This window comes from Coregonus clupeaformis, unplaced genomic scaffold, assembly GCF_020615455.1.
Source record: "Coregonus clupeaformis isolate EN_2021a unplaced genomic scaffold, ASM2061545v1 scaf0077, whole genome shotgun sequence".
NCBI classification, from domain to species: Eukaryota; Metazoa; Chordata; class Actinopteri; order Salmoniformes; family Salmonidae; genus Coregonus; species Coregonus clupeaformis.
The window spans coordinates 354,845-426,933 of record NW_025533532.1 but is presented as its reverse complement, the minus strand read 5'-3'; the positions used below and the strand labels follow the sequence as shown (position 1 = coordinate 426,933).

Genomic DNA, 72,089 nt, shown 5'->3' with positions numbered 1-72,089 from the left:
TCAGCATCTCCATTAGCTATATATCTTGCTGTCACATAAATAATCCATATGGCACAATTTTTCTCAATACATTGCATATTAGTCCACAATTTCTCTGACATTCGGCTCGTGGTTCTTGCACAGGAATGAAGTGGAGAAAGTTTTAAGGGACCTAACAGATTTACATTTACGTCATTTAGATTTATGTCATTTAGCAGACACCCTTATCCAGAGCGACTTACAGTTAAGTGAGTGCATACATCTTTCATACAACAAACAGTGAACAGTGAGGGGGAGATCAAAATGATGGTTAGGGAGAAATCAACCATACGACCACTAGGTGTCATCGTATACCCACAGATCAAATTGATTTCAACAGTACTTGATAGAGTTCACTAGCTTGCTGCACTGGTGTAAAATTTCACTATTGCATATGATTTGTAGATTAACATATCTGGGACATTTTGGAGAAAACATATGGATCTGTTAGACACAAATACATACACTACCAGTCAAAGTTTGGACACATTCAAAACAATTTTCTTTATTTTTCATGTTTTTTTACATTGTAGAATAATAGTGAAGACATCAAAACTATGAAATAACACATGGAATCATGTAGTAACCAAAAAAGTGTTAAACAATTCAAAATATATTTTATATTTGAGATTCTTCAAATAGCCACCTTTTGCCTTGATGACAGCTTTGCACACTCTTGGCATTCTCTCAACCAGCTTCATGAGGTAGTCACCTGGAATGCATTTCAATTAACAGGTGTGCCTTGTTAAAAGTTAATTTGTGGAATTTATTTACTTCTGAGCCAATCAGTTGTGTTGTGACAAGGTAGGGTGGTATACAGAAGATAGCCCCATTTAGTAAAAGACCAAGTCCATATTATGGCAAGAACAGCTCAAATAAGCAAAGAGAAACGACAGTCCATTATTACTTTAAGACATGAAGGTCAGTCATTATGGAACATTTGAAGAACTTTGAAAGTTTCTTAAAGTGCAGTCGCAAAAAAACATCAAGATCTATGATGAAACTGGCTCTCATGAGGACCACCACATGAATGAAAGACCCAGAGTTACCTCTGCTGCAGAGGATACGTTCATTAGAGTTACATTAGAGCTTGGTAGGCTGGCTAGCTAGGTAGCTAATGCAAGCTGATTATCATGTAGCAGCATATGCTGACTAGCGTCGCTAGCATGCTAACATTAGCTAGCTAATGTCGATACACTGTAGTCGTGGGCCAGCAAAATCAAGCAAATGGTACTGAAGTCATGACAAAATCATGTTTCAAAATTTTAGTGGCTATTGATGTGTTTGTTTTTTGCTTAGTGACATTGTGAATATAATCTTTTTGCCAATTAACTCTGATTTAACTACCGGTATGTATCTAAATCGGTTTTGCCATGAGAAAATGTGTGGTCCAAATTCCGGATAAATACTGCGAGTATTTGCGCATTCACGCATACAGAGCCTCAGAAACAAAGATCAGGTCATGGATTAGGAGGAGCCACTTCCAAAAACATTTTAATGTTGCTTTGCAGGAACTACTTCTTGGCCAAGTTCAGCCTCTATAAATTCTACTTCAATACATTTTAATAGAAAGTTAGCAAAAATAGATAAGATCTTACTACCATGGAAAGGAAAATACCTGTCAATTTGTGGAAAAATCACCCTGATTAACTCTTTAGTATTATCCCAGTTTACCTATTTGCTTATGGTCTTGCCTACGCCTAGCGAAAAGTTTTTTAAATTATATGATAAAAAAATATTCAATTTTATTTGGAACGGCAAGCCAGACAAAATTAAAAGGGCATATTTATATAATGAATATGAATTCGGAGGACAGAAATTATTAAATATTAAAGCATTAGACCTATCACTAAAAGCTTCAGTCATACAAAAGTTATACTTAAACCCGAACTGGTTCTCAAGCAAATTAGTAAGATTGTCTCACCCAATGTTCAAGAAAGGCCTTTTTCCCTTTATTCAGATTACAACAACTCATTTGCAGTTATTTGAAAAGGAAATCATCTCCCAAATATCACTATTTCTAAAACAAGCCATAGAAAGTTGGTTGCAATTTCAATGTAATCCTCCAGAAACTCCAGAACAAATAATGCAACAAATATTGTGGTTAAATTCAAATATACTAATTGACAAAAAACCTTTATTTTTTGACAGAATGTTTAAAAAAGGTATAATCTTCGTAAATGATATCATCGGTAGGACTGGTCGAGTTATGTCGCACATGCAGCTAACAAAAACATATGGAAATGTCTGCTCTACCCAAAATTACAACCAAATAATTGCAGCCTTACCGCAAAAGTGGAAGAGGAAAGTGGAAGGGGGAGAAAGTAAGGAACTTGTCTGTCGGCCTTGCATTAAAGAACATAATTGGTTAAGGAAAACTGTGATAAATAAAAAAGTATATCAGTTTCACTTAAGGACCAAAGGATTGACAGCCGTCCCATATAGATTGCAAAATAGTTGGGAAGAGATCTTTGATGTACCGATCCCATGGCATAGTGTTTATGAACTGACACGCAAAACGACACCGGATTCAAAAATTAGAATCTTTCAATTAAAATTATTATATACAATTCTTGCTACCAATAGAATGTTATTTATATGGGGGATACAATCTTCCCAGCTCTGCAGATTTTGCTGTGAAGAGACAGAATCATTAGATCATTTGTTTTGGTTCTGTCCATTTGTAGCTTGTTTTTGGACACAGGTCCAGGAATGGCTAAAGGATTGCAATATTTACCTGGAGCTAACCTTGCAGATAGCATTACTGGGTGATCTGAAAAGTCATAATCAATCAATCAATAATATAATAATACTTTTAGCAAAAATGTTTATTTTTTAGCTTAGTGGTAAAGAGCGTTGTGCCAGTAACCGAAAGGTCGCTGGTTCTAATCCCCTAGCCGACTAGGTGAAAAACCTGTCGATGTGCCCTTGAGCAAGGCACTTAACCCTAATTGCTCTTGTAAGTCGCTCTGGATAAAAGCGTCTGCTAAATGACCAATTTATTTATTTATTTATTTTAATTCACAATCTGTAGAAGCAATGAGAATAGAAAGGTTCAGAACTTTTGTAAAACATCACAGTACGGTTGAAATATATATGGCAAATAGAAATCCTATATGGATGGTGTTAAGAGATAGGTGGGAGGTATTGAATAGAGTTGAAGGATGGGACTAATAACAAATAACAACAAATAATAACAAAGATAGCTAATAATGTAAGCATACTGTGTCCATAATAAGTATATAGGTTGTATGTTGGGAGCTTTTGGGAAAGAGCACAGTTAGAAAGATATGGCATATAGAAGCAAACTGGATGGACATCATGAAAATGATCGGAGAGGTTGAGAGTAGAAGTAGTTCAGGAGCAAAAATAAATAAATTTATATAAATATATATATATAATAGAATTATTGTAAAATTAACTCTGTCCATAAGGTGTAGATAGTAAGTATAGATCGGAAGTAGAGGCCTGGGCATTGTTGTTCACTAATTTACTCCAAGTAGGGAAAGGATGGCGGGGTTGAAAAGTAATAAAGGGGAGTATATATATATAAAAAACATGGGGGATTGGAAGTGATGCAGACAATTACATTGATAGAAGATACAATCTATCTGCAATATTAACCTGATCCATCCCCCCCCACCTCCCCCAAAAAAGGGCAGCCTCTATCAAGTTCTATCAAATTACAAATGTTTACAATCCTTTACAAACAGATTATTTCACTTATAATTCACTGTATCACAATTCCAGTGGGTCGGAATTTTACATACACTAAGTTGACTGTGCCTTTAAACAGCTTGGAAAATTCCAGAAAATGATGTCATGGCTTTAGAAGCTTCTGATAGGCTAATTGACATAATTTGAGTCAATTGGAGGTGTACCTGTGGATTTATTTCAAGGACTACCTTCAATCTCAGTGCCTCTTTGCTTGACATCATGGGAAAATGAAAAAAAATCAGTCAAGACCTCAGATTTTGTTGTTGTAGACCTCCACAAGTCTGGTTCATCCTTGGGAGCAATTTCCAAATGCCTGAAGGTACCAGCCGTCATACCGCTCAGGAAGGAGAAGGATTCTGTCTCCTAGAGATGAACATACTTTGGTGCGAGAAGTGCAAATCAATCCCAGAACAACAGCAAAGGACCCTGTGAAGATGCTGGAGGAAACAGGTACAAAAGTATCTATATCCACAGTAAAACGAGTCCTATATCGACATAACCTGAAAGGCCGCTCAGCAAGAAAGAAGCCACTGCTCCAAAATTGCCATTAAAAAAAGCCAGACTACGGTTTGCAACTGCACATGGGGACAAAGATCGTACTTTTTGGATAAATGTCCTCTGGCCATAATGACCATCGTTATGTTTGGAGGAAAAAGGGGGACGCTTGCATGCCCAAGAACACCATCCCAACTGTGAAGCACGGGGTGGCAGCATCATGCTGTGGGGGTGCTTTGCTGCAGGAGGGACTGGTGCACTTCACAAAATAGATTGCATCATGAGGAAGGAAAATTATGTGGATATATTGAAGCAACATCTCAAGACATCAGTCAGGAAGTTAAAATGAGTGGTGCAGTGGTCTAAGGCACTGCATTGCAGTGCTAGCTGTGCCACTAGAGATCCTGGTTCGAATCCAGGCTCTGTTGTAGCCGGCCGTGACCTGGAGACCCATGGGGCGGCGCACAATTGGCCCAGCATCGTCCAGGGTAGGGGAGGGAATGGCCGGCAGGGATTTAGCTCAGTTGGTAGAGCGTGGCGTTTGAAACGCCAGGGTTGTGGTTTCGATTCCCACGGGGGGTATAAAAAAATTAAATAATAATAATAATGTATGCACTCACTAACTGTAAGTCGCTCTGGATAAGAGCGTCTGCTAAATGACAATTTTTTATTTTTTTTTATGGGTCATCCAAATGGACAATGACCCCAAGCATACTTCCAAAGTTGTGGCAAAATGGCTTAAGGACAACAATGTCAAGGTATTGGAGTGGCCATCACAAAGCCCTGACCTCAATCCTATAGAAAAGTTGTGGGCAGAACTGAAAAAGTGTGTCCGAGCAAGGAGGCCTACAAACCTGACTCAGTTACACCAGCTCTGTCAGGAGCAATGGGCCAAAATTCACCCAACTTATTGTGGGAAGCTTGTGGATGGCTACCCGAAACGTTTGACCCAAGTTAAACAATTTAAAGGCAATGCTAACAAATACCAATTGAGTAAACTTCTGACCCACTGGGAATGTGATGAAAGAAATAAAAGCTGAAATAAATTATTCTCTCTACTATTATTCTGACATTTCACATTCTTAAAATAAAGTTGTGATCCTAACTGACCTAAAACATGGCATTTTTACTAGCATTAAATGTCAGGAATTGTGAAAAACTGAGTTTAAATGTAGTTGGCTAAGGTGTATGTAAACTTCCGACTTCAACTGTGTGTGTGTATATATATATATATATATATATATGTGTATATTTATATTGTATTATACAGGGCACATTTGGAACAGAAACCTATGTCTATGTCTCCCCTGTTAAAATAAAGGTAACTTTTTTTTTTCAGGAGTTGGTTTGGTTTTTTCTTTGGAAACTTCAGCTTCTAAGTTCAAATTGTCTTTACAATAAGATATTGATAGAACTTTGAATAAATAGCATAAAATGGAAACATAGGCCTACTTATTATTTGAATAAATGGAAAATTAACAATTCAAAATTAATTTGATACCTTTCTTTGCTGGAGCTATTTTGGCCAGTTTTTTTGCTTCAGCATCTAAATCAGAAAAAAATATGTAATAAACTATACATTACATTTGACATTTTAGTCATTTAGCAGACGCTCCTATCCAGAGTGACTTAAAGGAGCAATTAGGGTTAAGTCCTTAACAGATTTTTCACCTAGTCAGTGCCCTTTCGGTTACTGGCCCAACGCTCTTAACTGCTAGGCTACCTGCCGCCATTGTATCATACAGTACAGTCTTACCTGATTCAGACTATATGGCCAACCCAAACTGTACTGTGCTTGTTCAGATATTTTATTTTCACATTGTCCTTTCCAACACAGTTCTAGCAACTATGGTTGATACGCTACTAGGCCAGTACATTATTGTAGCATGGCTTGGCTTAGTAGTGTGAAAAAAGGGTTCTGTGGTACACAAAGACTACTTTGCACCTTTCCTTGATGTAGCTGCTTTGGATTTTTCTTTGGGAACTTCAGCTTCTAAAACAATCATTGGACGAGACACAACATCATCTCTAGAATAGTTTGGCTTGTTCCTTAGTTTCCTTGGGCTCTAATCAAACAAGAATAACAACATATACTGTACAGCAAAGATTCAGACTGCAATTCAATCCAACCAATACTGAGTAATTGGTTGAGAGAGAAACAAAGTACACTCTGTGGCCGACATCTACTTACAGTAAGACTAACGTTTTTTGTTTTAAGTCTAAAGAAAAATGTTATTCACACTTTTATTTGATGAAGCTGCTTTGGCTTTTTCTTGGGGAACTTCAGCTTCTAAAACAATAATTGGACAAGAAAAAAAATGGATCTCAAGAATTGGGCCATTTCTTTCTTTCTTTGCAGGAGCTGGTTTGGTCTTCTCATTTGGTAACTTCAACTTCTAAGTAAAAGTAGTGATTTTCAGTTAAAAGCAGAAGACTTGTCAGAACAAAACAGTTGAATTCCTAACTTTGAATTTATATTCGTCAAAGTGAAAAGCAAAACATTTGAAAACAATAATTAACTTTATTTACAAGGGCTGGTTTAACCTTGTATTTGGCCTTTTCATTAACATATTTAGCCTATATGAATTTAGAACACATTATAAACAGTGAAACTAGCAGTAAATATGCAGTGAAGAAATAAAATAAAAAACACAAAAATGCATTTCTTTGGAACAGCATCTAAATGCAACACAAATGGGCACATAAAAATTGTTACTCACTTTATAATACAGGCACTTAATAATTAAAGGGAAAATAATTATAAAAATATTTGAATGTTGCTTTGCAGGATCTACTTTTGTGGCATGTTCAGCCTCTATCAAGCTCTATCTAATCACTTTTTTAAACAAATTACATACTTACCACAGATTTGAAAACATTTGTACCTTTCTTTGCAGGGGCTGATTTGGCCTTTTCTTTTGCTTCAGCATCTAAATCAGGAAAAATATTTCATAAACTATACATTGTACTGTATGATACAATCTTACCTGATTCAGACTATAACGCCAACCCAAAACATACTATTTTCTTTCACATTGTCCTTTCCAGCACAGTTCTAGCAACTATGGTTGATCCGTAACGAGGCCAGTCCATTATTGTAGCTTGGCTTAGTAGTGTGAAAAAGGGTTCTGTGGTACACAAAGACTACTTTGCACCTTTCTTTGATGTAGCTGCTTTGGTTTTTTATTTGGGAACTTTAGCTTCTAAAACAATCATTGGACGAGACAACATTAATCTCAAGAATTGGTCCATTATACATTTGATGCAAAAAATTAAATTGTACCTATCTGTACCTTTTTTTGCAGGTTCTGGTTTGGCTTGCTCCTTAGCTTCCTTGGGCTCTAATAAAACAAGAACAATACAATTCACAGCAAAAGTTCAGACTGCAATTCAATCAAACCCATACTGAGTAAAATATAACATTGTTTGAGAAATAAATACAGTACACTCTGTGGTCACAAATAGGCCTACTTACTGTAGACAAAAGTGTTCAAGTGTAATTAAAAAAGTTATCCACACCTTTCTTTGATGTAGCTGCTTTGCCTTTTTCTTTAGGAACTTCAGCTTCTAAAAAGAAAAAACATATGAAGAGACACAAAATCAATGTCAAGATTTGGGCCATTTTAAATTTGATTGAAGAAAACAATATGCTAAACAAACATTTTAACATCTCTACCTTTTTTTGCAGGTTCTAGATTGGCTTGCTCTTTAGCCTTCTTGGGCTCAAGACAATTTACAGCAAAAGTTCAGAATGCAATTGAATGCATGATTAAAGGTTTATCCAGCAATATGAGACTCAGGGATGACCATAAACAGTGGAGCAAGCTGATCTTGTCACATACACTGTGAAGCATGGAGTTCTCCCAGTACCCTTGTCTTACAGATGGGTTATAGACGTTCAACTAAATATCAACAAATTGTTCAACTAACCCTAAACATAGTCTAACTTCAAATTTGCAAAAAACTCTAAAAAACAGTTTTTAATGTATATAGTATGTATAAGCTGGAAGCAGAGGCCTAAGCATTGTTGTTCACTAGTTTACTCCAATTAGGGAAGGGGTGGTGGGGTTGGAAAATAATAAAGGGAAATATATCTTTAAAGAAGGATGTGTATGTAAGTTGAAGTCAGATGATTACATACACCTTAGCCAAATACATTTAATCTCAGTTTTTCACAATTCCTGACATTTAATCCTAATAAACATTCCATGTTTTAGGTCAGTTAGGATCACCACTTTATTTTAAGAATGTGAAATGTCAGAATAATAGTAGAGGGAATGATTTATTTCAGCTTTTATTTCTTTTCATCACATTCCCAGTGGGTCAGAAGTTCACATACACTCAATTAGTATTTGGTAGCATTCCCTTTAAATTGTTTAATTTAGGTCAAACGTTTCAGGTAGCCTTCCACAAGCTTCCCACAATAAGTTGGGTGGATTTTGGCCCATTCCTCCTGACAGAGCCGGTGTAACTGAGTCAGGTTTGTAGGCCTCCTTGCTCACACACGCTTTTTCAGTTCTGCCCACACATTTCATAAAGGATTGAGGTCAGAGCTTTGTGACGGCCACTCCAATAAATTTGTTTTGTTGTCCTTAAGCCATTTTGCCACAACTTTGGAAGTATGCTTGGGGTCATTGTCCATTTTGAAGACCCATTTGCGACCAAGCTTTAATTTCCTGACTGATGTCTTGAGATGTTGCTTCAATATATCCACATAATTTTCCTTCCTCATGATGCCATCTATTTTGTGAAGTGCACCAGTCCCTCCTGCAGCAAAGCACCCCCACAGCATGATGCTGCCACCCCCGTGCTTCACGGTTGGGATGGTGTTCTACAGCTTGCAAGCATCCCCCTTTTCCTCCAAACATAACGATGGTCATTATGGCCAAACAGTTCTATTTTTGTTTCATCAGACCAGAGGAAATTTCTCCAAAAAGTACGATCTTTGTCTGTACTGTGTATTGTGACGTCACGAGAGGCTACACAGCTTTCAGCGGGATTGCTCAAGTAGTGCAAGGAGACAAGGTTCAAACAAAACAAGGATTTTATTATAGGTCTTGGGAAATTAACGAAAATATAACAAAATTCTGTTCTCTTGTGGCTCTTTAAGGGTTAACAGTTCAGGGATGTCTCTTCCACATCCAAAGTCATAATTCTCACTCGCTCAGATAACTTTTCCCCAGCCTTACTGTAGTCCACGTTGCAGCTAGTGGCCAACCCAGCAAAAAGTCCTTCCAAAAATCTCTCACGTATTTCCACAGGTGCATATATCCAAAGGTGAGTATTTCCCAAAGGTAAGTATCTCCAAATCCTTATATTCCTCATGGAAGTGGACGTGCAGCACTCTTGTCCTCCAGAGAGCCCAGGTTGGAGACTGTGTCTCTTCCCTTCCCAAACCTTCAGCTCATCAGCTCCTCATTTGTTTCAGCTGCGTGGGAAGATTGGCCATAGAGGGGTGGAGTTCCCGACCATACCAGCAGATGGAGCCATAGCTGTCTGGGTTTGCAGCCACCTCAGGGGGATGTAACGTCCCTCCAGGACACAGCCTCTCGTGACATCACAGTATATAGATACTTTTGTACCTGTTTCCTCCAGCATCTTCACAATGTCCTTTGCTGCTGTTCTGGGATTGATTTGCACTTCTCGCACCAAAGTACGTTCATCTCTAGGAGACAGAACACTTCTCCTTCCTGAGCGGTATGACGGCTGCATGGTCCCATGGTGTTTATACTTGCGTACTATTGTTTGTACAGATGAATGTGGTACCTTCAGGCGTTTGGAAATGGATGAACCAAACTTGTGGAGGTCTACAATGTTTTTTCTGAGGTCTTTCTTTTGATTTTCCCATGATGTCAAGGAAAGAGGCACTGAGTTTGAAGGTAGGCCTTGAAATACATCCACAGGTACACCTCCAATTGACTCAGATGTCAATTAGCCTATCAGAAGCTTCTAAAGCCATTACATCATTTTCTGGAATTTTCCAAGTTGTTTAAAGACAGTCAACTTATTGTATGCAAACTTCTGACCCACTGGAATTGTGATACAGTGAATTATAAGTGAAATAATCTGTTTGTAACGAATTGTTGGAAAAATTACTTGTGTCATGCACAAAGTAGATGTCCTAACCGACTTGCCAAAACTATAGTTTGTTAACAAGAAAGTGGTTGAAAAACAAGTTTTAATGACTCCAACCTAAGTGTATGTAAACTTCCGACTTCAACTGTATGTATATATTCTTAAATTACATTCCTTACTACTTTTGTGTGTATTGGGTATCTGTTGTGAAATTGTTAGATATTACTTGTTAGAAATGACTGCACTGTCGAAGCTAGAAGCAAAAGCATTTCGCTACACCCGCTATAACATCTGCTAAACACGTGTATGTGACAAATAAAATTAGATTTGATTTGAAGTTGAGGGCAGAGCAATAAGCCGCTCTGTTCTGGGCCAGCTGCAGCTTATTAACTAGGTCCTGCTTTGCAGAATTTGACCGTATGACTGTACAATAATCAAGATAAGATAAAACTAGGACAGAGTATCTCTTTATCACGGACAGACCTCTCCCCATCTTTACAGCCATTGAATCAATAGGTTTTGACCATGACAGTTTACAATCTAAGGTAACACCAAGTAATTTAGTCTCCTCAACATGCTCAACAGCCATTACCAGATTCAGCTGAGGTCTAGAACATAGCGAATGATTTGTACCAAATATAATGCTCTTAGATTTAGAGATGTTCAGGATCAGTTTATTACTGGCCACCCATTCTAAAACTGGCTGCAAGTCTTTGTTTAGGGTTGCAGTGCTTGTGGTCGGTGACGCGTATAGGGTTGAATCATCAGCATACATGGCCACACAGGCATTGTTTAATGCCAGTGGCAGGTCATTGGTAAAAATAGAAAAGAGGTACAAGAGAGCTGTCCTGCAATCCACCAAACTTTACATGTTTAACTTCAGAGAAGATTCAATTAAAGAAAACCCTTTGTGTTCTATTAGATACAGTGCATTCGGAAAGTATTCAGACCCCTTGACATTTTCTAAATTTTGTTACGTTACAGCCTTATTCTAAAATTGATTAAATAGTTTTTTCCCCCTCATCAATCTGCACACAATACCCCATAAAGATGAAGCAAAAACAGGTTTAGAAATATTTGCAGATTTATTACAAATAAAAACCAGAAATATTACATTTACATAAGTATTCAGACCCTTTACTCAGTACTTTGTTGAAGCACTTTGGCAGAGATTACAGCCTCGAGTTTTATTGGGTATGACGCTACAAGCTTGTCATACCTGTATTTGGGGAGTTTCTCACATTCTTCTCTGCAGATCCTCTCAAGCTCTGTCAGGTTGGATGGGGAGAGTCGCTGCACAGCTATTTTCAGGTCTCTCCAGAGATGTTAGATCGGGTTCAAGTCCGGGCTCTTGCTGGGCCACTCAAGGACATTCAGATACTTGTCCCGAAGCTACTCCTGCGTTGTCTTGGCCTTGTGTTTAGGGTCATTGTCCTGTTGGAAGATGAACGTTCAACCCAGTCTGAGGTCCTGAGCGCTCTGGGGCAGGTTTTCATCAATAATCTCTCTGTACTTTGCTCTGTTCATCTTTCCTTCGATCCTGACTAGTCTCACAGTTCCTGCAACTGAAAAACATCGCCACAGCATGATGCTGCCACCACCATGCTTCACCGTAGGGATGGTGCCAGGCTTCCTTCAGATGTGATGCTTGGCATTCAGGCCAAAGAGTTAAATCTTGGCTTCATCAGACAAGATAATCTTGTTTCTCATGCTCTGAGAGTCCTTCAGGTGCCTTTTGGCAAAGTCCAAGCGGGCTGTCATGTACCTTTTACTGAGGAGTGGCTTCTGTCTGGCCACTCTACAATAAAGGCCTGATTGGTGGAGTGCTACAGAGTTGGTTGTCCTTCTGGAAGGTTCTCCCATCTCCACAGAGGAACTCTGGAGCTCTGTCAGAGTGACCATCGGTTTCTTGGTCACCTCCCTGACCAAGGCCCTTCTCCCCCGATTGCTCAGTTTGGCCGGGCGGCCAGCTCTAGGAAGAGTCTTGGTGGTTCCAAACTTCTTCCATTTAAGAATGATGAAGGCCTTTGTGTTCTTGGGGACCTTCAATGCTGCATACATTTTTCTGTACCCCTTCCCCAGATCTGTGCCTCTACAAAATCCTGTCTCGAAGCTCTACAAACAATTCCTTCGACCTCATGGCTTGGTTTTTGCTCTGACATGCACTGTCAACTGTGGGACCTTATATAGACAGTTGTGTGCCTTTCCAAATCATGTCCAATCAATTACATTTACCACAGGTGGACTCCAATCAAGTTGTAGAAACATCGCAAGGATGATCAATGGAAAAAGGATGCACCTGAGCTCAATTTCGAGTCTCATTTACTTATGTAAATAAGGTATTAGTTTTTTTATTTTCAATACGTTTGCAAAAATGTCTAAAAACCTGTTTTTGCTTTATCATTATGGTGTATTGGGTGGAGATTGATGAGCATTTCTAAAAAGTATCAATTTTAGAATAAGGCTGTAACGTAACAAAATGTGGAAAAAGTCAAAGGGTCTGAATACTTTGCACTGTAGATAAAATCAAATCACATTTTATTGGTCACATACACATATTTAGCACATGTTATTGTGGGCTTAGCGAAATGCTTGTGTTCCTAGCTCCAACAGTGCAGTAGTATCTAACAATTCACAACAATACACAAATCTAAAAGTAAAATAATGGAATTAAGAAATATATAAATATTAGGACGAGCAATGTCGGAGTGGCATTGACTAAATACTGTAGACTAGAATACAGTATATATCTATTCAGTATATATACATATGAGATGAGTAAAGCAGTATGTAAACATTATTAAAGTGACTAGTGTTCCATTATTCAAGTGGCCAGTGATTCCATGTCTATGTATTAGGTTAGCAGCCTCTAAGGTGCAGGGTTGAGTAGCCGGCTAGTGATGGCTATGTAACAGTCTGAAGGCCTTGAGATAAAAGCTGTTTTTCAGTCTCTCGGTCCCAACTTTAATGCACCTGTACTGACCTTGCCTTCTGGATGATAGCGGGGCTCCGATGGTTGATGTCCTTGATGATCTTCCTGTGACATTGGGTGCTGTAGGTGTTCTGGAGGGCAGGCAGTGTGCCCCCGGTGATGCGTTGGGTAGACCGTACCACCCTCTGGAGAGCCCTGCGGTTGCGGGTGGTGCAGTTGTCGTACCAGGCGGTGATACAGCCCGACAGGATGCTCTCAATTGTGCATCTGTAAAAGTTTCTGAGGGTCTTAGGGGCCAAGCAGAATTTCCTCAGCCTCCTGAGGTTCAAGAGGCGCTGTTGCGCCTTCTTCACCACACTGTCTGTGTGGGTGGACCATTTCAGATTGTCAGTGATGTGTACGCCGAGGAACTTCAAGCTTTCCACCTGCTCCACTGCGGTCCCGTTGATGTGGATAGGGGCGTGCTCCCTCTGCTGTTTCCTGAAGTCCACGATCAGCTTCTTCATTTGGTTGACGTTGAGGGAGAGGCTATTTTCCTGGCCCCACTCTGCCAGGGCCCTGACCTCCTCCCTGTAGGCTGTCTCGTCATTGTTGGTAATCAGGCCTAATATTTTTGTGTCGTCTGCAAACTTGATGATTGAATTGGAGGCGTGCATGGCCACGCAGTCATGGGTGAACAGGGAGTACAGGAGGGGGCTGAGCACGCACCCTTGTGTGGCCCCTGTGTTGAGGATCAGTGAAGTGGAGATGTTGTTTCCTACCTACACCACCTGGGGGAGGCCCGTAAGGAAGTCCATGACCCAGTTACTGAGCTATAGTCAATGAACAGCATTCTGACGTAGGTAAGAAACACAAAGGAACTGTCAATCTCCCTCGGCCTGAGGCTCCATGCAAGATCTCACCTCGTGGAGTTGCAATGATCATGAGAATGGTGAGGAATCAGCCCAGAACTACACGGGAGGACCATAGTCACCAAGAAAACAATTGGTAACACACTACGCCATGAAGGACTGAAATCCTGCAGCGCCCTCAAGGTCCCCCTGCTCAGGAAAGCACATATACAGGCCTGTCTGAAGTTTGCCAATGAACATCTGAATGATTCAGAGGAGAACTGGGTGAAAGTGTTGTGGTCAGATAAGACCAAAATTGAGCTCTTTGGCATCAACTCAACTCGCTGTGTTTGGAGGAGGAGGAATGCTGCCTATGACCCCAAGAACACCATCCCCACCGTCAAACATGGAGGTGGAAACATTATGCTTTGGGGGTGTTTTTCTGCTAAGGGGACAGGACAACTTCACCGCATCAAAGGGACGATGGACGGCGCCATGTACCGTCAAATCTTGGGTGAGAACCTCCTTCCCTCAGTCAGGGCATTGAAAATGGGTCGTGGATGGGTATTCCAACATGACAATGACCCAAAACACACGGCCAAGGCAACAAAGGGGTGGCTCAAGAAGAAGCACATTAAGGTCCTGGAGTGGCCTAGCCAGTCTCCAGACCTTAATCCCATAGAAAATCTGTGGAGGGAGCTGAAGGTTTGAGTTGCCAAACATCAGGCTCGAAACCTTAATGACTTGGAAAAGATCTGCAAAGAGGAGTGGGACAAAGTCCCTCCTGAGATGTGTGCAAACCTGGTGGCCAACTACAAGAAACGTCTGACCTCTGTGATTGCCAACAAGGGTTTTGCCACCAAGTACTAAGTCATGTTTTGCAGAGGGGTCAAGTACTTATTTCCCTCATTAAAATGCAAATCAATTCATAACATTTTTGACATGCGTTTTTCCTGATTTTGTTGTTGTTATTCTGTCTCTCACTGTTCAAATAAACCTACCATTAAAATTATAAACTGATCATGTCTTTGTCAGTGGGCAAACGTACAAAATCAGCAGGGGATCAAAATACTTTTTTCCCTCACTGTAGGTCCGTTAATTCATAGTTATTTTTCAAAAGAAACTCACGAGAAAGATACGCATGTCAGAGAGAGAGAGGGGAGAGAGAGAGGTGTGTGTGTGCGTGCGTGTGCGTGCGTGCGTGTCTTCAACATGAGGTATAATTATTTTCATCATTTATTCTTCTTTTCATCATTATCTTAAACAAATGTGACACCATACCATGAGGTCTCATCGTCTGCATCATTGTCTGAATGCTGCTGGTCACTCACAGGTAAAGTGCCTGAAGACCACAATGGAATCTGTTATGATGACATCAATAGCTGGATTTATAGGTTACAGCCGTGTCACATCTTGTGCTTTGTCTTTTAGTAAGAAATCTAAAGAACATAGTTTCATGATACATGATGGTGTGGTATTTTCTCTGTATAATAGCAACTCACTGGCCCATTCTATTCCATAACATCAAATGTGAGAGTAAATGGAAACTTAAGGGAAATCTTCATGAAGCAAACATCTGGAACTGGCAGAACTTGACATACCCTGCTGTGCAGATGAAGGTTTGGACACTGATGGGTGCTCATCACTGCTACCGCTGTTAGAATGTTGCTCACTCCTGAGTAAAGTGCCTAAAGAAATATGGAAATTAAGACATACAGGTTAGTCTTTTATAGTCACAAAAGGGGCATTCATTGGGTATGGCTAGCTCAACACCAGCAATTGAAAATAGGCTACTAAAATCATTCCAATCCCGACTAAAATGAAAGTGCAGTTTAGCGGTATCAGAGTGCTGACTTTAGGACCATGCAGACACCTGGTAGGGGGTGGGAAGGCTGTTTGTATGGCTGGCTTTATGGAGAGCACATCAACTCAGCTGCAGGGAACAGCACAACCTTTTTTGAACACATTGCAGAGGTAAAGATGGCTGTAGTAGATGGCTTTGGCTAGGTGACTGCTGTTTGACTTAACATGAAACTAAACTAGAGTTTTAATCCCAGTGCTAAACTAGTGCGTAGCAGGCAGCTAATTCTTGTATGACATTTGTTTGTAGAATGTTAAGTCCTCTATTGATTGAGGTGAATGACGCTACAGCAACAAGGTGATTATGACAGGAGTCAATTTCTCCAAATTGAATTTTAGAGTTTTTAACCGCCCTTGACCCTCCATCACTTTGCCATCACCTAGGTTTAGCTGAAATTATGCCCCGTTAATTGCAATTTTGGGGAAATGTGGAGGTGGAAACAACAAAAACTGGTAAAGGCATGAGCTAGTTGACATACCATGATGTGCAGATGGGACTGCAGGCCCTGATAGAGGGTTCTCATCGTCTGCAACATTGTCTGAATGCTGCTGGTCAAGTGCCTGAAGACCAAAATGGAAACTGTTATGATGACATCAATAGCTGGACTTATAGGTTACATCAGTTAGGGTGTCCACCAGGGCTTGGAACCGATTCAGGGAACAGAACCGAAAACTGGAAAATAATGACATTTTTCAAGGAACAGGAACATAACTGTGAACAAACCCACTTGGACAAGAGGAACACCTATGTGAGAATGCTATTCATTGATTACAGCTCAGCATTCAACACCATAGTGCCCTCAAACCTCATCACTAAGCTAAGGACCCTGGGACTAAACACCTCCCTCTGCAACTGGATCCTGGACTTCCTGACGGGCCGCCCCCAGGTGGTAAGGGTAGGTAACAACACATCTGCCACGCTAATCCTCAACATGGGGGCCCCTCAGGGGTGCGTACTCAGTCCCCTCCTGTACTCCCTGTTCACCCATGACTGCATGGCCAGGCACGACTCCAACACCATCATTAAGTTTGCCGATGACACAACAGTGGTAGGCCTGATCAGCGACAACGATGAGACAGCCTATAGAGAGGAGGTCAGAGACCTGGCCGCGTGGTGCCAGGATAACAACCTCTCCCTCAACGTGATCAAGACAAAGGAGATGATTGTAGACTACAGGGAAAAAAAGAGGACTGAGCACGCCCCCATTCTCATCGATGGGGCTGTGGTGGAACAGGTTGAGAGCTTCAAGTTCCTTGGTGTCCACATCACCAACAAACTATCATGGTCCAAACACACCAAGACAGTCGTGAAGAGGGCACGACAAAGCCTATTCCCCCTCCGGAGACTGAAAAGATTTGGCATGGGTCCTCAGATTCTCAAAAAGTTCTACAGCTGCACCATCGAGAGCATCCTAACTGGTTGCATCACCGCCTGGTATGGCAACTGCTCGGCCTCCGACCGCAACACACTACAGATGGTAGTGCGTACGGCCCAGTACATCACTGGGGCCAAGCTTCCTGCCATCCAGGACATCTATACCAGGCGGTGTCAGAGGAAGGCCCTAAATATTGTCAAAGACTCCAGCAACCCTAGTCATAGATTGTTCTCTCTGCTACCGCACGGCAAGCGGTACCGGAACGCTAAGTCTACATCCAAAAAGCTTCTTAACAGCTTCTACTCCCAAGCCATAAGACTCCTGAACAGCTAATCATGGCTACCCTGACTATTTGCATTGTCCCCCCCACCCCACTCAAGCTTGTTAGCTAGCTAGCTCAAAGGACATCAACGTTCCTAGGTATAATTCTGTGGACCTAATTCAGATAATGCATGCCATAAGCTGTTCAGCACTTCAATCCTCCTCCTCTATCCGCACTGATTGCTGAAGTAATTGAATGAGCTAAAACCGAAAGGAACAATATAAACCAGTACTTTTTTGGGGTTCGAACCGGTTCAGAACTTTATTTTGCTGGTCGGAACAGTGGAACGGAACAAAAAAAAAGAACTAAACGATTGGCTCTGCCTGCTGTACTTTTTATTTTCTTCCTTATGAAGAAAGACTGTAGCTATATACTGGCTTTGTTTTATGCCTGGCTGGCTATTCTTTATGCCTGGCTGGCTTGTTGAATGAGTCAGGACAGGCTAGATAAGTTAGCTACCTAGTCACAAGCTAATATTGGTTCGCCCACCACTCAATTAAAACAGGGCTTGCTAACTAGCTAGCTGGCTAGCTCACTAACTCTAACTTAGTTAGTTAACATTAGTTTGACTACCACCAGAGGCACCAAGTTATATTTCAGAAGCAGCATCATGCAAATTAAGTTGCCAAGTTAGCTAGGTAATGTTACTAGCTAAAACACCTAAATAATATCACAGTCCATATAAATCCATACTAGCTAAACATGATGGCCAATCTGTTCAGGTTTTGTCTTTTCGTTCTGAGTCCGACTGGTCCTCATGGCACGTGTTCAGTTTGTTTTGTAACGTGATACTGGAGGCATTGCTACCCTGGGCAGATAAAGAATATGATGGTACATTTTTGTATCCAACATTTTGAATCTTAAGGTACAATCATCACATTCTCACTCTCAACGTATGGTGAAGGTACATTTCTGTTTCCAGGGTACAAATATATTTTGTGTACCCAACTCTTTTGATGGTACTGATCTGTACCTTTGCTTTGCAGAAAAGCAATGTTTTGAAAAAAGGTACATATTTGTACCCACAATAAGGTACAATGATTCCTTTTTGCCACCTGAAAAGAACTAACGGCTTTGTAACTGAGTTGGTACCCTAAAAATACACATTTGTACCATTATCATATTTCTCACCATGCTCTAGTGCAGGTTTAAACTTTTTAGAATCAGTTTTAATATTTGTGTTTTTGCATGTACATGAATTGATTGATTCATCTTTTTCTACATGAAGATAAATAACATACATTTTTCTAAACTAATCCAATCAGTTATTGAAATGTTTTACACTGAACCCTGACAGTCATTCTGAATGCTGGTTGAGGGTGAATAAACATTTCAACTGTTGGATATCCTAACTGGTAGCATAATGTGGGTTACAAAATGCTGGTAACTTTCCCGGGTTTTCCAGAAATCCCAGTTGGAAGAGTCCTGGAAACGGGAGGGAATAAGTAGGAAATCCGGAATTCTTCAATTATTTCTGGAAAATCTCTGCATTTTGGGAATTTTACCGGAATTGTGCAACCATACTTGCAGGCCTGATGTGGCCTGTAAACGATCAGGTAAATGCCCCTGTATTAAGGTAAGATTTTACCTCAAAATGAGATATGTAATGTATTGTCACAAAGAGTATATTAATTGTAGGATCTTTTACTAGTTTTTTCCTAAATTATTTTCCAAGTTATTTGTCAGACCATGTCTCTGTCACTAGCAAATATAGTCATGAGTGGTGACTCTACAATTCACTCGAAAAAGCAAGGCACACTGGGAAATTATATTGGAGGTGATGCTTAGTGGGGACGTGGTTTTCAGTTAGTTATTTTTGACAACCCGTCAGTGGAAGTCTTTTACCAGTTTATGTGGTCTATGGTAGAGGTATGTTTTTGCCACTTTCAAGGAACACATGGCCTTGTCACTGTGGGGGTCCCTATGAAGACAAAACGAATGTACCTTTTCTAAGACCACATTTTTGTACCAATACAGATAACATACAGGTACTATCTGAGTTATGAACTGTGGTACAACTAAAGATAAAAGGACATACCTTACATGGTACCACCCCAGTGACAAGTGTTTGTACCCATTTAAGGACAAAGTTAAAGCTTTTTTTCTAAGAGTGTACCTGTCACTAGGGGCACACACAAAGTGGTATCACCCACAGCTAAGACCACAGGGTCCTGGGGTAGAGCCACCTCTTTAACACAATCCCATCTGTCTACCCCCACGACATGGATCCGGACCACTCTCCTCCTGTTAGAACCTTCAAACTCAACTCTAGACCAGTTCCAATCCATTTTTTCATTGTTCCCCTCTAATCAGGGACTGACTTAGACCTGGGACACCAGGTGTGTGCAATTAATTATCCGGTAGAACAGAAAACCAGCAGGCTCCGGACCTCGTAAGGTAAGAGTTGAATACCCCTGTGCTAAGAAGACACAGTGTCAAAATAAATGCAACCACACCTTTGTTTCATCACAAAACCGGAGAGCAACCTCTGTCCAGTGAAGTCCACAAAGCATATTGCATCAAACTGTTACATGACCTACAGCATGGTCAAGCAAGTTCATGTTTAAAATATTTTCTGACTATTAAACAACTATTGATTTAGAACCACGGAGTTACCGCAAGTTGCAAAGAAAACAGGAGCTGCTTCCACTATTCCAGCACCATTTCAACTTCAACATTTCAACATCATCAAATCACCTATGCTTAGTCTAATACAGTGAAAACTAAAAGATACCAAAAACAATTTAGTCTAATCAACATAAGCTATATGATGTGGCTGTCCATGGTTCTGATTTCTGATTTCTGTGTGTGTGTGTGTGCGTTTGTTAAAGTAGAAAAACCATGTTGACTCACCCTACTTGTAGAGAAATGCCAATGCCATCCTCCTCACTTTCATATGACTCTGTCATACAGTACACGCTTATATTTTTTGTTGTCCTAGGCTACCTACCTAAAATGCTTGCTCGCTAGCCTAACTTCCTTTCATGGGCAACGTTAGCTAGTTAACATTAGCCTTCTACATCTAGCTACATATTGAACTTCCATCCTCTCAGGCCAGGGGCATAATATATTAATTTATGTTTGGATCAGCAGAATCGCCGTTATAATAATTGGCCATTACAAAGAATTAAGTAAAATCACAAATCGAAATCCCTATCTCCATCCATGGCTAATTTACACAACAAGATGCAACAATTCAAGTTGTTTCTGTCAATGACGTATTGCTCTCGATGTGATGTGATTCGAGTGAAGCCATATCCAAACTGGCTTCTCTTCACATTTTTTTTTTGTGCGCCAGGACCATTCACAGTTGAGCTCACTCAGTTTAGCACAATGCTGATTGGCTATTATTGTATACTTTTTTTTATCAAGGGAGACCAAATGCTCGATGGCTTCCCTTGCATTCAATGCTACGGGCGGCAACAATGTCATACTCTTTTTGACCAGACATCATCCGATAGATGGCCTACACATACAGAGACAGAAGGGTGCTGTTTCATTCGCTCAGATGCTTTCTCTGGTGAGATACATTCAGCCTCTTGCAAATTTAAGGAAAATTACGAAACACAGCGAGACAAAATACATTGTTATATATTTTTTTCTTGGTACATTTTTTGGGGAAGCCTGGCTTCCCTTGGCAGCCATGAATACACGCCACTGCACAGACTGCAACGAGGTTGACAGTGCCGATTCACACACCTCAAGAAAGACACGTGTTGAATTGTCTTCAGAGAAGGAAGGGGTTCTAGGGAAAACATGTTGAGCGTGCAAACGGATCCAGAAGGTGATTGAGAACTAAAATCACCCTTAATTGGGTGACTGGGCTGCTTCATCCTAGCTCTTTCACCTTCCCCCTCGAGCACTTTGACAAGGATAAGGTGTTGGACCACAGTTTTTGGTTCCAATGTATATGTTCCTGTCATAACACTCCAGGCTATGGATGCTAAGGGCCTGATTCAATCATATCCATATTCAATCAAATCATAGCTTCAGCCGACATCTCCGTGTCGGAGTTAGGGATGGGCATTCAACATCTTTTGACCTTTAGAGTACTCACATTATTATTTTTTCTTCAAGTACTCTAATTTAAAAATCTAATTTAAGGACACAAGGCCCGCATTGGAAAGGAATATGTGCACATTGATCTATAGGCCTATGTGTGCAACAATACCCAATTGATCATATCCATTACAGATAACAAATCCTAATTGCTAAATTAACCCATTTACAGTACCAGTCAAAGGAATGAGTAGGACACACCTACTCATTCCAGGGTTTTTCTTAATTTTTACTATTTTCTACATTGTAGAATAATAGTTAAGACATCAAAACTATTAAATAACACATATGGAATCATGTAGAAACCAAAAAAGTGTTAAACAGTTCTGCCTCAATTACAAAATATACACTCTTGGCATTCTCTCAACCAGCTTCACCTGGAATGCTTTTCCAACAGTCTTGAAGGAGTTCCCACATCTCAATTGGGTTGAGGTCAGGGGATTGTAGAGGCCAGGTCATCTGATGCAGCACTCCATCACTCTCCTTGTTGGTAAAATAGCCCTTACACAGCCTGGAGGTGTGTTGGGTCATTGTCTTGTTGAAAAACAAATGATAGTCCCACTAAGCCCAAACCAGATTTGATGGTGTGTCACTGCAGAATGCTGTGGTAGCCATGCTTGTTAAGTGTGCCTTGAATGCTAAATAAATCACAGACATTGTCACCAGCAAAGCACCCTCACACCATAACACCTCCTCCTCCATGCTTTATGGTGGGAAATACACATGCAGAGATCAACCGTTCACCCACACAGCGTCTCACAAAGACACGGCGGTTAACCAAAAATCTCCAATTTGGACTCCAGACCAAAGGACACATTTCCACCGGTCTAATGTCCATTGCTCGTGTTTCTTGGCCTAAGCAAGTCTCTTCTTCTTATTGGTGTCCTTTATTAGTTGTTTCTTTGCAGCAATTCGACCATGAAGGGGCCTGATTCACACAGTTTCCTCTGAACAGGTGATGTTGAGATGTGTCTGTTACTTGAACTCTGTGAAGCATTTATTTTATTATTATTTCCGAGGCTTGTTACTCTAATGAACTTATCCTTTCCTGTGGCGGTCCTCATGAGAGCCAGTTTCATCATAGTGCTTGATGGTTTTTGCAACTGCACTTGAAGACATTTTCAAAAACTTGATATTTTCCGTATTGACTGACCTTCATGTCTTAAAGTAATGATGGACTGTCGTTTCTCTTTGCTTATTTGAGCTGCTCTTGCCATAATATGGACTTGGTCTTTTACCAAATAGGGCTATCTTCTGTATACCCCCCCACCTTGTCACAACACAACTGATTGGCTCAAACGCATTAAGAAGGAAAGAAATTCCACAAATTAACTTTTAACAAGGCACACCTATTAATTGAAATGCATTCCAGGTGACTATCTCATGAAGCTGGTAGAGAGAATGCCAAGAGTGTGCAAAGCTTTCATCAAGGGTGGCTTTTTGAAGAATCTCAAATATAAAATATATTTTGATTTGTTTAACACTTTTTTGGTTACTACATGATTCCATGTGTGTTATTTCATAGTTTTGATGTCTTCACTATTATTATACAATGTAGAAAATAGTAAAACAAAAGAAAAACCCTTGAAAGAGTAGGTGTGTCCAATCTTTTGACTGGTGGTGTATATTCAGTCAGTAAAAAAAGCAGGTGCCGTTTAAGATTAATTTATAGAAACAGTAATATCAACTGGTTATATTAAATCGTGGAACACAATCTTCAAAAAGGCAGTAACCTCTGCAGTGGCACTTGCTTATAGAAGACTATGGCTGTTTAATGGCATAGCCTTGCTTTGTTCATTTAGCAGACTCTGTACCCCCTGTATATCGCCTCACAACTGTTATTTTACTGCTGCTCTTTAATGATTTGTTATTTATATTTTTTTGTTATCTATTTTTTACTTAACACTTTTTCTTAAAACTGCATTGTTGTTTAAGGGCTTGTAAGTAAGCATTTCACTATAAGGTCTACACCTATTGTATTCGGCGCTTGTGACAAATACGATTTTATTTGAAGAGCAGCTGCTCACCGATGTGACACCACCAAAACATCAGCTATGTGGGTGTTGGCTATCGCCAGTTAATGCTTGATCTGATTGAATATAGGCCTAAATAGATGTGTTTAGACAGGCAGCCCAATTCTGATATTCTTTCCACTAATTTGTCTTTTGACCAATCACTTTTGATATTTTCACATCAGATCTTTTTCAGATCTGATCTTATTGGTCAACAGACCAATTAGTGAAAAAAATGATCAGAATTGGACTCCTGTGTGAATGCAGCCAATTCGTCTTTTGGGGTGGGAGGTTTTTCATAGATTTGCTCTTGGGTGAAGGCTTTCAATCTAATTGCTACTGTATTTGTTGGTGTATGCTGATGCTGTTCTCCATCTCTAGAAGGTTAGAATACCTGAAACCAAAAAAAAGCAAATAATATTTAATCAATTATCTACAACTGAACAAAAAAAAGTTTAAATGGAAATGTTGTTCAGCATTGTCACACAGACAATAATGCAAACCTATCATGAAATGAGAAAATATATTCACAGGGTTGAGATTAACATCTGTTAATATTTATTCTAATGAATTGTCCCCACTTCGATCATGTGGTTAGTTTCCTTCACTGAGTGTTAGAAACCCCTTCTCATCTGAAGTGTAGTTTGACCTCATATTGTGACTCCCATCCTGAGAGGAAGTCTGTGTCAGCATTTTACACCACTTATTCTCAGCCTTGGAGGACAATCGCACAATGCACAGTTACACCATAAAACAGTTTTTACAAGGATGAAAACAATGTGTGTTTTGAGGTGCCACATAACTTAAAATGAGTTGTAGTTTTAGTTTCTGAATAGACCAGAGAGATTTGTGGTCAGTGGACAATGTGTCAGGAAAAAGTAGGTGAATATACTATATACACAGTATGAACTGAGTGGGGTATGTTTAGTAAGGTGTAACATTCTGAATGTTGTAACAGGCCTCTGTCGTAGCCGGCCGCGACTGGGAGACCCATGGGGCGGCGCACAATTGGCCCAACGTCGTCCAGGGTAGGGGAGGGAATGGCCGGCAGGGATGTAGCTCAGTTGGTAGAGCATGGCGTTTGCAACGCCAGGGTTGTGGGTTCGATTCCCACAGGGGGCCAGTATGAAAAAATAAAAAAAATAATGTATGCACTCACTAACTGTAAGTCGCTCTAGATAAGAGTGTCTGCTAAATGACAAAAATGTAAAATGTAAAAATGAAAAGCAAGTGTTACTCCAATATGTAACGTTTATCTGAAAGGTGTTTCAGCCATTTAAATAACCCCCAGATGACATACAACTTTACTTACATTTCTATGTATGTACAGTGTCTATTTTCCCGCAAGTATAGTGCACTGTGTGTGACCTGACATAATTAGTTACATCCTCTGGATGGCGGCATTGCTACAAGTTTCTCTGGTTTAAGACGGTCATACCAGAAACAGCCCTCCACATGTTCAGTACAACAGACAAAACACATGACCCCACACAACTTTTTATTCATTAAGGCAAAGCAGTGCCATTCATTTAACACAACAGATGCATTCATAAATCAAGGTCAGAATTTTGATTTGAACAAAAAATGAATCACTCGATTTAGATTGTCACCTTATTTAAACTACTACAAAACTACTATTACTTTGATGTGAATAATGATGAAAACTTAAAACATGCAAACAGCAAGGACTAATGTGCAGACAAAATAATTGGTGTCAAGTACATATCTTTGTCGTTTAGATTATCACGAGTGAGATTATTCTGTAAATTATACATTTAACTTGTCATAAGATTCTATTACTTCTCTTGAAAGGGGAAGCTACAGGTGTACATCAAAGGCTCCTCTCCTCACAAACGTCACAACACTGAAACAACAATAGAATGATGAAAGGTCAATATTGTGACCATCTACTGAGGTCACTTCTCGCTGGGTAGGGTTTTGGTGTGGTGTTTCAGAATATGTTGTAGTATGGTTTGAGTGTGGTGTGACCTGTTGCTGGATTGTTACAAGGTCATAAGGTCGTGACCTCCCCAGTGAAGTCATTTCTCTCTGCCGCAGTCGGTGCACAGGATGTCGTCACGCTGGGTGAGGAAGCCACGGCCCACTAGAGACACGGAGCACTGCATACAGGTGAAACACTCGCTGTGCCACTGGCGCTCCTCAAAGGAGATGTACTTGGCTCCTGCCAGACCTGCCACACAAGGATGCAGATATGGGTATAATCTCAATTGTATACTCTTCGAATCCTCGCCTCCTTCTCAAAACCCATTGGAGGAGAAGGTCAGAGGGAAGGGACCTCTGGCATTCTCATCCAATGGGTTTTGAGAAGGAGGCGAGGAGAGGGGATGTGAGGAGTGTGCAATTGAGATTCTCCCGCAGACGCATATATGCACACATGTTAACACACCTAGGGCTCTATTTTAACAAACCTAAAGCAATGGTCTCAGTGCTGGCTGTAGTGCTATAGGTCCTGGGTGTGTCAGAAATATTGTAGTTATTTTCACAGCCGGAATTATGAGTGAAATAGCTGGCAATGGCGCGAAAGGGCTGGGTTTTGATGAATAAACAAGGTGTTAATGCATTCCATGGCTTAATACTGCATGTGCTTGTCTCAAGTTTTGTAGCTTATTGACCGTCTTTGCGTTGTCATCAACTCCAATTCGGCTGGGGGCAGGTAATAATATCTTCCTAGTCCTTTATTGATTGATAATACCGTTTATTAAATAGCATAGGCTACATTAACGAGTAATCTAGCATCTAGCGGAAAAGCGCTCAGTTCTGCCTGACAAGGCTCATCCCAATAAACTTTGGAGATGGGGATGGATGCTTGAACAAGCAAAATTAAGTATGCAGGTAGGCATATGTGTGTATGTTTTAGAATATGCCGTATATTTGCAAGGTACTGACGAATAGACCATTTAAACATATTTTATGGATAGGCTATTTTGCAAGGCCGGGATAAAAAAGACAACGTATTTCTGTTGAACCAGCCTTAGTAGCCTAGGGTAAGGGTAGCCTATGGAGGGCTTGAAATAAAATGGAAAACAAGCAATCTGTTATTTAAAACAACGTTTCTAAATAGGATGGGGTCAGAAACATGATATCATAAATCGCTTCTCTCATTCCATGGCACTGTGGACACACAGGCCTAAATGTCTTTACGCATAACATTTGCATGTCTATACAAAATACTAAGCTCCTGTCAATTGTATCCTATATGAGAGGCAGACAACAACAAAAATCTGCCGTTGATATGGCATTATAAGAGGACTGAATAGTGGAGGAATGTGTCTTTGGAAATCAGACGAGGGGTGGTCTTTGAAAATGGGGATGGAGAGCCTTTTGAAAAAGCAAAATTAAGTTGCAGGTATGTGAATTGTGATTAATGAAAAAGCATGAGGGCAAAAACCTCATATGTGACCGACTGCCTTGATTCGGTCTTATGTAGCAAAATTTGAAATTGTGTTTTTTACATGGGATAAAAGCAGAGACACAGAGCTACAAAATGGAATATCATACACTGCATTTGAGGAACAATGGGAAAGTAATTCTGCTTTGAAAGTTGATAAACTTCTAACCTCACTTTTGAGAAAATAGCCTTTGAATTCTTTGGTACCTACTGGAGAGCTCTTCTTTGTCCACACCCATTCAGCATCGTTCACACCCTTTAAGCTTTAGCCCCACCCATCTCTTTAAGGTTTGATCTGACCGTTCTGTCCTAACAGTCAAGCACCCAAGCTAACTGGCTAGTGTTGGCTAGCTTCCTAGCAATTTCGACACAAATGAGAGAACAGCTTACTGACCATTTTAATTGCCCTAGCAGAGCTAGTTAGGCTGTTTTTATGTTATCCAGAGCGTTGGTGACTGCAACTGTGCTGCTGGCAACAATTTACACTTTATTGCCAACGTTTACTGACACCAGCTATATTCAACAGGTGTTGAATAAAATCAAATCTGATTTGCCACATGCGCCGAATACCACAGGTGTAGACATTACAGTGAAATGCTTACAAGCCCTTAACCAGTTTAAGAAATTTTTTAAAATAGCTAATAATTAAAGAGCAGCAGTAAAATAAAATAACAGCAGGGAAGTTATATACAGGCGGTACCGGTATAGAGTCAATGTGCGGTGACACCAGTTAGTCGAGGTAATTGAGGTAATATGTACATGTGGGTAGAGTTAAAGTGACTATGCATAAATAATAAACAGAGTAGCAGCAGCATAAAAGAGGGAGTTGGGATGGGGTGGGGGGGCAATGCAAATAGTTTGGGTAGCCATGATTAGCTGTTCAGGAGTCTTATGGCTTGGGTGTAGAAGCTGTTAAGAAGCCTTTTGGACCTAGAATTGGCGCTCTGGTACCGCTTGCCGTGCGGTAGCAGAGAGAACAGTTTATGACTAGGGTGGCTGGAGTCTTTGACAATTTTTAGGGCCTTCCTCTGACACCGCCTGGTAGAGGTCCTGGATGGCAGGAAGCTTGGCCCCAGTGATGTACTGGGCCGTACATACTACCCTCTGTAGTGCCTAATGGTCGGAGGCCAAGCAGTTGCCATACCAGACTGTGATGCAACCAGTCAGGATGCTCACGATGGTGCAGCTGTATAACTTTTTGAGGATCTGAGGACCCATGCCAAATCTTTTCAGTCTCCTGAGGGTGAATAGGCTTTGTCGTGCCCTCTTCACTACTGTCTTGGTGTGTTTGGACCATGATAGTTTGTTGGTAATGTGGACTCCAAGGAACTTGAAGCTCTCAACCTGTTCCACTACAGCCCTGTCGATGAGAATGGGGGCGTGCACAGTCCTCTTTTTTTTCCTGTAGTCTACAATCATCTCCTTTGTCTTGATCACGTTGAGGGAGAGGTTGTTATCCTGACACCACACGGCCAGGTCTCTGACCTCCTCCCTATAGGCTGTCTCATCATTTTCGGTGATCGGGCCTACCACTGTTGTGTCGTCGGCAAACTTGATGGTGTTGGAGTCGTGCCTGGCCATGCAGTCATGGGTGAACAGGGAGTACAGGAGGGGCTGAGCACGCACCTCTGAGGGGCCCCCGTGTAGAGGATCAGCGTGGCAGATGTATTGTTACCTACCCTTACCACCTGGGAGTGGCTCGGCAGGAAGTCCAGGATCCAGTTGCAGAGGGAGGTGTTTAGTCCCAGGGTCCTTAGCTTAGTGATGAGCTTTGAGGGCACTATGGTGTTGAACGCTGAACTGTAGTCAATGAATAGCATTCTCACGTAGGTGTTCCTCTTGTCCAGGTGGGAAGGGCAGTGTGGAGTGCAATAGAGATTGCAGCATCTGTGGATCTGTTGGGGCGGAATGCAAATTGGAGTTGGTCTAGGGTTTCTGGGATAATGGTGTTGATGTGAGCCATGACCAGCCTTTCAGAGTACTTCATGGCTACAGACGATGTGAGTGCTACGGGTCGGTAGTCATTTAGGCAGGTTATCTTAGTGTTCTTGGGCACAGGGACTATGGTGGTCTGCTTGAAACATGTTGGTATTACAGACTCAGTCAGGGACATGTTGAAAATGTCAGTGAAGACACTTGCAAGTTGGTCAGGCGAATGCTCGGAGTACACGTCCTGGTAATCCGTCTGGCCCTGCGGCCTTGTGAATGTTGACCTGTTTAAAAGTCTTACTCACATCGGCTACAGAGAGCTTTGATCACAAAGTCATCCGGAACAGCTGAGACTCTCATGCGTGCTTCATCCATCATTCCTTCAATTCTGACCAGTTTCCCAGTCCCTGCCGATGAAAAACATCCCCACAGCATGATGCTGTCACCACCATGCTTCACTGTGTGAGAGGTGTTGGGTTTGCGCCAGACATAGCGTTTTCCTTGATGGCCAAAAAGCTCAATTTCTGTCTCATCTGACCAGAGATTCTTCTTCCATATGTTCAGGGATGCTGCCTATGACCCCAAGAACACCATCCCCACTGTCAAACACGGAGGTGGAAACGTTATGCTTTGGGGGTGTTTTTGTGCTAAGGGGACAGGACAACTTCACCGCATCAAAGGGACGATGAACGGGGCCATGTACCGTCAAATCTTTGGTAAGAACCTCCTTCCCTCAGCCAGGGCATTGAAAATGGGTCGTGGATGGATATTCCAGCATGACAATGACCCAAAACACACGGCCAAGGCAACAAAGGAGTGGCTCAAGAAGAAGCACATTAAGGTTCTGGAGTGGCCTAGCCAGTCTCCAGACCTTAATCCCATAGAAAATCTGTGGAGTGAACTGAAGGCTCGAAACCTTAATGACTTGGAGAAGATATGCAAAGAGGAGTGGGACAAAATCCCTCCTAAGATGTGTGCAAACCTGGTGGCCAACTACAAAAACGTCTGACCTCTGTGATTGCCAACAAGGGTTTTGCCACCAAGTACTAAGTCATGTTTTGCAGAGGGGTCAAATACTTATTTCCCTCATTAAAATGCAAATCAATTTATAAAAATTTTGACATGCGTTTTTCTGGATTTTTTAATTTTTTATTCTGTCTCTCACTGTTCAAATAAACCTACCATTAAAATTATAGACTGATCATGTCTTTGTCAGTGGGCAAATGCACAACATCAGCAGGGGATCAAATACTTTGTTCCTTTCACCGCACCACTTTTCCATTATTTATTTTTTTGAATTTTTTGAAAGAAGTTATTTTTTTCATTTCACTTCACCAATTTGGACTATTTTGTGTATGTCCATTACATGAAATCCAAATATAAATCCATTTCAATTACAGGTTGTAATGCAACAAAATAGGAAAAACGCTAATAGGGATGAATACTTCTGCAAGGCACTGTAATCCGGAGACAGGTGTTTTCTCCATCTCCTTAGCTATCATACGCTAATTTCACTGATTTCAAAACTCGGTCCTCCAGAAAGTGGAGAGCCACACTTATGCAGTTCTACTTAGCGATATATATATATAAAAAAAGGCATTAGACAGGATTTCCTACCCATACTGACCAGCTCAAATAGACAGAAGCGTGCTACAGTGGGGGAAAAAAGTATTTAGTCAGCCACCAATTGTGCAAGTTCTCCCACTTAAAAAGATGAGAGAGGCCTGTAATTTTCATCATAGGTACACGTCAACTATGACAGACAAGTTGAGAAGAAAAAAAATCCAGATAATCACATTGTAGGATTTTTTATGAATTTATTTGCAAATTATGGTGGAAAATAAGTATTTGGTCACCTACAAACAAGCAAGATTTCTGGCTCTCACAGACCTGTAACAACTTCTTTAAGAGGCTCCCCTGTCCTCCACTCGTTACCTGTATTAATGGCACCTGTTTGAACTTGTTATCAGTATAAAAGACACCTGTCCACAACCTCAAACAGTCACACTCCAAACTCCACTATGGCCAAGACCAAAGAGCTGTCAAAGGACACCAGAAACAAAATTGTAGACCTGCACCAGGCTGGGAAGACTGAATCTGCAATAGGTAAGCAGCTTGGTTTGAAGAAATCAACTGTGGGAGCAATTATTAGGAAATGGAAGACATACAAGACCACTGATAATCTCCCTCGATCTGGGGCTCCACGCAAGATCTCACCCCGTGGGGTCAAAATGATCACAAGAACGGTGAGCAAAAATACCAGAACCACACAGGGGGACCTATTGAATGACCTGCAGAGAGCTGGGACCAAAGTAACAAAGCCTACCATCAGTAACACACTACGCCGCCAGGGACTCAAATCCTGCAGTGCCAGACGTGTCCCCCCTGCTTAAGCCAGTACATGTCCAGGCCCGTCTGAAGTTTGCTAGAGTGCATTTGGATGATCCAGAAGAGGATTGGGAGAATGTCATATGGTCAGATGAAACCAAAATATAACTTTTTGGTAAAAACTCAACTCGTCGTGTTTGGAGGACAAAGAATGCTGAGTTGCATCCAAAGAACACCATACCTACTGTGAAGCATGGGGGTGGAAACATCATGCTTTGGGGCTGTTTTTCTGCAAAGGGACCAGGACGACTGATCCGTGTAAAGGAAAGAATGAATGGGGCCATGTATCGTGAGATTTTGAGTGAAAACCTCCTTCCATCAGCAAGGGCATTGAAGATGAAACGTGGCTGGGTCTTTCAGCATGACAATGATCCCAAACACACTGCCCGGGCAACGAAGGAGTGGCTTCGTAAGAAGCATTTCAAGGTCCTGGAGTGGCCTAGCCAGTCTCCAGATCTCAACCCCATACAAAATCTTTGGAGGGAGTTGAAAGTCCGTGTTGACCAGCGACAGCCCCAAAACATCACTGCTCTAGAGGAGATCTGCATGGAGGAATGGGCCAAAATACCAGCAACAGTGTGTGAAAACCTTGAAGACTTACAGAAAACATTTGACCTGTGTCATTGCCAACAAAGGGTATATAACAAACTATTGAGAAACTATTGATATTGACCAAATACTTATTTTCCACCATAATTTGCAAATAAATTCATTAAAAATCCTACAATGTGATTTTCTGGATTTTATTTTCTAATTTTGTCGGTCATAGTTCACGTGTACCTAGGATGAAAATGACAGGCCTCTCTCATCTTTTTAAGTGGGCGAACTTGCACAATTGGTGGCTGACTAAATACTTTTTTTCTCCACTTTATATGGCAGACCAATCCAAACTAATTTCTCGGCCTGTCCATTCAACTTTATTATCTCAGCCAATCATGGCCAGCGGGAAGGTTGCTTTCTTTTTCTGGGGCTAAACCAACTAGGCTCATAATTTAACAATTTTATTCGTATTTGCAGGTGGCATACAAGTTTTGTTTTTAAGGCACATGAAAGTTCACATGTTCCAGAAGGCATTTCTGCCAAAAAATGCATTGATAAAAAAAAAAAAAGTTTACTACTGTGAAGTAGTGATCCGCGACAGTTTCCTGAAACGAGTCACATATTTCAAAGCAATCTCAGTAGACCATTTAAAACCCCTTTATTCAAAGGCTACTTGGCTAATGGCCAGGATAAAAAGACGTACCTATGCGATGCTGCTAAACCAGCTTTGATTAAGGGGTGGGTAGGCTATGGTTGTTTTTTCATCAAATTCAATTAAATGGGGAGGAAACAATAGTTTTTTATGTTTCTAAATAAAAGATTCACCAGCACAAAAGGCATAGGCTGCGCTTCGCTCTCAAAATCCATGACATTATCAACAGCATTTCTGCTAAAACCTGCTTTTTGTGAGTCTTAAAACTTTCCAGTAGCGCTGCATGAAATTGTCACTTTTGTGTTTGTTTCTAAGCGAGCTGTTGTTAGACAGGTTAATTGCCGGACCATGCCAGTGCGCCATTCTTTACATGATGAAATTGCAAACTAGCGTTTGACACGTGAGCCTCATTTTAAAAACATTATAAATGTTTTGTCATTTAGCAGACGCTCTTATCCAAAGCGACATACAGGAGCAATTAGGATTAGGTGCCTTGCTCAAGGGCACATCGGCAGATTTTTCACCTAGTCGGCTCAGGGATTCAAACCAGTGACCATTCGGTTACTGGCCCAACACTCTTAACCGCCTCCAACAATAAAGCCCCTACAATATATGAACAGCATACTATGCAGAATAATGCTTGCATACACACACACTTACAAGTGCACACATATGATGTTACAAACACCAACAGGCGATGTGTGATTGCATGGCATAAATAGAGAATATTAATAGAAAAACGTAGCCTGAAGGGTGAGAAAATGAATGACAATATTCGTAGAGTGACTCACTGGTGATGGGTTTGGTGCAACCCACACACTTCTTGGCATAGAGGTTGCTAAAGCAGTCCAGACAGTAGGGGTAGTTCTCTCTGGAGGTGAAACGCTGTCCTGATAGCTGCTTCTTACAGCCGATGCACAGGAAACACTCACGGTGCCAGGGTTTGTCATTGTAGGTCACCCCACCGGTCGTAATGGCCTTAAGGAGACACACACACACGGATGACACTAGTTTCAAGTTATAATGTCACATGCACAAGTACAGTTCAATGCCTTTCTAGCAAACTAAAAACTCAACAATATAATAATCAATAACAATGTATTAATAGAAAGAAAAGAAACACAAAAAATAAGAATAAGAAATACACAATAAAGTAATTAAGTAAGCAAGGGTATAAGATAAACAGAGTAGTAGCAGCTTGTGGGTGTGTGGGTGTGTAGAGTCAGTATAAATGGATGTGCATATTATATGTGAGTGAGGAAATGTTGGAGTGAGTGTTTGTGTGTGTGTTGGAGTGACAGTGTGTGTGAGTGTGTAGGGCCATGTGAGTGTAGGCAGAGACAGTGCAAATACCGAAATAAAAGGTAGCTAAAGACACAAGGTAAACTCGGTCCGTGTCGCTATTATGTTAGCAATTTATCAGTCGTATTGCTTGGGGATAGAAGCTGTTCAAGAGCCTGTTGGTGTCAGACTTGATGCACTGGTACATCTTGCCATGTGGCAGCAGAGAAAATAGTCCATGGCTTGAGTGGTTTGGGCCTTTGACGATTATCCAGGCCTTCTTTTCACACCGCCTGATATAGAGGTCCTGGATGGCAGGGAGCTCAGCCCCAGTAGTGTTCTTGGTTGTCCGCACAACCCTCTGTAGCACCATGTGATCGAGGGCTGTGCTATTGCCATACCAAGCAGTGATGCAGCCAGTCAATATGCTCTCAATGGTACTGCAGTAGAACCTTTACAGGATTTGAGGGTCCATGCCAAACTTTTTCAACCTCCTGAGGGGGAAGAGGCACTGTCGCGCTTTCGTCACGACTGTGTGTGTGTTTGGACCATTTTAAGTCTTTATTGATTTGGACACTGAGGAACTTGAAGCTGTCTACCTGCTCCACTGCCCCCCCCACCACCGTCGCCGGTGATTAGGCCTACCAGGTCGTGTTGTCAGCGAACTTCACAGTAGGGCCGTAAAATCAAACAAAAACGTATCGAACATGTGAACTTTCATGTGCCCTAATTACAAACTTGTATGGGATCTGTAAATAGGAATACAAATGTTAAATTCAGGCCTTATGAAACCAATAACTAGCCTACTGATTTTTATTCACTCATTAGGTCTAGGGTAGTAGGCCTAGCTACATGGTCTGTGACCTCATTTGATGTGTGCATTAATATGAGAAATCAGCATTTGAGGACAGTGTTGAATGCACATGTGCCCAGGGAGACCACAACCTTACCTTGGTCCAGGGCCAGCTCTGTCATGACTCATTTGGGTCGGCGAGCCCAAGTGGATTGTTATTTTCAGATGGTGACGGAAACAAATATATACAAAAAGGAAAACTACAAAAAGGCATGCCCAAACTAAAGATTCAAACACAAACAAAATGCCTCATGGCCACCAACCAAACCAGCAGCCTAACGGCTTGCCAGCTGGTACTCTGACTGACGATCCACACTTAATTGGCAGCACCTGTCTTTATTACATCTTGGCAGCACAGCACTTGGACCTGGGTACTACTGCCCCCTGGGGGAATGGAGTGTGGTAGTGGTAGTGAGCTGTAGTGTGCTGTCTAAATGACCTAACCTATTCCATAGCACCTCCCCCAACAACAAAATAAAAGACCTCACATAGTCACCAATATCTATTTTCCTGCATTTTCCTAAAATGGTATACTTTGTTTTCTATTTCTTTTCTATACACTTCCTTAACCCTTTACACTCGTACCCGTATACGGGTTGAAAATGGCAGATTTGGACACTGATAACTGCCTAAATTGGAACGCAGTGGCTGTACAGTAACATACATTATGTCAGAGCTCAGGGTCTCCGCTTCATAGCTCTGTATGGGTTTTGACTGAACTTGAGCACCACACACGATAAGAAGTTGCCCCCATCCCTCCTGCTAATTGCGCAACTTTTGAAAATGTTTGGTTGTCTGAGTGAGGGAAATGTTATAAATTAAGAGGACTTGATGTATTTTGAAAGATGAGATGTTGAGGATTATAATAAATACCGCTTTGATGTCATACAAACAAACCAAATACCCTGGGTTGTCCTGAAGAGAATGAGCCTATGTTTGTTGTATAGTGAAGAAAATTTGCTTTCGGACCACGCATCTGAATGCACTCATGACTCCATTATATGCGCACCAAAATTACGATCTGCTTCTCTGAATTGCCTCGTGAAAGCCTAACATTGTAAGATCATATTTGAAATGTATCTAGTCATGTTGGCAATAGAACAAGCTTTCAAATTATGCCCAACTGACCTAGATTGTGATTTATAATGGACCGTTTTTGGATTGCGTAAACAAAAACAGTTATTGTGTGATGGCGGGGATGCAGGGCTGTGTTCCAAACAAAACAACTACAAGTGTGGTTGCTCTAGTTCATTTTTTAAATTTTAGTCATTTAGCAGAAGCTCTTATCCAGAGCGACTTACAGTTAGTGACCACATATATATATATATATTTATACTGGCCCCCAACCCTGGCGTTGCAAACGCCATGCTCTATCAACTGAGCTACATCCCCTCCCCTACCCTGGGCCAATTGTGCACCACCCATGAGTCTCCCGGTCGCGGCCGGCTGCGACAGAGCCTGGATTCGAACCAGGATCTCTAGTGGCACAGTTAGCACTGCAATGCAGTGCCTTAGACCACTGCGCCACTTAGGAGTGCAGTTCTTCAACTGCACAGCTAGGAGAGCTCAAAAAAGCACTTTCTAAACCACGTTTCCATCCACAGTTTTTATGCATAAAAAGTCATACCGTATAAATATAATTACGACAGCTGTGATGGAAACAGGAAGTTTCGGTACAGATCATTTGTTCATTCGACATGGTGTGATCTTTTTGTGTCAGTAAAATGACTTATTTGAGAAATGGCTGTGGAAATGCCTTTATGCGCAAATATTGATATAATAACCAACATATCGAAGTAAACTTGGAGTCACGCGATGATATGGTGTGTGGTTCTCCCACTACGACTCGGGAAAGCATGCAGTTTATTAGGATACAGATGAAATAAGTTATGATGAACTTCACAGGGTGGTGAAAGTGCACAGTGATCTTGATGCTCTTTTCCAATAAATATAGAGGGTCTTATTCTAGTGACATGATGATTGATGCCTGACTGCCAGTTGACAAATACAAATATTCTCGCTCTTATCCATAATAATCTCATCATGTAGACTGCTATCCATCAGAACCGGCGGCAAGCACTCACTCTACATCTCCCATAACAACACTGCCACCTCTAACTTGCTCAATTCCTCTGCTATTTCAACCTCTAGCATTTTTGCCACCTGACATACAGTGTGGAAAAAAGGATTTAGTCAGCCACCAATTGTGCAAGTTCTCCCACTTAAAAAGATGAGAGAGGCCTGTAATTTTCATCATAGGTACACGTCAACTATGACAGACAAAATGAGAAAAAAAAATCCAGAAAATCACATTGTAGGATTTTTAATGAATTTATTTGCAAATTATGGTGGAAAATAACTATTTGGTCAATAACAAAAGTTTCTCAATACTTTGTTATATACCCTTTGTTGGCAATGACACAGGTCAAACGTTTTCTGTAAGTCTTCACAAGGTTTTCACACACTGTTGCTGGTATTTTGGCCCATTCCTCCATGCAGATCTCCTATAGAGCACTGATGTTTTGGGGCTGTCGCTGGGCAACACGGACTTTCAACTCCCTCCAAAGATTTTGTATGGGGTTGAGATCTGGAGACTGGCTAGGCCACTCCAGGACCTTGAAATGCTTCTTACGAAGCCACTCCTTCGTTGCCCGGGCAGTGTGTTTGGGATCATTGTCATGCTGAAAGACCCAGCCACGTTTCATCTTCAATGCCCTTGCTGATGGAAGGAGGTTTTCACTCAAAATCTCACGATACATGGCCCCATTCATTCTTTCCTTTACACGGATCAGTCGTCCTGGTCCCTTTGCAGAAAAAACAGCCCCAAAGCATGATGTTTCCACCCCCATGCTTCACAGTAGGTATGTTGTTCTTTGGATGCAACTCAGCATTCTTTGTCCTCCAAACACGACGAGTTGAGTTTTTACGAAAAAGTTCTATTTTGGTTTCATCTGACCATATGACATTGTCCCAATCCTCTTCTGGATCATCCAAATGCACTCTAGCAAACTTCAGATGGGCCTGGACATGTACTGGCTTAAGCAGGGGGACACGTCTGGCACTGCAGGATTTGAGTCCCTGGCGGTGTAGTGTGTTACTGATGGTAGGCTTTGTTACTTTGGTCCCAGCTCTCTGCAGGTCATTCACTGGGTCCCCCCGTGTGGTTCTGGGATTTTTGCTCACCGTTCTTGTGATCATTTTGACCCCACGGGGTGAGATCTTGCGTGGAGCCCCAGATCGAGGGGAGATTATCAGTGGTCTTGTAAGTCTTCCATTTCCTAATAATTGCTCCCACAGTTGATTTCTTCAAACCAAGCTGCTTACCTATTGCAGATTCAGTCTTCCCAGCCTGGTGCAGGTCTACAATTTTGTTTCTGGTGTCCTTTGACAGCTCTTTGGTCTTGGCCATAGTGGAGTTTGGAGTGTGACTGTGTGAGGTTGTGGACAGGTGTCTTTTATACTGATAACAAGTTCAAACAGGTGCCATTAATACAGGTAACGAGTGGAGGACAGAGGAGCATCTTAAAGAAGAAGTTACAGGTCTGTGAGAGCCAAAAATCTTGCTTGTTTTTAGGTGACCAAATACTTATTTTCCACCATAATTTGCAAATAAATTCATTAAAAATCCTACAATGTGATTTTCTGGAGAAAAAACATCTCAATTTGTCTGTCATAGTTGACGTGTACCTATGATGAAAATTACAGGCCTCTCTCATCTTTTTAAGTGGGAGAACTTGCACAATTGGTGGCTGACTAAATACTTTTTTCCCCCACTGTAACTGATCCCTCGCTTGAGAAAACCCCCACTATCCTCTACATATGCACAAAACACTTCTGGCTCCAACACCCCGTAGTCAAAATCAATATCCTGAACAGAACCATTAAACCGATTGACAAAAGTCACAATTAGCCACTATAGCACGCTACTAACCAACCAATACATGCACACTCTCCAAGCCCCATAGATAACCACTCCAACCAGGCAAAAACCAGCACAGCAAGCACAAAAGCTAAAGTTAGCCACTAGCCCAGCAATACCACAAACGCATTTACCAAAGCTATAAACCACAGCAACAGTTAGCCACTAGCCTAGCGCTAACACAAACGCATCTGCCACAGAGTCCTCCAGACTCCAAATCTTGCAAAACAGTCAACATAAAATGTTCTGGTCCACGAGCAAAACACCTCAGCCGCCCTACGGTAGCTAACGACTACCAGCTGCAAACATTTGACAACATTTGCGGGCGAGGTCCCACCAAACATTTCTGTTGACCAAAAAAACATAATCTATCTTGATAACCTGCAAACGAAACTCACACTAGCGCTACTGCAAACCTCACCTAGCATGCTAGGTCGACACTTGCAACAAACTTTCTCAACAAATGCACAATGACTCTACCAAACCATACCGGTTTAAAACCACCCGGACTGCTAAGATCAAATCAAATCAAATTTGATGTGTCACATGCGCTGAATGCAACAGGTGTAGACCTTACCGTGAAATGCTTACTTACAAGCCCTTAAACAACAATGCAGTTTTAAGAAAATAGAGTTAAGAAAATATTTACTAAATAAACTAAAGTTAAAAAAAGAAGAAGAAAAAAAAAGGAACACAATAAAATAACAATAATGAGGCTACATACAGGGGGTACCGGTACCCAGTCAATGTGCAGGGGTACAGGTTAGTCGAGGTAATTTGTACATGTAGGTAGGGGTAAAGTGACTATGCATGGATAATAAACAGCGAGAAGCAGCAGTGTAAAAACAAAGGGGGGGGGGTCAATGCAAATAGTCCGGGTGGCCATTTGATGAATTGTTCAGCAGTCTTATGGCTTAGGGGTAGAAGCTATTAAGGAGCCTTTTGGACCTAGACTTGACGCTCCAGTACCGCTTGCCGTGCGGTAGCAGAGAGAACAGTCTATGACTTGGGTGACTGGAGTCTTTGACAATTTTTGGGGCCTTACTCTGACACCGCCTAGGATATAGGTCCTGGATGGCAGGAAGCTTGGCCCCAGTGATGTACTGGGCTGGACGCACTACCCTCTGTTGCGCCTTACGGTCAGATGCCGAGCAGTTGCCATACAAGGCGGTGATGCAACCGGTCAGGATGCTCTCAATGGTGCAGCTGTAGAACTTTTTGAGGATCTGGGGACCCATACCAAATCTTTTCAGTCTCCTTAGGTGGAAAAGGCGTTGTTGTGCCATCTTCACGACTTTCTTGGTGTGTTTGGAGCATGATAGTTTGTTGGTGATGTAGACACCAAGGAACTTGAATGGGGGCGTGTTCAGCCCTCCTTTTCCTGTTGTCCAAGATCATCTCCTTTGTCTTGCTCACATTGAGGGAGAGGTTGTTGTCCTGGCACCACACTGCCAGGTCTCTGACCTCCTCCCTATAGGCTGTCTCATCGTTGTCGGTAATCAGGCCTACCACTGTTGTATCGTCAGCAAACTTAATGATGGTGTTGGTGTTGTGCTTGGCCACGCAGTCGTGGGTGAATACAGGAGGGGACTAAGCACGCACCCCTGAGGGGCCCCCGTGTTGAAGAGCACAATTGGTTAGGAGCCCGTAAAACGGCAGCCATCCCTTCCGGCATCATTACTTCTTCTGCCCCAATTGAGTCCTAAATGTTAAAATGTCAATATGTAACGTTTTTGGCTACCTGACCAAATTCACATAGAAACGTGATTTATAGATCTATCATTCTACTTGAAAGCAAGTCTAAGAAGCGGTAGATCAATTCTATGTGCGCTTTTTCTATGCTTCCCGTTCTTATGTTTTGTTTTTGCGTCTTTTACTTTTGGTTTTGTACACCAGCTTCAAACAGCTGAAACAACAATATTTTGGTCCTGGAAAATATATTTCACAGCAGTTTAGATGGTATAATGATTCTCTATACTATACTATCTTATTTTGTCACATAATCTGAAATTAGGTGAACTATTAGAGTTTTAGCAACCTGGAAATGGTGGAGCGATTTCTGCATAGTGCAACTTTAACATTTATCCCAGACGAGCCCCCACATGTAACAAAACCAATAACTAGCCTACTGATTTTGCTGCACTCGTTAGGTCTAGGGGTCTTAGTGCTACTGCCCCCTGGGGGAATGGAGTGTGGTAGTGGTAGTGAGCTGTAGTGTGCTGTTTAAACTACCTAACCAATTCCATATCACAGGATCCTTCCTGGCTAGCGATGATTGGCTGAGATAATGAAGGGGTTGGCCATGCTACTGCTACTTGTCTCCTAAGTGGGATAACAAGTTTATGAACTTTTAAAACAGCATTCATTTCCCATGCTTTCTCCAATCACAGTGTATGATATACCATTTTGGAGCTCAGAATCTGAACTAACAGAAAACAAATTGGGTTGGGTCTTCACACATACAATTACACATTCTTCTAGTGTGCTGCTTATGTCTACATCCTACAGTGTAAATACAAACTTGTAAAAGAACCCTCGCTATTTAACATACAGTTCAAACCATGAGACTGTAAGATTCTTACTTTTTTACAGGCACAGCACTGATATGCAAATTGCTTCTCAAAACAGGGCACGCAGAAGTAGCCGTTGTCTTTGGGGATGAAGGACTTGGTTCCTATTGGCTGCTGGCAGCGGTTGCACAGGAAGCAGGTCTCATGCCAGCTGTTCCCCTTGTACTCCATTTTGCGGGAACCTAGCACAGACGAAGGACAGCTTAGTCAGCATATGGAAACAAGACACAATCACCTACTGCACCAGTGGAGGCTCCTCAGAAAAGGAAGGGGAGGACCATCCTACTCAGTGAATTTCATAAAATAAAAATATTCAAACATCATTAATATTTTTTTGTTGTTGATAAAACTATACTAAATACATTCACGTCACCAAATAACTGATTAAAACACTCGGTTTTCAATGAAGGTCTACAGTAGCCTCCATAGCACTCTGTAGGGTAGCACCATGGTGTAGCCGGAGGACAGCTATTTTCCGTCCTCCTCTGACGGCAATACAAAACCTAGGAGCCTCATGGTTCTCACCCCCTTCCACAGTAATTATGATGACTTTCAGAGGACGTCCTCCAACCTATCAGAGCTCTTGCAGCATGAACTGGCATATGTTGTCCACTCAAGCAAAGCACAGCATCCTAGTAATGAAAGCTACAGCTACCTAGCAATGCAGTGCGCAAAATGTGGTGAGTAGTTGACTCAAAGCAAAAGAAAGACAATAGTTTAACAGTTTTGAACAAATGAATTTCTTCAAAAATGAAGGAGAAGCAGCAGAGAGAGAGCTAGCTATATTTCGTTGTATTTTTTTCACCTTCACTTTCACTTACTTAGCTAGCTAATGCAGCTAGCAATTTAGTTTACTCAAACACAGTTTTGAACAGAGAGGAATGCTATTTATGTTAGCTAGCTTATTAGGTTTATTAGGATACAGATGAAATAAGTAATATTCTCGCTCTTATCCATAATAATCTCATCATGTAGACTAGCTTACCCGCTCAGCCTACCCAAACTATATCGGCGAGCTGTTGGCTAGAGTGCATGTGCCAAGACCAGAGTAGGTACATTTGATATTTAACGCAACAGTTATTGTGACAAAACTATCTGTAGAGTTGCTGTCACACCCTGGCTCGGGGACTCTATTTGTTGAGCCAGGGTGTGTTTATTCTATGTGTTATATTTCTATGTTGGGGGTTCTAGTTTGTCATTTTCTATGTTGGCCTGAGTGACTCCCAATCAGAGGCAACGAGTGTCAGCTGTTTGCTGGTTGTCTCTGATTGGGAGCCATATTTAAACTGTCGGTTTTCCTTTGTGTTTTGTGGGTTCTTGTTTCTAGTTGGTTGTGTTTTACCGTGTACTGTCACGTTACCGTCTTTTGTTGTTTTCATCACGTTTCGCTAATAAACGAGTATGTTTGCCTGCAACGCTGCGCCTTGGTCTACTCCTTACCCTGACGATCGTGACAGAAGAACCCACCATACCAGGACAAAGCAGCGTGTCCAGGAATCGGCAGCCTGGACGTGGGAACAGATTTTGGACGGGCAGGGGTCCTGGACCTGGGAGGAGATCCTGGCCGGGATGGATCGCCGGCCATGGAGTGAGACAATTGAGAGGCGACGAAGAGAGGAGCAACGGCGTAAGCAGTGTCAGCGTTGGACGGTCGAGAGGCAACCCCAAAAAATGTTTAGGGGGGGGCACACGGCATGGACGACGGGGCTGACGGAGGCAGAAAAGGGGCGGATTCAGAAGGCCACCAGGTTACGGGGGCCACTGGTCAAAGCAGGGAGGGAAGGTGTAGAGGCACGGCGAGAGGTACTGGGGTGTGTTACCAGTCCGGTCCGGCCATTTCCAGATCCCGAGATAGAGCCAGTGGTGTGTGTCCCCAGTACGGTCCGGCCTGTTCCAGCCCCTCGCACCAAGTGTACGGTGCGCGTCGCCAGCCCGGTCCGGCCTGTTCCTGCTCCTCGCACCAAACCTACGGTGTGCGTCGCCAGCCCGGTCCGGCCTGTTCCTGCTTCACGCACCAAGCCTATGGTGTGCGTCGCCAGCCCAGTCCGGCCTGTCCCTGCTCCACGCACCAAGCCTATGGTGTGCGTCGCCAGCCCGGTCCGGCCTGTTCCTGCTCCACGCACCAAGCCTACGGTGTGCGTCGCCAGCCCAGCCCGGCCTGTCCCTGCTCCACGCACCAAGCCTACGGGGTGCGTCGCCAGCTCAGCCCGGCCTGTCCCTGCTCCACGCACCAAGCCTACGGTGTGCGTCGCCAGCCCAGCCCGGCCTGTCCCTGCTCCACACACCAAGCCTACGGTGTGCGTCGCCAGCCCAGCCCGGCCTGTTCCTGCTCCACGCACCAAGCCTACGGGGTGCGTCGCCAGCCCAGCCCGGCCTGTCCCTGCTCCACGCACCAAGCCTACGGTGTGCGTCGCCAGCCCGGCCCGGCCTGTTCCTGCCACTCGCACCAAACCTACGGTGCGCGTCGCCAGCCCGGCCCGGCCTGTTCCTGCCACTCGCACCAAGCCAGGGGTGCGAGTCGCCAGCCCGGCCCGGCCTGTTCCTGCCACTCGCACCAAGCCAGGGGTCCGAGTCGTCAGCCTGGTCCAGCCCTGTTCCTGCTACTCGCACCAGGCCAGGGGAGCGAGTCGTCAGTCCGGTGAGGCCCGTTCGGCTCCACGCACCAAGCCAGGGGTGCGAGTCGTCAGTCCGGTGAGGCCCGTTCGGCTCACGCACCAAGCCAGGGGTGCGAGTCGTCAGTCCGGTGAGGCCCGTTCGGCTCCACGCACCAAGCCAGGGGTGCGAGTCGTCAGTCCGGTGAGGCCCGTTCCGGCTCCACGCACAAAGCCAGGGGTGCGAGTCGTCCAGCCCGGTCCGGCCAGTTGCTACTCCACGCACCAAGCCAGGGGTGCGCGATCGTCAGCCCGGTCCGGTCCATTCCTGCTCCACGCACCAAGCCAGGGGTGTGTATCGTCAGCCCGGTTCGGCCAGGTGCTACTCCACGCACCAAGCCAGGGGTGCGAAGTCGTCCAGTCCGGTGAGGCCCGTTCCGGCTCCACGCACAAAGCCAGGGGTGCGAAGTCGTCCAGCCCGGTCCGGCCAGTTGCTACTCCACGCACCAAGCCAGGGGTGCGCATCGTCAGCCCGGTCCGGTCCATTCCTGCTCCACGCACCAAGCCAGGGGTGTGTATCGTCAGCCCGGTTCGGCCAGGTGCTACTCCACGCACCAAGCCAGGGGTGCGCATCGTCAGCCCGGTCCGGTCCGTTCCTGCTCCACGCACCAAGCCAGGGGTGCATGTCGTCAGTCCGGCTCCGGCCAGCGGGGCTAAACCGGACCAGGGGCGCTATGGGGGGTTGATTGGAGGGTGGTGGGCAAGGCCGGAGCCAGAACCGCCGCCGAGGAGGTATGCCCACCCAGCCCTCCCCTGTTTAGCTCTTATTGAGGCGCGGTCGCAGTCCGCGCCTTTAGGGGGGGGTACTGTCACACCCTGGCTCGGGGACTCTATTTGTTGAGCCAGGTTGTGTTTATTCTATGTGTTATATTTCTATGTTGGGGGTTCTAGTTTGTCATTTTCTATGTTGGCCTGAGTGACTCCCAATCAGAGGCAACGAGTGTCAGCTGTTTGCTGGTTGTCTCTGATTGGGAGCCATATTTAAACTGTCGGTTTTCCTTTGTGTTTTGTGGGTTCTTGTTTCTAGTTTGTTGTGTTTTACCGTGTACTGTCACGTTACCGTCTTTTGTTGTTTTCATCACGTTTCGCTAATAAACGAGTATGTTTGCCTGCAACGCTGCGCCTTGGTCTACTCCTTACCCTGACGATCGTGACAGTTGCGATGCGACGGAAACACATTGAACTTTAGATTTTTATTTGGTACATGAAAAATTAAGCAAAAAAGTACATTTTGTGTGGAGTATGTTATCAGCAACTGATTTTTAGCCACAACAAGTCAATGTGGTGGAAACCCACCACTGGTGGGAAAATGCACATATTTTCTTTATACGGATTCTAGAATTGTGGTGAATGATGGACGGAGTCAGGTGCAGGAGTAAAATAACCGGATGCAGATGTATTCCTTCCAGACATACAATGTGCCTACAACGGCAATCGAAACAGGTACAGGGGAAAACAATCCTCCCTGACCAAACACAGTCTCAGAAAATACAATAAATGTAATGACACAGGGGAAAATCAACCCTGGCAAAATAAATGAAAGAGTATCTCAACCGAGCTACTCTCTTCCCACATAGAACAATCACAAGGGGGCAGAGGGAACACTTATACACAGACTAATTAGGGGATGAGCACCAGGTGTGTGTGATTGACAAGACAAGACAAGTGGAGTGATGAGAATGGGAGCGGCAGTAGCTAGTAAGCCGGTGACGACGAACGCCGAAACCTGCCCGAACAAGGAGGGGAGGCAGCCTCGGCGGAAGTCGTGACATGAATTCTGTTGCCAATTGAATGGAAACCTAGCTAGTGTTGAAGACTCTTCTTTGAGTCATAAAAGTGTATTGAAATTACTTAGGAACTGTGCACACTTTGGAGAGATGTGTGGCCACTTGGAGACACCAATTTAACCTCTCACTCAAACCCACAAACTCACTTAGCCCAAATGTTCCACGAATATTCTTACCTTACGGATGTATCCAGAGTATTTTTAGATTTCGTTATCAACAAATGTGGTGAACAGTACAGTCAATGAAAAATGCACATAAAATCAATAGTCTAATGTTTGGATTCAGTCTTGTCAGGTGAACTGTTGTGTCCTTACCTTTAGTCTAATAATTCATAATCTCCAAACTGTTACTTTTTAATTGCTACCATGGTTATGCATATGCTTTCCATATTTCTTCTGTAAGAAATATTTCAATTTAGCCCTATCCATATAGGCTAATTCTCACAAGTGGAAAGGGTTAACTAAAGATAATAATATGTACAGTATAAACACTACAGCTGCAAAACTATGCAACATGACTACATAAACCCTCAACCCTGAGATAAAGCCATTCTAGAAAACCAGAACCAAATCAAAACACAAAACCATCAAATTCACTGCTCTGCACTCAGGTAATTTCTTCCTGCCAAAAGTCTCTGACTTGAGCAAACCAAGGGAAAACCTGTGACCCATGTTCACAAGCGCCAAGCTCCATCTGATATGTAAGCAATAATGAGAGACTTAGAACCACCATCACCAGGGACAAGTAAACATCGACCACAACTTCAGCAAACTCACTAGAAAAACAATCCACGTACCCAAGAGCAAAAACCAAGCCATGAGGTCGAAGGAATTGTCCATAGAGCTCCGAGACAGGACTGTGTCGAGACACAGATCTGGGAAAGGGTGTTAAAGTTTGGCCGGGTGCAGCATTGAAGGTCCCCAAGAACACAGTGGCCTCAATCATTCTTAAATGAAAGAAGTTTGGAACCACCAAGACTCTTCCTAGAGCTGGCCACCCGGCCAAACTGAGCAATCGGAGGAGAATGGCCTTGGTCAGGGAGGTGACCAAGAACCCGATGGTCACTCTGACAGAGCTCTAGAGTTCCTCTGTGGAGATGGGAGAACCTTCCAGAAGGACAACCATCTCTGCAGCACTCCACCAATCAGGCCTTTATGTCCAGACGGAAGCCACTCCTCAGTAAAAGGCACATGACAGCCCACTTGGAGTTTGCCAAAAGGCACCTAAAGACTCTCAGACCATGAGAAACAAGATTCTCTGGTCTGATGAAACCAAGATGGAACTCTTTGGCCTGAATGCCAAGTGTCAAGTCTGGAGGAAGCCTGGCACCATCCTACGGTGAAGCATGGTGGTGTCAGCATCATGCTGTGTGGATGTTTTTCAGCGGCAGGGACTGGGAGACGAGTCAGGATCGAGGCAAAGATGAATGGAGCAAAGTACAGAGAAATCCTTGATGAAAACCTGCTCCAGATCGCTCAGGACCTCAGACTGGGGCGAAGGTTCATCTTCCAACAGGACAATGACCCTATGCACACAGCCAAGACAATGCAGGAGTGGCTTCGGGACAAGTCTCTGTAAATCCTTGAGTGGCCCAGCCAGATCCCGGACTTGTACCCGATCTAACATCTCTTGAGAGACCTGAAAATAGCTGTGCAGCAACGCTCCCCACCCAACCTGACAGAGCTTGAGAGGATCTGCAGAGAGGAATGAGAGAAAGTCCCCAAATACAGGTGTGCCAAACTTGTAGCATCATACCCAAGAATACTTGAGGCTGTAATCGCTGCCAAAGGTGCTTCAACAAAGTACTGAGTAAAGAGTCTGAATACTTATGTAAATGTGATATTTCAGTTTTATTTTATTTATTTTCAGTTTTTGCTTTGTCATTATGGGGTATTGTGTGTAGATTGATAAGGGGGGAAAAACATTTAAATCAATTTTAGAATAAGGCTGTAACATAACAAAATGTGGAAAAAGTCAAGGGGTCTGAATACATTCCGAAGGCACTGTAATATGCATGTCAATCTCTCCTGGTTCAAAGTGGATGAGAGATTGACCTCATTACTACTTGCATTTGTGAGCGGTATTGACATGTTGAATATACCGAGCTGTCTGTTTGAACTACTGGCACACAGCTCAGTCACCCATGCATACCCCACAAGACATGCACCAGAGGTCTCTTCACAGTCCCCAAGTCCAGAACAGACTATGGGAGGCGCACAGTACTACATACAGCCATGAATAGAAGCAGTAAAAACAGATAAAAATACACCTTATGGAACAGCAGGGACTGTGAAGCAACACAAACATAGGCACAGACACATGCATACACACACACGATAAAATACGCACTAAACACACACGTACACATTTTGTGTTGTAGATATGTGGTGGTAGAGTAGGGGCCTGAGGGCACACACTTAGTGTGTTGTGAAATCTGTTGTGAATGTATTGTAATGTTTTTAAAATTGTATTACTGCCTTAATTCTGCTGGACCCCAGGAAGGGTAGTTGCTGCCTTGGCAGTAGCTAATGGGCACTGGAACTCTTCCAAGTCAAGGTAAGCTTTCGGTTATATTAATTTATTGCCACCGGGGCCTGCCAGTGTAACTGCTAAACTGCTTTCTGTATACTGTACTGCATGATTGTAGCGGGTTTGCTTATGCGTTAGTTCTAGTAGCTATGTTGACCAGCTATTATGGTGACATTGACAACGATGTAGGCTGTGTGTAGCGGTTTGGCTTTGAAAGGTTTTTCGCATGGTCACAGACAGCTGTTGTGTTGTGCACTGAAGTCCACAAGCGAAGAGAAAAGAGAGAAGGAGAGCGCGTAGATGCAAGAAGGAATTATACAACGAGTAAAGTGATGATGCTGTTTGCATGTGGCTGCTTTGAAAGTGAACTGTGTTGCGGGTGATCAGGGGTGTATTCATTCTGCCAATTCTGTTGAAAAACGTTTCTTAAACGGAAGCAAACGGAACGAAATGGAGATAAACCTACCTGAATTTTTCCAATAGAAGCTCTCGTTTGCAACGGTTTAGACTAATGTGTGCAAGGCGGTATCGAATGTGTCACTGTCTGTCACCTTGATTACGCCAATTTGTCTCTCAACCTGTGCACCTACGTTATAAACGTTCATTCGTAGGGTACCCACCTTATGATGCGTATAGGGACAATTTGAGTATGATGTAGTAGCCTAAACCTATCGATGTTACTTTGAGCTGGGTGAATGGAATATGAATGACAGTCATCCAATATGCTGTAATAGAAATAAGGCCATGCTCATAAAAAAAAAGAAAATCGTCCTCCCTAATCTTAAATGGCACCGACTGCCCCTGTACTGCACATATAGTAGTAGGCCTGCAGAAATAGAACACCTCCACCAATAGGGACTGAGGAATGGTGACAAATGTATTGGTGGTCAATGCAATGTTATAGTTCTTGCTATATCATATCAAGCATTTTTCAGGGAAGAACAATGTGAACTAAAATACATATTTTATAATAATCAATATCATGATCATTGTTGTCCTACAGCACCTGGCATGATGGTTTTCTTGCAGGTGGAGCACTTGGAGGAGTACTCATGGGAGTAACACTCTGTGCAGAGCAGTTGTTCATCCTTAGCTGCAAAGGGCTTTTCCACCAGAGAGCGGCTGCATTTGGCACACTTGAAGCACTGCTCATGCCAGTGGCGATCCTTATAGGACAGATCCTATCACACAAACATATAGACAGTGTTAACCATGGAATGGATTGGATTGATGGTTATTATTCCCACAGCAATTTAATTGATTAAATCAAAGAATTTGAAAGAATATGATTTATAAATAATACCTTACTGAGATTACTGTCTTCCTTATCAACTGTCTTACCTTATCATCACCAAAAAACATTTGGTTTTTGTTGGTATTGTTGGTTTTTGTTGTCATTGGATAATTTCTGAACAAATTATATATAGCTTAAAAGCATGTTTTTTGAAAGTATTTTTTTCCCATGGAAAGTCATTATTTGAGAACAACAATAATTAATGTCAAAATGTCATGGGATGCATATTTTTGTTGGTGGCCCATTCTTTGTTTGAGGGTATGCAGTTCTGTTAATTAGATGTCTATAAACCTTGGACATTTTTCACAACTTTGCTTGTTCAAACCATAACTGACGAAAGGCTTTAAAGCCCCAATGCAGTGTTTTTAATTTGTGTGTTTATTTCATGAGCCGTGTTGATAGAAATGTAAATATACGTATTTACATACATAGCCCTGATTGGCGGATAGGATCGTCTAGACTCTAGAGAGCCTTCCCCCTTACCCCTTCCAAGTAGGAGGATACATATGCAAATAAAAGATGATTGGTCATTGGTCAGAACAATCAGATCAGATTGTGACATGATCTGGGCCCAAACATTCCATCCCACCTGAATAGGCTGAAATTGTAGGCGTTTTTTTTTTTGTTCTTCAAAAAGCTCTTACACTAAAAGGACATGATCATAATTTTCACAATTTCAGTTTTATTTCGACCTCATAGTGTGGAAATATCATTAAAAAAACAGAAAATCACATTTTTGACTGCACTGCCCCTTTAAACATAACAATCTTGTACTTCAGTTTCACTGACGTGCTTATGTATATACACTGAGTATACCAAACATTAGGAACACCTTCCTAATATTGTCTTGCCCATTCACCCTCTGAATGGCAAACATACACAATCCATGTCTCGGTTGTCTCAAGGCTTAACAATCCTTCTTTAATCTGTCTCCTGCCCTTCATCTACACTAAAGTAGATTTAACAAGTGACATCAATAAGGGATCATAGCTTTCACCTGGATTCACCTGGTCAGTCTGTCATGGAAAGAGCAGGTGTTCTTAATGTTTTCTATACTCAGTATATAATACTCTATGCACATGAAAATATGCGTTATATGTGGTCAGTACATAATGCTTACCTTACAGTTGCACCCAATAGGCAGAGAGCACACTTCACAGCAATTGGAGAACAAGTTCTCATAACACTTAATGCAGTACTGAGTATCCTCCTTCAAAACATATTTATTTCCCAACAAGGACTCCTTGCAGTAATGGCAGTCAAACCGCTCTGTAGACATGCTTGCTCTTTACCTGCAGGTCAAAGACACAGAAATGAACAGCAAGAAAATACCAAAATATTATTTGTATCCTTAGTAAATAGCCTTCCTTCCTGCAATCAGGATCCAACCAATGTCCTTCCCCATATAGTTCAAAGTAGTCTGAATTCTAAGTGCTGACTTATTTTTATTTTTTTACCTCTGATGATGTTGGTTCCAAGGAGAGACTGAATTGATGGCTGCAGAGTGAGGACTAGGCGTGGGGATGGAGAGGGGTAAACCAGGATTAAGTGGGTACATCATTGAAAGGCACATCTATAAATACTAGCCCTCATATTACCAGTCATCTCTGGGGAGAACGGACATGCTCCACTGCACACTTCTGCACCTTTTAAGGGAGTTTGTGCTGAGCATACTGGCAAACTTTTATGTTGGTTAAAAGGTTGTGGTTATGAATGTGAATATTGAGGGAGAGGGGGAAGGCGTGTTTGTACATGAGACGTTTCATATTAATCTCGTGGTATTTTTTGTTGTTGAAAATGTCTGTGAAAACTGAGGATTCAATTAAGCAATAAGGCCCGAGGGAATGTGGTATATTGCCAATACAGTGGGGAAAAAAAGTATTTAGTCAGCCACCAATTGTGCAAGTTCTCCCACTTAAAAAGATGAGAGAGGCCTGTAATTTTCATCATAGGTACACGTCAACTATGACAGACAAAATGAGGAAAAAAAATCCAGAAAATCACATTGTAGGATTTTTAATGAATTTATTTGCAAATTATGGTGGAAAATAAGTATTTGGTCACCTACAAACAAGCAAGATTTCTGGCTCTCACAGACCTGTAACTTCTTCTTTAAGAGGCTCCTCTGTCCTCCACTCGTTACCTGTATTAATGGCACCTGTTTGAACTTGTTATCAGTATAAAAGACACCTGTCCACAACCTCAAACAGTCACACTCCAAACTCCACTATGGCCAAGACCAAAGAGCTGTCAAAGGACACCAGAAACAAAATTGTAGACCTGCACCAGGCTGGGAAGACTGAATCTGCAATAGGTAAGCAGCTTGGTTTGAAGAAATCAACTGTGGGAGCAATTATTAGGAAATGGAAGACATACAAGACCACTGATAATCTCCCTCGATCTGGGGCTCCACGGAAGATCTCACCCTGTGGGGTCAAAATGATCACAAGAACGGTGAGCAAAAAATCCCAGAACCACACGGGGGGACCTAGTGAATGACCTGCAGAGAGCTGGGACCAAAGTAACAAAGCCTACCATCAGTAACACACTACGCTGCCAGGGACTCAAATCCTGCAGTACAGACGTGTCCCCCTGCTTAAGCCAGTACATGTCCAGGCCCGTCTGAAGTTTGCTAGAGTGCATTTGGATGATCCAGAAGAGGATTGGGAGAATGTCAGATGAAACCAAAATATAACTTTTTGGTAAAAACTCAACTCGTCGTGTTTGGAGGACAAAGAATGCTGAGTTGCATCCAAAGAACACCATACCTACTGTGAAGCATGGGGGTGGAAACATCATGCTTTGGGGCTGTTTTTCTGCAAAGGGACCAGGACGACTGATCCGTGTAAAGGAAAGAATGAATGGGGCCATGTATCATGAGATTTTGAGTGAAAACCTCCTTCCATCAGCAAGGGGCATTGAAGATGAAACGTGGCTGGGTCTTTCAGCATGACAATGATCCCAAACACACCGCCCGGGCAACGAAGGAGTGGCTTCGTAAGAAGCATTTCAAGGTCCTGGAGTGGCCTAGCCAGTCTCCAGATCTCAAACCCATAGAAAATCTTTGGCGGGAGTTGAAAGTCCGTATTGCCCAGCGACAGCCCCAAAACATCACTGCTCTAGAGGAGATCTGCATGGAGGAATGGGCCAAAATACCAGCAACAGTGTGTGAAAACCTTGTGAAGACTTACAGAAAACGTTTGACCTGTGCCATTGCCAACAAAGGGTATATAACAAAGTATTAAGAAACTTTTGTTATTGACCAAATACTTATTTTCCACCATAATTTGCAAATAAATTCATTAAAAATCCTACAATGTGATTTTCTGGATTTTTTTTCCTCATTTTCTCTGTCATAGTTGACGTGTACCTATGATGAAAATTACAGGCCTCTCTCATATTTTTAAGTGGGAGAACTTGCACAATTGGTGGCTGACTAAATACTTTTTTTCCCCACTGTACCACAAACCCCCGAGGTGCCTTATTGCTTTATTGAATCCTTAGTTTACATTGACATTTCAATAAATAAATATAAACTGGTTACCAATGTAATTAGGAAAAATACATGTTTTGTCATACCCATGGTATACGGTCTGATATACCACGGCTGTCAGCCAATCAGCATTCAGGGCTCGAATCACCCAGTTTATAATGGGGTTTATACCACTGCATTGTTGAATACTCGTTTCTGATTGGCTTGAAGTGCATTATTTAAGCAATAATGCATGAGGAGGTGTGGTATATGGCCCATATACCACGGCTAAAGGCTGTTCTTATGTACAACGCAATGCGTTAGCTGTGGTATATTGGCCATATACCACAAACCCCTGAGGTGCCTTATTACTATTATAAACTGGTTACCAACGTAATTAGAGCAGTAAAAAGTAATGTTTTGTCTTACCCGTGGTATACGGTCGGATATACCACGGCTGTCAGCCAATCAGCATTCAGAGCTCGAACCACCCAGTTTATTATTCCCTTTATAAACTGGGTGGTTCGAGCCCTGAATACTGATCGCCCAGTGCCAGACCTCACTAATGCTCTTGTGGCTGAATGGAAGCAAGTCCCTGCAGCAATGTTCCAACATCTAGTGGAATGAAGTGTGGAGGCTGAGTGGAGGCTGTTATAGCAGCAAAGGGGGGACCATCACCATATCAATGCCCATGATTTTGGAATAAGATGTTCAATGAGCAGTGTCCACATCTTTCAAAAAGCATGTTGATGAGTTAATAATTAAAATAGGCTAATTCTATTGGAACAGATCCAGTCTTTCGTTAATTAAAGAGCAGAAAAACGAATCATTCAGTCAACATTCATTCTGTATATTGACTATGGCGATATCATCTATATGAATGCAGCTGCCACTGTATTGAAGCCATTGGACGCAGTTTATCATAACACCTTGCACTTTATTACGGGCGATAGGTTCAGTACACATCATTGCATTTTGTATCAGAAAGTAGACTGGCACTCTTTTAAGTCTCGTAGATCAACGCACTGCGCTCTTTTTGTCTATAAAGCCCTCTTGCATAAACTTCTGCCATACCTTACCTCATTGTTAACCTTTTTTTTTTTTTATGAGATTCCCAGGTTTTCCAGAATACCCGGTTGGAATATTCCTGGAAACGGGAGGGAATAAGCAGGAAATCCTTTAAACAGGATTTCTTGAAAATCTGGGAATTTTGGGAAATAATTTTGCAACCCTACTTGCAGGCCTGATGTGGCCTGTAAACCATGAGCTTCAGGTCACTGTATTAGGGTAAAACTAGGTCTCAAAAAAGGCCTTATGGGATATGTCATGTATTGTCATAAAGCGTTTAATTTTAATTATAACATTTGCTCAGGAATTCACTTGGCGAAGACCACAGGACTGAAAATGAATGAATTCAACAACCATGTCTCTGTCACTAACAAATAAAGTCATGGCTGGTAACTCTACAATTCACTCGAAAAGACAAGGCACAAAGGGAAATTATATTGGAGGTATGGCTTTCAGTTAGACCTTTTTTGGCCATCCATGATTGGAAGTGTTTAAGTGGTCTATGGTAGAGGTACATTATTGTCAATTACTTTACTAGAAACATATGGCTTTGTCACTGTGGTGGTTCACTTTAAAGGCACATTTGACCTTTTCTAAAAGCATGCTTTTGTGCCTGTGGACTTTATGTAAGAAAGGTACTATCTGAGATTTGAACTGGGGTACAAAGGATGACCTTACAGGGTACCCCTCCAGTGACTAGCGGTTGTACCCCTTTAAGAACACATCTAAACCTTTATTTCTGAGAGTGTAAGGTGTACTTTGTTTAAAGTCGGACTGCAAATCCTTCTAGAACATTTGTAAAGCGACCACTCTATTTAATATTGGTTGTTCTTTGGATGTCACAGCAGTGTGTCTGCCTATGTCCATGCCTTAGCCACATAGCAGTTGCAGATGGCTTAGTGGGACTGAGGTGCCAAGGGCCCGATTCCGACTTAAGAAATATACGCCTTTCCTATGAGGGCCTTTCCTACGCACTTCTAAGTAGATGCTATTTAGACTTACATTATGGTAACGGGCTTTGCAGGCGTGGTTCCCTTGCGCGCCCTGAATATATTTAATTAAACCGCTGAAAACCCTCCCAATTGCTGGCCAACAGATTTTCTTGTGGAGTTTTCATTCAATAGGGTTTTCAGTACATTTATCTAAAGCCATCCCTATAAATACAGTGTACCTTTAATTAGAATTTTGTCGACAGACTATAATACATTGAGAAAACGGGTTCAGAGTAAAGGGATCAATGAAAGAAAGCCATCTAAATATATATTTCAGCACCAACTTGTAGATTTTAAAACAAATACTCAGATTTTGTAGATTATTTAGGCAGATTTTAGGGTTAGGAAAGTATGTATGGCGTGTAGGTTTGGAGAGCCGTTACACACAAAATACTGTATATTGATTAATCAAAAATACAGTGGTTTGATTCACCCTGAAAGTTGTCATATTCAAGTTCAATCCATGAAATATTGGAAAGTGGAAAAAAGTGTACAATAAGAGTTGAACAACAGTCCTATAAATCTACCCTAATCCTCACTAATCATGGAACTCTATGACACCGGTCCAGTCGTCGTGAACTGTGCGCCACGCTCCAGATTTAACCTGTTACGTGTGGTCTGAGTTCCATAATGATTCAAGTAGGCTTTCCCAAATTATTACATTTACGTCATTTAGCAGACACTCTTATCCAGAGTGACTTACAGGAGCAATTAGGGTTAAGTGCCTTTCTCAAGGGCATATCGACAGATTTTTCACCTAGTTGGCTCGGGGATTAGAACCACCGACCTTTTGGTTACTGGCACAACGCTCTCAACCACTAAGCTACCTGCCGCCCCGGCACAACTAATATGATCCACTAATGCTGGCAACCCTCAGGAACAACTACACAGACATGAGAGAGGAAAGAAAGGTAAACAGAATGGAATGGAATAATGCAAAATGTAAGCTACAAAGAGATGAAAACAAACACTAAAGTGACAGTTATAAATTATATATGGGTATTACTGACGGTGGCTCCCGATAATGGCTAATGTTTAACATGATACAAATTGTAAAATAAAACAGAGAAAAGCCTGTGTATATAATTAAAACATTCCAAAGCACATACATCAACTCAGCAGGTTCAGCCCTACAGAAGCCTATAGCTTAGTCTCCAAATTTCATCAACGGATATTATAAGGTCACACAATTAAAATTCAGAATAACGGCACAGCTTTATAACTTACTTCACTGTGGAGAAGGGGCCGCAATGCATCTCATGATGATATGATTTTCAGTTTGCGTCCATATGACTGGTTTCACATTCGTCTCCAGGGATCAAATGGAAAAATCAGCTAAAACAATTGCTATGTGTATTTACAATCCCCTTCTCCAAACGGATTACTAATTTATCTAGCTCTTATCAATAGCTCTTATCAATTTATAAATTACTGTGCATGGAGAATGCTGAAATGTCTATCTGCAAAAAATTAAGTAGATGCTTTTTCCACTTAGAACCGGCAGGTTCGCTCGGCCTTATTCATGGTTTCCTTGCACGTAAAGGTGCTGGAATTATGAGGGAATTAAGTCAATGTCAGAATACGGGGAATCTCTCTCCGCCACACCTTCATTTCTTAGATCGCCACCTCGAACGAATAGTGGGCGAATAGCATGCTATTCTCATGCTTAAGTTCAAGGTCAGAATACGCATAGAGAGAAAAGTGCATAAAAAGGGAACTACATTCCGTTTGCGCACGCTTAACTCGGGTCGGAATCGGCCCCCAAGTGCTTAGTTGTTGCCAAGCCCTCTCAGTGGCTATTGCCAGTGCCTTGGCTTCCGATCAGATGGAGAAAACTGTGGGCCTGCAGAGACTCAATCGAACTGCGCCAAATTCTTAGAAAGTAGGGAGTTTATGAGCTAACAGTGAACAAACACTGAGTATATCTGAAATAGAGTTAGTCCAGTTGCAATTGTATAGAGAGTGAAAATATTTTTTCACCAATCTCCCATTGACATCAATGCATGATTTATACAAGAGTTCAAGTTACAGTCCACACATTTTCAGGTTCAGGAGGAGAGTTTATGTGAACTGGATGAATTAAACAACCCTGTGAGACCCACAGTTGCAAAAATGCAACAGGTCCTAAACTCATGTCAAACACTGCATAGTTAACCTCCTTAGACCCAGATGTATATTTTTGTAGCATTTGTTGTGTGTCCTGTCTTCTCTTAAGATGTAGTGATTATGTAGGAATAAATAAATAGAGAAACAAACATTCTGAGCCAGAGCTAGAGGTATTTTTGTAATTGTGGCAACAACAAAACACATTCTGGCCATAAATGGCCATGTACTCTTATAATCTCCACCCGGCACAGCCCGAAGAGGACTGGCCACCCCTCAGAGCCTGGTTCCTCTCTAGGTTTCTTCCTAGGTTCCTGCCTTTGTAGGGAGTTTTTCCTGGCCACCGTGCTTCTACATCTGCATTGCTTGCTGTTTGGGGTTTTAGACTTTATAAATACATTTGATTGATTGATTTGCAAAAATGCTTGGGTCTCACAGTTAAAGGTGACATTGTCATGGTGCAAAAGCAATGTGTGAAGTGCAAAAGGTATCTTAAACCAATTTCTTCAGAAATTGTAAGAGATTATGCGTTATAAGGAGGAGATAATTTAACTAGAGTTAATTCAACTGAGCAATACATCAACAGTAAACACTTTATAACGCACATTATTGAAGAACAGTTCCAAATTAAATCATGCTGCCAGGTTACAATAACGTTTATAGTAAGTTTGGTGTATTTGCACCACGAAAATGTGAATCGTGAATGTATGTGGTCAAAGAAAAAGCCCAGTTGTCATTTTTCCACCTCGTTAAAAATCCCAGTTGATTATTTTTGACTGGCAGACAACTAATTACATTTTAATCTTTGAGCATGTGATCATATCTTTTTTCAAGAGGATCAGGAGGCGATCATCTTATATAAATAGCCTGGGAAGACCACCAGTCCAGAGGCTTAGACAGGAAGGTCAGTGGCTGAGATGAGGCCGAGAAGAATGCAACTCCTGTTATGGGCTTTTCCTCTGCTGTCTACTCCATAGTCAAACACATTGCTGACATTCAATTCCCATACATGTCAAGAAATGCACTTATGTAATTACATTGTATTAGGCTACACAAGGGAGACTAGCATCACTGGTTGGTTGATTTTTAGTGGGAGGCAAACTCTATTATATTTATTTTGTTATGTGCGGTGTAATCAAATAATATTTGTGGGATAGCAGAGGTTTAATTAGTATTGGCCTGCAAGCAGTATTCTTGTGAACCTTACCAGTTTTAATATAATGTTAGCTATCATGTTTGCTAACTTCATATTAATTATGCTGAGATGTTGCACAAGTTGAGACTGTAGACCAACTGCACTTGAACTATTCACACACTTCTAAAATGTGTTGCTTTCATTGGCATGTCTGTCTGTATTGTAATGTGCAAAGACATAGTAAACTCAGCAAAAAAAGAAATGTCCCTTTTTCAGGACCCTGTCTTTCAAAGATAATTCATAAAAATCCAAATAACTTCACAGATCTTCATTGTAAAGGGTTTAAACACTGCTTCCCATGCTTGTTCAATGAACCATCAAAAATTTATGAACATGCACCTGTGGAACGGTCGTTAAGACACTAACAGCTTACAGACGGTAGGCAATTAAGGTCACAGTTATGAAAACTTAGGACACTAAAGAGGCCTTTCTACTGACTCTGAAAAACACCAAAAGAAAGATGCCCAGGGTCCCTGCTCATCTGCGTGAACGTGCCTTAGGCATGCTGAAAGGAGGCATGAGGATTGCAGATGTGGCCAGGGCAATACATTGCAATGTCCGTACTGTGAGACGACTAAGACAGCACTACAGGGAGACAGAACGGACAGCTGATTGTCCTCGCAGTGGCAGACCACGGGTAACAACACCTGCACATGATCGGTACATCCGAACATCACACCTGCGGGACAGGTACAGGATGGCAACAACAACTGCCCGAGTTACACCAGGAACGCACAATCCCTTCATCAGTGCTCAGACTGTCCACAATAGGCTGAGAGAGGCTGGACTGAGGGCTTGTAGGCCTGTTGTAAGGCTGGTCCTCACCAGACATCACCAGCGACAACGTCGCCTATGGGCACAAACCCACCGTCGCTGGACCAGACAGGACTGGCAAAAAGTGTTCTTCACTGACGAGTCGCGGTTTTGTCTCACCAGGGGTGATGGTTGGATTCACGTTTATGGTCAAAGGAATGAGCATTACACCGAGGCCTCTACTCTGGAGCGGGATCGATTTGGAGGTGGAGGGACCGTCATGGTCTGGGGTGGTGTGTCACAGCATAATCGGACTGAGCTTGATGTCATTGCAGGCAATCTCAACGCTGTGCGTTACAGGGAAGACATCCTCCTCCCTCATGTGGTACCCTTCCTGCAGGCTCATCCTGACATGACCCTCCAGCATGACAATGCCACCAGCCATACTGCTTATTCTGTGCGTGATTTCCTGCAAGACAGGAATGTCAGTGTTCTGCTATGGCCAGCGAAGAGCCCGGATCTCAATCCCATTGAGCACATCTGGGACCTGTTGGATCGGCGGGTGAGGGCTAGGGCCATTCCCCCCAGAAATGTCTGGGAACTTGCAGGTGGAAGAGTGGGGTAACTCACAGCAAGAACTGGCAAATCTGGTGCAGTCCATGAGGAGGAGATGCACTGCAGTACTTAATGCAGCTGGTGGCCACACCAGATACTGACTGTTACTTTTGATTTTGACCCCCCCTTTGTTCAGGGACACATTATTCAATTTCTGTTAGTCACATGTCTGTGGAACTTGTTCAGTTCATGTTTCAGTTGTTGAATCTTGTTATGTTCATACAACTATTTACACATGTTAAGTTTGCTGAAGATAAACACAGTTGACAGTGAGAGGACGTTTCTTTTTTTGCTGAGTTTAGATGTGACCTATATTGATGAGCAAAGAAAAGGGCACTGATCTCATGCTGTGTACTGGCTTAATCTGACAGTGGTCATGAAAGAGCCCTTTGTGTACCAGTTTAATTTAAGGACAAAGAAATTGAGTGGGAAGAGATTTACGATGTACCGATTCCATGGCACATGGTTTATGAACTGATACACAAAACGACGCTGGATTCAAAACATAGAGTTTTTCAATTTAAATTATTATACAAAATTCTTGCAACCAATATAATGTTACATATATGGGTGATACAATGTCCTTGAGTGGCCCAGCCAGAGCCCATACGTGAACCCGATCGAACAGCTCTGGAGAGACCTGAAAATACCCAGCTCTAAAGATGTTGCTGAGAAGAGACAGAATCATTAGATCATTTGTTTTGGTACTGTCCATATGTAGCTTGTTTTTGGTCGAGGGTTCAGGAATGGCTGAAGAATTGCAACATTTACCTGTAGCTAATTCTGCAAATAGCACTGCTGGATGATATTAAAAGTCCAAGTCAATCGATCAATAATATAATATTACTCTTAGCAAAAATAAGTATATTTTATTTACAATATGTAGAATTTATGAGAATAGAAAGGTTCAGAACTTTTATGAAACATCACAGCACAGTTGAAAAATATATGGCAAATAGAAATCAAAACTGGATGATGTTCAGAGATAGATGGGAGGGGTTGAGTGCAGCTGAAGGATGGGACTAAAAACAAACAAAAGATAACTATGTCCGTAAAATGTATATACAGTGCCTTCGGAAAGTATTCAGACCCCTTGACTTTTTCCACATTTTGTTACGTTACAGACTTATTCTAAAATGGATTAAATTTAAAAAAAATCCTCAGCAATCTACACACAATACCCCATTATGACAGTGAAAACAGGTTTTTTGACATTTTTGCTAATTTATTAAATATAAAAACCAGAAATACCTTATTTACAGAAATATTCAGACCCTTTACTATGAGACTCGAAATTGAGCTCATGTGCATCCTGTTTCCATTGATCATCCTTGAGATGTTTCTACAACTTTATTGGAGTCCACCTGTGGTAAATTAAATTGATTGGACATGATTTGGAATGGCACACACCTGTCTATATAAGGTCCCACAGTAGACAGTTCATGTCAGAGCAAAAACCAAGCCATGAGGTCGAAGGAATTGTCAGTAGAGCACAGATCTGGTGAAGGGTACCAAAAAATGTCTGCTGCATTGAAGGTCCACAAGAACACAGTGGCCTACATCGTTCTTAAAAGAAAGAAGTTTGGAACCACCAAGACTCTTCCTAGAGCTGGCTGCCGGCCAAACTGAGCAATCGGAGGAGAAGGAACTTGGTCAGTGATGTGACCAAGAATCTGATGTTCTCTCTGACAGAGCTCTGGAGTTACTCTGTGGTGATGGGAGAACCTTCTAGAGGACAATCATCTCTGCAGTACTCCACCAATCAGGCCTTTATGGTAGAGTGGCCAGACAGAAGCCACTCCTCAGTAAAAGGCACATGACAGCCCGCTTGGAGTTTGCCAAAAGGCACCTAAAGACTCTCAGACCATGAGAAAAAAGATTCTCTGGTCTGATGAAACCAAGACTGAACTCTTTGGCCTGAATGCCAAGCGTCACGTCTGAAGGAAACCTGGTACCATCCCTACGGTGAAGCATGGTGGTGGCAGCATCATGCTGTGGGGATGTTTTTCAACGGCAGGGACTGGGAGACTAGTCAGGATCGTGGTAAAGATGAACGGAGCAAAGTACAGAGAGATGAAAACCTGCTCCAGAGCGCGCAGGACCTCAGACTGGGGCAAAGGTTCACCTTCCAACAGGACAACGACCCTAAGCACACAGCCAAGACAACGCAGGAGTGGCTTCGGGACAAGTCTCTGAATGTCCTTGAGTGGCCCAGCCAGAGCCCAGACTTGAACCCGATCGAACATCTCTGGAGAGACCTGAAAATACCCAGCTCTAAAGATATTGCTGCGAAGAGACAGAATCATTAGATAATTTGTTTTGGCACTGTCCATATGTAGCTTGTTTTTGGTCGAGGGTTGAAAATAGCCGTGCAGCATAGCTCCCCATCCAACCTGACAAAGCTTGAGAGGATCTGCAGAGAAGAATGGAAGAAACTCCCCAAATACAGGTGTGCCAAGCTTGTAGCGTCATACCCAAGAAGACTCAATGCTGTAATCACTGCCAAAGGTGCTTCAACAAAGTACTGAGTAAAGGGTCTGAATACTTATGTAAATGTAATATTTCAGTTTTTATTTTAATAAATTAGCAAGCATTTCTACAAACCTGTTTTGCTTTGTCATTATGGGGTATTGTGTGCAGATTGATGAGGGGGAAAAAAATGATTTAAGCAATTTTAGAATAAGGCTGTAACGTAACAAAATGTGGTAAAAGTCAAGGGATCTGAATACTTTCCGAAGGCACTGTATAATGTATAAGCTGGAAGTAGAAGCCGAAGTGTTGTTGTCCATTAGTTTATTCCAGTTAGGGGAGGGGTTGTAGGGTTAGGAGAAAGTAATAAAGGAAAATATATGAAAAAAATATATATATGGGAGATTGGACATTATGCAGACAATAACATTGATGGAAGCCACAATGTACAGTGGGGAAAAAAAGTATTTAGTCAGCCACCAATTGTGCATGTTCTCCCACTTAAAAAGATGAGAGAGGCCTGTAATTTTCATCATAGGTACACGTCAACTATGACAGACAAAATGAGAAAAAAAAATCCAGAAAATCACATTGTAGGATTTTTAATTAATTAATTTGCAAATTATGGTGGAAAATAAGTATTTGGTCAATAACAAAAGTTTCTCAATACTTTGTTATATACCCTTTGTTGGCAATGACACAGGTCAAACGTTTTCTGTAAGTCTTCACAAGGTTTTCACACACTGTTGCTGGTATTTTGGCCCATTCCTCCATGCAGATCTCCTCTAGAGCAGTGATGTTTTGGGGCTGTCGCTGGGCAACACGGACTTTCAACTCCCTCCAAAGATTTTCTATGGGGTTGAGATCTGGAGACTGGCTAGGCCACTCCAGGACCTTGAAATGCTTCTTACGAAGCCACTCCTTCGTTGCCCGGGCGGTGTGTTTGGGATCATTGTCATGCTGAAAGACCCAGCCACGTTTCATCTTCAATGCCCTTGCTGATGGAAGGAGGTTTTCACTCAAAATCTCACGATACATGGCCCCATTCAATCTTTCCTTTACACAGATCAGTCGTCCTGGTCCCTTTGCAGAAAAACAGCCCCAAAGCATGATGTTTCCACCCCCATGCTTCACAGTAGGTATGGTGTTCTTTTGGATGCAACTCAGCATTCTTTGTCCTCCAAACACGACGAGTTGAGTTTTTACCAAAAAGTTATATTTTGGTTTCATCTGACCATATGACATTCTCCCAATCCTCTTCTGGATCATCCAAATGCACTCTAGCAAACTTCAGACAGGCCTGGACATGTACTGGTTTAAGCAGGGGGACACGTCTGGCACTGCAGGATTTGAGTCCCTGGCGGCGTAGTGTGTTACTGATGGTAGGCTTTGTTACTTTGGTCCCAGCTCTCTGCAGGTCATTCACTAGGTCCCCCCGTGTGGTTCTGGGATTTTTGCTCACCGTTCTTGTGATCATTTTGACCCCACGGGGTGAGATCTTGTGTGGAGCCCCAGATCGAGGGAGATTATCAGTGGTCTTGTATGTCTTCCATTTCCTAATAATTGCTCCCACAGTTGATTTCTTCAAACCAAGCTGCTTACCTATTGCAGATTCAGTCTTCCCAGCCTGGTGCAGGTCTACAATTTTGTTTCTGGTGTCCTTTGACAGCTCTTTGGTCTTGGCCATAGTGGAGTTTGGAGTGTGACTGTTTGAGGTTGTGGACAGGTGTCTTTTATACTGATAACAAGTTCAAACAGGTGCCATTAATACAGGTAATGAGTGGAGGACAGAGGAGCCTCTTAAAGAAGAAGTTACAGGTCTGTGAGAGGCAGAAATCTTGCTTGTTTGTAGGTGACCAAATACTTATTTTCCACCATAATTTGCTAATAAATTCATTAAAACTCCTACAATGTGATTTTCTGGATTTTTTTTTCTCATTTTGTCTGTCATAGTTGACGTGTACCTATGATGAAAATTACAGGCCTCTCTCATCTTTTTAAGTGGGAGAACTTGCACAATTGGTGGCTGACTAAATACTTTTTTTCCCCACTGTATCTGCAATGTTAAAGATGATCTACCCCCTAATACAAATAATAATAAAAAGAGCACTTCTGTGTCAACACTACTAAACAGACATTAACACATTGAGGGTTGCTATGCACTGTTGAGTACTATATTTTGTCTGCCAGACACTAAAGCTTGGATTATAGTTATTGCGTATAATGTGTGTGAGTACTGTATGTGTTTTATGTAATCACTGATTCACACCCTAATAGTTCAGAAGAGGATGTATCCAATAGGGCGGTAGCAAATCCAATTTATTGGATAGAGTAAAGTGTGCTGAAATAGCAGTGGGATGGATTCAAACCCATACTACAGCAGCATATGTGTCCTGGAGACAGTGGTTTAGATCGCTACACCACCCTAGGCCACATGATTAACATTTGAAAATAATCAAATGCATAAGCTGTGTTAGGCAAAAGCTTACTGATCTTGCACATTATTTTGACTGCTTAATCTTCTGACATTAACCTATGGACACCCGCCAACTGATGTCATATTTCACCCTAGCCTCAACAAATAGGCCTTATCAGACCTTGTCTCAAGTGTCTCTAATGCATTCAATCTTTATAGCAAGGTGTCAGTGAGCATTCTTAACAATGAGGCTTCAAGAAAATCAGATTACTTAACTTTGTTGGGTCCATTGAGGCGGTGACTTGTTGGGGAGGGGGGAGCGATGTTTCCCTTTGAGGCACAAAGCTTCCCTGCAATGAGACTGTCAGTTGCCTGGCATTGTGATGACAGGATAAGTGGATCCATTGGGTTGAGATGTGGCTTGTTCTAGTGGTTCATGAGAGGCCTCACACAAACCTGTTCCTCAGAGCCAGGCGATAAGCTTTCTCCGCCATGGAGACCCAAGGTCCAGGCTCTCAGAAAAGTACTCTGCCTAAACAGGATAGCCTCAAAGGGGGTAGGCAGGGGACAAGGAGGCACAATTGCAAACTGTGATCTAGCAAAACATTACACCCCTTCAGGGATGGTCTGTGAGTGCCTGTGAAATCGGTTCCCGCCCACTCTTGCCAAGTGAGTCATCGTAGGAGTGGGTGACAAGGCCTGTCAGCGAGCCAGACATATGAACTCTTCTGCTAAGGAGGAGCTAAAAGCTATAACACGTTGAAGAGAGCAAACATCTACTGTTTAAATAATCTGTTAGAGAAATATTTGGACCATGAAAGTAGAGCTACAAAGGTGGCAGACTTACAGTAATGCATGCATCTGAAAATTATACAGCATGCATCAGACAGGTTTGATAGGATGTCATCGATCAACAATTTCTTGATCGATGAAAATAAAATCGACATACTGTTCAACCTGAAAACACCAGAATCTAGGCAAATGGCTGAAAATAGAAGGCAATCTTACCTTTCTGGAGAAGGCTAAAACATTATGCGAGCTTCAGGCAGCTGGAGAACCCCAAAAGACCAGAGCAACTGCCCACTGTGAGGGAAAAAAGTATTTGATCCCCTGCTGATTTTGTACGTTTGCCCACTGACAAAGACATGATCAGTCTATAATTTTAATGGTAGGTTTATTTGAACAGTGAGAGACAGAATAACAACAACAAAATCCAGAAATACGCATGTCAAAAATGTTATAAATTGATTTGCATTTTAATGAGGGAAATAAGTATTTGACCCCCTCTCAATCAGAAAGATTTTTGGCTCCCAGGTGTCTTTTATACAGGTAACGAGCTGAGATTAGGAGCACACTCTTAAAGGGAGTGCTCCTAATCTCAGCTTGTTACCTGTATAAAAGACACCTGTCCACAGAAGCAATCAATCAATCAGATTCCAAACTCTCTACCATGGCCAAGACCAAAGAGCTCTCCAAGGATGTCAGATACAAGATTGTAGACCTACACAAGGCTGGAATGGGCTACAAGACCATCGCCAAGCATCTTGGTGAGAAGGTGACAACAGTTGGTGCGATTATTCGCAAATGTAAGAAACACAAAATAACTGTCAATCTCCCTTGGCCTGGGGCTCCATGCAAGATCTCACCTCGTGGAGTTGCAATGATCATGAAAACGGTAAGGAATCAGCCCAAAACTACACGGGAGGATCTTGTCAATGATCTCAAGGCAGCTGGGACCATAGTCACCAAGAAAACAATTGATATACAGGCCTGTCTGAAGTTTGCCAATGAACATCTGAATGATTCAGAGGAGAACTGGGTGAAACTGTTGTGGTCAGATGAGACCAAAATCGAGCTCTTTGCCATCAACTCAATTCGCCGTGTTTGGTGGAGGAGGAATGCTGCCTATGACCCCAAAAACACCATCCCCACCTTCAAACATGGAGGTGGAAACATTATGCTTTGGGGGTGTTTTTCTGCTAAGGGGACAGGACAACTTCACCGCATCAAAGGGACGATGGACGGGGCCGTGTACCGTCGAATCTTGGGTGAGAACCTCCTTCCCTCAGCCAGGGCATTGAAAATGGGTCGTGGATGGGTATTCCAGCATGACAATGACCCAAAACACACGGCCAAGGCAACAAAGGAGTGGCTCAAGAAGAAGCACATTAAGGTCCTGGAGTGGCCTAGCCAGTCTCCAGACCTTAATCCCATAGAAAATCTGTAGCGGGAGCTAAAGGTTCAAGTTGCCAAACATCAGCCTCGAAACCTTAATGACTTGGAGAAGATCTGCAAAGAGGAGTGGGACAAAATCCCTCCTGAGATGTGTGCAAACCTGGTGGCCAACTACAAGAAACGTCTGACCTCTGTGATTGCCAACAAGGGTTTTGCCACCAAGTACTAAGTCATGTTTTGCAGAGGGGTCAAATACTTATTTCCCTCATTAAAATGCAAATCAATTTATAACATTTTTGACATGCATTTTTCTGGATTTTGTTGTTGTTATTCTGTCTCTCACTGTGCAAACAAACCTACCATTAAAATTATAGACTGATCATGTCTTTGTCAGTGGGCAAACGTACAAAATCAGCAGGGGATCAAATACTTTTTTCCCTCACTGTAACTTATTCCTCCACTTTGTGTCCTGCTGTGTGGATTGCAAAAATATTTTTCCAAGAAGGATAACTTTACTAAATGGCTTTCTGCAAAATCACTTTGGATACTAAAACAATTCTACACAAATACACAAGCTTAATTTTCCAATGAAAATATTCAAACATCTGGCATACATCCCAAAATCGTTGGACTCCAGTAGTGGTAAGAATGACAGGAATTTTAGTTGGACAATGGCATACTCTTGGTGAATTGTCTGTGGGATGGGGGCCATGGGGAGGACTGAAACTATTCAAATTTTCTGAAATATGTCACCTATTTCAGTCAAGGCATTGATTCAATCATATCAAGCGTTGGCAGACATTTTGTTGTTTTTGGCGGTGTTGGTGGTATAACTGCATATGAGCTGACAAACACACTGCTCAAAAAAATTAAGGGAACACTTAAACAACACAATGTAACTCCAAGTCAATCACACTTCTGTGAAATCAAACTGTCCACTTAGGAAGCAACACTGATTGACAATAGATTTCACATGCTGTTGTGCAAATGGAATAGACAACAGGTGGAAATTATAGGCAATTAGCAAGACACCTCCAATAAAGAAGTGGTTCTGCAGGTGGTGACCACAGACCACTTCTCAGTTCCTATGCTTCCTGGCTGATGTTTTGGTCACTTTTGAATGCTGGCGGTGCTTTCACTCTAGTGGTAGCATGAGACGGAGTCTACAACCCACACAAGTGGCTCAGGTAGTGCAGCTCATCCAGGATGGCACATCAATGCGAGCTGTGGCAAGAAGGTTTGCTGTGTCTGTCAGCGTAGTGTCTAGAGCATGGAGGCGCTACCAGGAGACAGGCCAGTACATCAGGAGACGTGGAGGAGGCCGTAGGAGGGCAACAACAAGCCTTTGTGCAAGGAGGAGCAAGAGGAGCACTGCCAGAGCCCTGCAAAATGACCTCCAGCAGGCCACAAATGTGCATGTGTCTGCTCAAACGGTCAGAAACAGACTCCATGAGGGTGGTATGAGGGCCCGAGGTCCACAGGTGGGGGTTGTGCTTACAGCCCAACACCGTGCAGGACGTTTGGCATTTGCCAGAGAACACCAAGATTGGCAAATTCGCCACTGGCGCCCTGTGCTCTTCACAGATGAAAGCAGGTTCACACTGAGCACATGTGACAGACGTGACAGAGTCTGGAGACGCCGTGGAGAACGTTCTGCTGCCTGCAACATCCTCCAGCATGACCGGTTTGGCAGTGGGTCAGTCATGGTGTGGGGTGACATTTCTTTGGGGGGCCGCACATCCCTCCATGTGCTCGCCAGAGGTAGCCTGACTGCCATTAGGTACCGAGATGAGATCCACAGACCCCTTGTGAGACCATATGCTGGTACGGTTGGCCCTGGGTTCCTCCTAATGCAAGACAATGCTAGACCTCATGTGGCTGGAGTGTGTCAGCAGTTCCTGCAAGAGGAAGGCATTGATGCTATGGACCGCCCGTTCCCCAGACCTGAATCCAATTGAGCACATCTGGGACATCATGTCTCGCTCCATCCACCAACGCCACGTTGCACCACAGACTCTCCAGGAGTTGGCGGATGCTTTAGTCCAGGTCTGGGAGGAGATCCCTCAGGAGACCATCCGCCACCTCATCAGGAGCATGCCCAGGCGTTGTAGGGAGGTCATACAGGCACGTGGAGGCCACACACACTACTGAGCCTCATTTTGACTTGTTTTAAGGACATTACATCAAAGTTGGATCAGCCTGTAGTGTGGTTTTCCACTTTAATTTTGAGGGTGACTCCAAATCCAGACATCCATGGGTTGATAAATTTGATTTCCATTGATAATTTTTGTGTGATTTTGTTGTCAGCACATTCAACTATGTAAAGAAAAAAGTATTTAATAAGATTATTTAATTCATTCAGATCTAGGATGTGTTGTTTAAGTGTTCCCTTTATTTTTTTGAGCAGTGTAGATGAGTGGCTGCTCGTGCATCACAAACCACTCCCTTTCTCATTAACCCTACCGCGTTAGAAGTTCAAAACGGTGATAGAAAGTGTACGCTAATACATGTTTCATGTGTGGAAAAGCCCCCTGTTTTATACTGAACAAAAATATAAATGCAACATGCTACAATTCCAAAGATTTTACTGAGTTACAGTTCATATAAGGAAATCAGTCAATTTAAATAAATACATTAGTCCCTAATCTATGGGTTTCACATGACTGGGAATACAGATATGCATCTGTTGGTCACAGATACCTTAAAAAATCAGTGTAGGGGCATGGATCAGAAAACCAGTCAGTATCTGGTTGACCACCATTTACCTCATGCAGTGCAACACATCTCCTTCGCATAGAGTTGATCAGGTTGTTGATTATGGCCTGTGGAATGTTGTCCCACTCCTCTTCAATGATTGTGCAAAGTTGGATATTGGCGGAAACTGGAACATGCTGTCGTACACGTCGATCCAGAGTATCCCAAACATGCTCAACAGGTGACATGTCTGGTGAGTATGCAGGCCATGGAATAAGTGGGACATTTTCAGCTTCCATGAATTGTGTACAGATCCTTGCGACATGGGGCCTTGCGGTGATGGTGGCAGATGAATGGCACGACAACGGGCCTCAGGATCTCATCATGGTGTCTCTGTGCATTCGAATTGCCATCAATAAAATGCAATTGTGTTCGTTGTCCGTAGCTTATGCCTGCCCATACCATAACCCCATCGCCACAATGGGGCACTCTGTTCACAACGCTGACATCAGCAAACCGCTCACCAACACGATGCCATACACATGGTCTGCGGTTGTGAGGCCTGTTGGACGTACTGCCAAATTCTCTAAAACGTAGTTGGAGGCGGCTTATGGTAGAGAAATTAACATAAAATTATCTGGCAACAGCTTTGGCGGACATTCCTGCAGTCAGCATGCCAATTGCACGCTCCCTCAAAACTTGAGACATCTGTGGCATTGTGTTGTGTGACAAAACTGAACATTTTAGAGTGACCTTTTATTGTCCCCAGCACATGGTACACCTGTGTAATGATCACGCTGTTTAATCAGCTTGTTGATATGCCACACTTGTCAGATGGATGGATTATCTTGGCAAAGGAGAAATGCTCACAAACAGGGATGTAAACAAATTTGTGCACAACATTTGAGTGAAATATGCTTTTTGTGCTTATGGAACATTTCTGGGATATTTTATTTCAGCTCATGACACATGGGAACAACACTTCACATGTTTCGTTTATCTTTTTGTTCAGTGTAGATATATTTTCTTATTATTTAATTGTCCTTGTTTCAGGTCAACATCATTAACAAAGTGCCCTCCACTAATATTGGCACACTTGGTAAATATGAGCAAAACGGGCTGTGAAAAAAATGTATTTGCTGTTTATCCTCTTGGTCTTTCATTCAAAATATTCACAAAAATCTAACCTTTAATTAAAGTAAAATAATTGAAAGAAAAAATACATTCTTATCATAAAACAAATATTTTTCTCAAATATATGTGTGCCACATAATTGTGGCACCCCTTCATTCAATACTTTGTGCAACCTCCCTTTGCCAAGATAACAGCTCTGAGTCTTCTCCTATAATGCGTAATGAGGTTGGAGAACACATGGCAAGGGATCTGAGACCATTCCTCCATACATAATCTCTCCAGATCCTTCAGATTCCGAGGTCCACGCTTGTGGACTGTCCTCTTCAGCTCATCCCACAGGTTTTCTATGGGGTTTAGGTCAGGGGACTGGGATGGCCATGGCAAAACCTTGATTCTGTGGTCAGTATACCATTTTTGTGTTGATTTTGAGGTGTGCTTTGGATCATTGTCCTGCTGGAAGATCCAACCACGGCCCTGTTTAAGCTTCCTAGCAAAGGCAGTCAGGTTTTGATTTAATATTTGCTGGTACTTGATGGAGTCCATGATACCGTGTATCCTATGGAAGAAAAACAGTCCCACAACATCAACGATCCACCAACATACTTCACAGTGGGGATGAGGTACTTTTCTGCATGGCTATCTTTCTGTCTACGTCAAACCCACCTCTGGTGTTTGTTTCCAAAAAGGTCTGTTTTGGTCTTATCTGACCATAGAACCCGGTCCCATTGAAAGTTCCAGTAACATTTGGCAAAACTGTAGGCGCTTGAGTTTGTTGTTTGATGACAGCAAAGGCTTTTTTATGGCAACCCTCCCAAACAACTTGTGGTTATGTAGGTGGCGTCTGATCGTAGTTTTGGAGACTTTCTGACCCCAAGACCAACTAACGTCTGCAATTCTCCAGCTGTGATCCTTGTAGATTTTTTGGCCACTCGAACCATCCTCCTCACCGTGCGTGTGGTCAATATAGACACACGTCCTCTTCCAGGCCGATTGTTAACATCTCCAGTTGCTTTAAACTTCTCAATTATTGCCCTGATAGTGGAAATGGGCATTTTCAGTGGTTGAGCTATTTTCTTACAGCCATTTCCTGATTTGTGCAGCTCAACAACCTTTTGTCGCACATCATTACTGTATTCTCGGGTCTTTCCCATAGTGATGGATGACTATAGGAACATGGCCTGTGTGTCACCTCATATTTATACCCCAGTGAAACAGGAAGTCATGGCTTACCACTTAAGTGTTCCTAATCACTCAGGTGAACTTAAAAATGTAAAATATGAATGGAAATATACTTCAGTTAGATTTTACTCATAAGAATTTCTAGGGGTGGCAATAATTGTGGCACACATGTATTAGAGAAAAATATTTTTTTCACATTTTTTTCAATAATTTCACTTCAATTAAAGGTTCGATTTTTGTGAATATTTTGAATGAAAGACCAAGAGGATAAACAGCAAATAAAAAAATGTCACAGCCCGTTTTGCTAATATTTACCAAGGGTGCCA

The 72,089-nt window shown here is 42.4% G+C and overlaps 1 protein-coding gene across 1 annotated transcript; it reads right to left on the bottom strand.

Annotated features, from left to right (window-relative positions):
- Positions 1–25,181: 25,181 nt before the first annotated feature.
- Positions 25,182–51,032, bottom strand: fhl5 (four and a half LIM domains 5). The gene is made up of 6 exons (XM_041847070.1): positions 50,956–51,032; positions 50,619–50,790; positions 49,211–49,385; positions 41,250–41,419; positions 33,406–33,592; positions 25,182–25,887 (listed from the first exon to the last, which is right to left on the bottom strand). The coding sequence occupies exons 2-6, from the start codon at positions 50,775–50,777 to the stop codon at positions 25,736–25,738; spliced, it is 843 nt and encodes a 280-aa protein (XP_041703004.1). The 5' UTR covers positions 50,778–50,790; positions 50,956–51,032; the 3' UTR covers positions 25,182–25,735.
- Between the last annotated feature and the right edge of the window lie 21,057 nt (positions 51,033–72,089).

Coding starts and splice junctions, on each gene's coding strand:
- fhl5 (XM_041847070.1), bottom strand. CDS start 50,777: ATGTCTACAGAGCGGTTTGACTGCCATTACTGCAAGGAGTCCTTGTTG. Junction 49,386..50,618: donor CTATTGGGTGCAACTGTAAG/GTAAGCATTATG, acceptor TTTGTGTGATAG/GATCTGTCCTATAAGGATCG. Junction 25,888..33,405: donor TTGCACCAAACCCATCACCA/GTGAGTCACTCT, acceptor CTTGTGTGGCAG/GTCTGGCAGGAGCCAAGTAC.